This window comes from Strigops habroptila, chromosome 11, assembly GCF_004027225.2.
Source record: "Strigops habroptila isolate Jane chromosome 11, bStrHab1.2.pri, whole genome shotgun sequence".
NCBI lineage: Eukaryota > Metazoa > Chordata > Aves > Psittaciformes > Psittacidae > Strigops > Strigops habroptila.
Genome location: NC_046360.1, coordinates 16,598,822 through 16,670,910, shown reverse-complemented (window position 1 = coordinate 16,670,910; position 72,089 = coordinate 16,598,822). Strand labels below are relative to the sequence as shown.

The window sequence follows — 72,089 nt, the reverse complement described above, 5'->3', positions numbered from 1 at the left end:
TCTGGTCCCAAAGCAAACCTGGGGATTCTGTGTTTGGTACCTATCAAAAAGAGATTCAAAGCAGCCAGCATGCTAGATTTCCTTTGGGCCCCCCTTTTATTAGTATGTCTGGCTTGCAAAAGTTTTAAACTAGCAAATTTTCCTCCTTCTATCCTCAGATGGTGTAAGAAGTCACTGAGATTTAATTTAAGATCTAGACACCAGAATGTCTTTCTCCCCCACAGAGATGGGTGAAATTCTTTATTCTAGTAGTAGTGTAGTTGTTAGAATACTTAGTTATGTTCAAGTCTTTTCCCAATAAAAGAAGTTCAAACCTGTGCCCCAAATACTGTAAGAATGGCTAGTTGGTGTGCTCAGCACCTCTCACACTGAAGTCATGCCACTACTCCTGGAAAAATTTGCAAGAGTAGAGCAAATGTGATTTTGGATTGGCTTTCCCTCCACTCTGCAGAGTACCCACTGAGCAGCTCCATGCTGGGCAGATACCATGGACCTCCCACTTCTGAGCATAACTCCAAAGTTTTATCTAGAACTACCAGCTTGCCTCCTCTAAGGACCATGTTTTAAAGTAAAGTAGCATCTTAGCCCTGCACCCTAGGGGCATCCTAGTCTTGTCAATAGAAACTGCTCATGCCTTGGGGTAAGTGGGGAACACAGCCCCATCTTCAGAGCCTGCAGGGAGATGAATTAACCAGATTTCAGTCTGGCTTCAGCATTAAGATGCCCAGTGCGAGTAGTTCTTGACCTCAGGTAGAAGCAAAACTATTGATGTTAATCTCTAACTAGATAGGGATTTTAAAAAATCACATTTTTGATCTAAACCCCATCTATCTATGCCACATTTAGAACATTATTTCTCAGTTCTGGTCATTTCCTCCTTACCTCAGTACTTCAGTTCGTAACACCGGACTGATGCTTGACTTATAAACACAAGTAACATGAGCAATAAACAGAGATGTTTGCAGCACAGCTCATCAGATGGCAGAAACTGACACAGCAGACAAAGATTAAAAAGTAAAATATGCATTTCAATGGGACCATTACCCTAAACTCAAGTTCCATGTAAGCTTCTCACAAAGCTTACAACAAAAGCAGCTACGAATTAATTACAATACCCTGTAAAGCCAAAGATGCTTTTATGTCCATTGTCTATGTAACTTATATTATGATATTCTTGATAGCTTTTTTCTTTATTTTTTGACCTGTTAATGACTTACAGTTGAATTCCCAGATTGTTATATTCTAAGTCAGCGAAGATTACTCACAACTAGTGCATCAAGATTTAATAAAAAAAAACAAAAGACACTCAGCAAATCGCAGGATCCCAGACTGGTTTGTGTTGGAAGGGACCTTAAGGCTCCTCCAGTCCCAACCCCTCCCACAGGCAGGGACACCTTCCACTAGAGCAGGTTGCTCCAAGCCCCTGTGTCCAACCTGGCCTTGAACACTGCCAGGGATGGGGCAGCCACAGCTTCTCTGGGCACCCTGTGCCAGCGCCTCAGCACCCTCACAGGGAAGAGCTTCTGCCTAAGATCTCATCTCACCTACCAAATATACTGTAGTTTTTGTCTTACTAAGTTTATGGGTATACATGATATATGCTTTCTAATGTCTGACTGCAGCTGTCATTCAGCCTACTACAAAGATAAAGGTCAGTGGAAAACACTCAGTTTTGAACACAGAATCATGGCGTGGTTTGGGAATAAAAAACAGCAACAGGATATAATCGCAAGCATAAATACCTAATGAAGTGAACACGTGGCAACTCAGTGCTGGTAAACTGGCTATACTGGAATTTATTTTAATATACTGCATCAAAGTATATTCATACTACATATATTGAGTTGATAGAAGGAACAAAAAGACAGATGGCGCTGCTTTCTCTAGGCAACAGAGCTCTGTGGAACAAGTCACTTGCATATATATATATGTGTTCCTAAAGATAGAAACCAAAAGAAAAAAACATTTGCAATATCTTTCCGATAGTCTGCCAGTAAAACAGCAACATACATCTGTGTTTCTACAGCCAGCCAATGACATTCAGCATAACTGCAGAAAGGAATGAAGATCACAAGTGGAATGAAGGCATCTACAAGTTCTGCTGAAGGCACTTCAGCATTTTCAGGTTTCCTTATGTATCACATTTAACAGTTTCAGTCCAGTCTAGTCTATATGCTGATTGTTTACCACATCCTAATGCTGTCAAGTGCCTTCAATATCAGTTTTAAAAGCAATGGGACTTAAACCCAGATTTTTCTAAAATATATGCTCTGGTTCAGCCACAAGGTACTGAGCAAACTGGAAGTGATCCTGAGTGAAATTCAAGCAAAATTATCATGATAGTGATTTCAGGCCTTGAAATATAAATTTGAGATGGAATTTCCTCTTACTACTCTAAACCATGTTTCATTATTGAATAGCAATTAAATTTGCGCAGATCCCATTTTAAATGATCCAGACCTAAAGTTTTCATGTGAATTCCTCAAACAAACAAGCAAACAAAAAATTATACTGTTAAATTCCTGACTTTCCAAAAAACTCCTGTCTATGAACCTGGCAAAAAACAACCTGAAAGGGATGTAAATTTATGTTCATAAATTTATGTATTGGAACATTATCACAGAATCACAGACTGGTTTGGGCTGGAAGGGTCCTTAAAGCTCACCCAGTTCCAACCCCCTGCCACAGGCAGGGACACCTTCCACTAGAGCAGGTTGCTCCAAGCCCCTGTGTCCAACCTGGCCTTGAACACTGCCACGGATGGGGCAGCCACAGCTTCTGACATGACAAAGAAACTTTGATCATGATAAAGAAACTACAAAAAAACCCTTCTTAAAGGCTGATGAGCATGAGCCAGCAGTGTGCTCTGGCAACATCCTGGGCTGTGTTAACAGCAACATAGCCAGTAGACCATAGGAAGTGATAATCTGAATGCAGTTTACACGTGGTCTCATGAGTGCTATGTAGGACAGCATCTAGTTTTGGGCTCCCAACACAAACCAGACATCAACAACCTGGAGCGACTTCAGCACAGTGCCACCATGATGGTCAAGGGACTGGATCACTTGCCCTGTGATGGAGAGTCTGAGGGCACTGGGCTTTTCCAACATGAAGATTTGAGAGGACCTCGTAGCAGCCTCCCAATAACTACAAAGAGCCCACCAAGGAGACAGAGCCAGGCTCTTCATGGTGGTGTCTCATGGCAGGGTGAGAGATAACATTAGCTGAAACAAGAAAGATTCACACTAGACAGTAGAAATAACTTTTCTTCATGAGGACAAGCAATGGAAAGGATTGTCCAGAGAGTCTCCAGCTTTGGAGGATTTCAAAACCAGGCTAGGGTAAAGCCCTAAGGCACCTGTTCCAAGCTCACTACTTTGAGTAAAATGTTAGGCTAGCAGACCCTCTGGTGTCTCTTTCAACCTGAATCATCCTAAGAATCTAGGAACATAGAACTTCCATAAACCAGGAAAAAAAATCTTAAGTAGGCAATCATTGCTTGCACATTCAAGACATGGTCTCCCTTGATGCATACATTAGTCACACTAATAAGATGCTTTTGCAGTATTTAAGTGTACATGTAAAGCACATAAACTTAGTCCATTGTGCCCAGAGGAACTTGAACTCAGTCTTGGGAGAGTCCAAGCAAAACCAGACAGGTTCAGGCCCTGCAGCCAGTGCAGCCCTGAATACAGCCACAGACCTTTTGCAACACAAGAGCTCTAAAGGTTTTGATGGGCTGCTGCAACACTGTGGGATGTGGCGATTTTTGTAAAAGATAGTAAAGTTCATAAAACGCAGAACGAGTGGGAATGGGCCAGACCTTGGCAGTGGACCCCGCTTTCCTGCTCTTCACTTCTTCCCTGTGGCCCACTGCATGGCAGGTACTTCAGGACCTTGGGAGCCTCACCACTGCTGTAGCACCTGTGGAGCTCGTACTCTACCTTGCAGGAAAATGTTCTTTTCTGCTTCCTTCCTTCCTCCCTTCCTCCTCTCCCCATACATCTAGTGAGCTGGGAATTACTCCCGAAGCATGAGAGTATGATACAAAAGAACTCTTTGAACAGCTGATTTTTTTCTTTTCTTCTTTTTTTCTTTGACTACATTACAATAGCATGCATTGTTCTATGAATCATGTTTTGGAGTAATTCCATATACAGAGACCTTTTCACTTAATTGGATTATTCCTTTCACTGAATCAGACTTTGCCAGTAGTAGCTCTAGGCTCTGATTCTTCTCTTATTTACCCCACTGTTGATAAGCTATGTATGTAAGGCTGAGAGAGCTGGGCTGGGGCAGCCTGGACAAGAGAAGGCTCCCTAAGGGGAGACCTTAGAGCAGCTCCAGTGCCTAAAGGGGCTACAAGAAACCTGGAAAGGGGCTTTGGACAAGGGCCTGTAGGGACAGGACAAGGGGGAATGGCTCTAACCTGACAGAGGGGAGACTGAGATGAGATCTTAGGCAGCAGTTCTTCCCTGTGAGGGTGCTGAGGTGCTGGCACAGGGTGCCCAGAGAAGCTGTGGCTGCCCCATCCCTGGCAGTGTTCAAGGCCAGGTTGGACACAGGGGCTTGGAGCAACCTGCTCTAGTGGAAGGTGTCCCTTTCCATGGCAAGGGTTGGAGCTGGATGAGCTTTAAGGTCCCTTCCAATCCATTCTGTGATTCAGATTCATACCTGTACAAAGAGCTGAACAGATGCGTTCTTTACTCATGTTAACAGATAACATCCTGCTACTGTCTCTTCTAGAGCACTACACCACCTCTGCTGACATCTGGAAAATACATTAGGCTTGCTTTTTCTTTAAACTCTCTGTGCTGCGATGTATTACTGATAATGTGTCATCTCTGAACTATCACTGCGTATAAAAGTTAAAAATGGAAAAAGTTAAAATTAACCTTTGAAAAATAAATGTTATTTCCCAGAGTTTGTATGTAGTGGGTTTTAAATCATTTTCCAATCATTTTATGTAATAAAATCTATTAAAAGAATTTAATGATAATAACAAGATTCCGTTGGCTGGAATAGAACAGTGACAATACAGCTTAGTAATTTAGATGCAACTGATTCCTGATTTCACATTCATCACCTAGATGTGGATTCAGCACCTCTAAAGTTAATTACCAGTATACCCACTAAAAACACCAGACCACCTCTTAAACCTGTGTTATTTATATACTTTGCAGCATGCAGCTAAGTTACACAGCTTCAGAGGCATGCAAATGTGCTTTCCTTAGCTAGGTATTTTACCAGTGAAAATAAAACATGAAGGCACATCACAGGACATTTCATTAACAGTTTTAATAAAGGCATTGTTCAAGCTCACCAGAATTTTTAGACCAGCCTCACAATGTCAAATTTGCAACTTTATATCCCATCTCATTTTGGCTATACAACTGTTCACAACTTTTGCATAAAAACGGTGTGTTCTTTAATTGTAGAAGTGTGTAAATATACACACACATACATACACATTGATGCTGTGGTTACAAAAAGGTGCAGTGATTTTACTAGGGCTTTAAAAAATGAGAAATCAATATATAAAAATAGACTAAGCTATTTCAGCTTGAAAATGTAAAAGTTATGAAGACTGAGAATAAAAATAGGAGCTTTATTTCCTCCTATGAATCCCTTCTATCCATACTCTTGACATTTATTTCCTATTTGAAGTAAAAGAATGAAACAAGTTTCTCAGCATTGTGTAGCAACACTTCTTGAAGAGTGAATACTGTCCCCTGGCAGACACAGCAGTGTAAGCACACACTGAAGCAGTCGTTCCAGGATGTAATTAGCAGAAAGCTTAAGCCAACAGAGCCAGATCTCCTCAGGAAGTGTGCTCTGGAATTAGAGAACAGCAGAACCACCTGACAACCTGGCTGGCTCTCATCATCTAGCAAAACCAAAAATGGATCAACAGACTCTCCAGTGAGGAATGCCAATAATCTTTACAAAGCACACTTTTTTCCTCCATGGACCAGGCTACGGGACCACCCAGTTAACTCTGCACACATGACCTGTAACGAGCCAGCATGCTGATGTGCGATGTCAGCCCTATGTGGGTTCCTCTGGCTTCCAGATGATGTGTGGCTGTGCTGCTGCTTTAGGCCTTAAATGCAGATGGGACACAGCCCCTTGTGGACACTTCATCAGCGCAGCACCCCAGCCACCTTCTTTCCATGGGGGCTGAGACCACCAGGGCCCTCTTCTCTCTAAAGACAACGCTGCCAGGTCCAGCCAAGCTAACATCTGCACAACAGTCACACTAGCTGCTTAAATAAACAACACTTAAATAAACACTTAAATAAACAACATTTTATACTATGTGAACATCTGTTTGCACAATGCAGAATAAATCAGTTAAGATGTTTATTTGAGCGTACAGCTACTTTGATGTGTACTGTGAATACAATGCACTGTACAATGCATGTGTTAGTGCATGAAGGACAGCAAGCCCAGGGGAAGTAGGCACTACAGCATGGAAGAGTCATTTACATAATGGGTGGTACTTGCTCTTCACTGTGAAAATTAACTTCTATATGCATCAAAAAATAATCCAAGAGAGTATTGTTAAATTGTATATTCTGGGTCAGATCATTTTCATGAACTCCAGACATCCCTATTTTAATGCTAAACAACTTGCGTAGCTGTTTCTGCATATTTCTAGGTAGGAGCTTACTCGTTTTCTTCCGGCATGAGCCCAGTGCTGCTTGAAACCTTCTCTTTCTTAAGAAATCTGTTTCCAGTAAGCATGCGCCAAGCAAACCAGCACATTTTAAGCAGAAGAACATTTTTAATCCCTGGTTTCACAGATTTTAAATCCAAAATGGACAATTCTGATTGCTGAATCTGATCTTCTGAATAACAGAGGCCAGAGGTTTCCCCTTGTGCTTCATGCATTAAGCCCATAACCAGTTCTATGTGAATAAGCAAAATTTCTTTCCAGAACCTACCATCACTTACCTCAATCACTGGCTTCTCATGAAAGCTCATAGTAAATCAAAATACTCAGGTCTCTTTCAGAACTCTGATTCCTAGGGGCTGCCAGGCAGACCTACAATTTAAGTTATTCTGGAGCAATTCTAGGCATTTGCAATGCAAGTAGGTTATTACATACTGGATTCAATAAACCTCCTTACCCCTGTGTTATATAATAGTAACGGTCCACAAAATGGTTTCTGAAGTAGCAGAGAATGAGTTTTCTGCCTACAACACAGAAAGCTGTTCTGCCACACAGTATCACAAATGTAAACCCTTCTTCCCCAGACACTCATTACAGCCCCTAAAAATTGTCTAATGGCCTGCTTCTCTGATTGTGTGGCCATAATAGATGTACGCCTACAACTCACTCTCAAATTAAAACTACTTTGACAAGTTTCAGCTTATCTAAATATCTTTCCATGAGCATGCCCAGCCAACTCCTCCATCTGCAACTATCTCTATTAGAAACTGAAGCCATAACCCAAACCAGTTTTAAGTCTGTCTTTCCTCTTTCTCTCCAACACATAGCCTTGTCCAGATAGTTGCTTTAAACTTTTCTGTGGTATGTATGCGCTTGATAGCCGTGATCACACTAGACCTTTCAGCCCTACCTGCCCTATAGTGCTCCAGACTCTGTTACGGTTTGTGGGAAGTCAGTAATTTTGTAACATAAATATTGCGAAATACCTTATGGCTTTATGGAATTAATAGCGCCATTTAAATATAGATCTACTAAAGAGTCAGGGTATGCAACAGGTCAGATCTGAATTATGTATAATGACCCCTGGACACAAAACAAACCTTGGGAGATTAGCTTGCAGTGTCAGTTACATCACTGGTATGTCCCACTGCACAGAAGTAATTCCATACAGTAATACCATTCATAATAGAAAAATAAGCACCATTTTCATATGCATTATGGAATTATTTTAAACAGATTGCCTTGCTGGGAAGTAGCAGACAGAAGCACATAAAGCAGACTGATTTTAGAGAGGTGAATGGAAGATGCAGGGAATTCTGCAGTTGTACTGTTAGGCTAGATGCTTGTCAGGCACTTCAAATTCCCTTTGCTTTTTCTCCAAATTAATACTTTGGGGTTTTTACCCATCCAATTTTTCTTTGAAAAGAGAAAGTGGGACAAGTCTCTTGCCCTTAGGTGGAGAATGTCTCTCTACTGCAGCCCATCTTGTCATTCATAGAGAGCATCATGCAAACTCTTTTTGTCTATCTTCTCCCAACTTCCAAGCAGTTCATATAAAGACAAAGAGCAAGCATCAGGCAAGAAATTATGACAAGAGACCATAAGAAAACAACTAAATGCATAATTCAGGTGAAAATATAAAGGAAAAAAAGGTCAGTTTGTTTCCTAGAGTTCACACTTATCAGGAGTTATGAATTAAGAATATATCAGATACTAACATTTAGCTGTTTTTTTAAAATGTTATTTTCATTAAAATCAACCAGGAATTTGGAGAAAGAACTGCCTAAATTAAGTATTTACCTTTACCATTATTTCCAAACCACCAGCATTTTCTGCAGAATATAGTGCAAGGATTGTGGGAATAACAGGAAACCAAAAAAGGAACAAACAGCACAAAAAATATTGTGTTTTATCTCCAAGTAGTTTCAATGACACGACACATGTTCACCTCTTCCCCAATCAAGCTACACATATCTTACAATAGATAGAAAGATTTTTGGTTGTTTTTTGAGGTTTTGTTGTTGTTGTTGTTGTTGTTGAGAATGGCTGCCAGGGCAAGGAACTAAAATTTCATGTATGTAAATCTAGATAACAGCAAAAAAATAATAGGATGTGTGAAGGGAGGCAGAAGGAGGTTATAAAAAGTGATGCCATTGTAGCTGATTCAAAGCACCTGTTTGGAATTGCAACCTCTATATCTACATTAAATAGCTCAAGCAGTCTCCTTTCCTTATCACCCTCTCCCTTAGATCCTTCTCTTACTCTACATTTTTGAATGTGATCTGTTTTTCCAAAGAGAGATTATACCAAATGCCATTTTGTTTACTTAACCTTGTGCTCTAGTTTGGAAGTACTAGTTTGCGTAATGGCTTGTTTTTATAGTGACCACAAATGCCAGGTAGTACCATGTACCTTTTAATCTGGGCTTCTTCAGATTGTCTCTTTGGCCACATGAAGAGTACTCACTCAGCGAAAATGAATCCCTAGATTTAAAAAGAAAGGAAAAGAAAATAAAAAATCCCTCTCCAAAACCAAACCAGACTGCAAATTCATTTCATGGCTAAAATGCAAAGATGCTGTGCCTTGGGTCTTTTTTGTCTTGAGTATTTCCACCCAGGTTCCAGTGGTTGTTCTGACAGTGATCCCAAGGACCCTCTCTGCACTGTCCAATATCTGCTCTGCTTAACACTAACCACAAATCCTGACTCAGACACATGTGATAACACTTGCAGAGTTCTCATTTTATAATGACTATGCTCAAATTCACACACAAACAAGCATGACCTATCACAAAGTATTGTCTTGTTGCTTCATTACATGGCTGCAGACTGATCACATCATCAATATATTACCTCTCTTACCACTAGCTTGAGTCTGCAACTATTTTCCTACAGGGAGTGCAGGGTCCTTTTCATAAGCACAAAATACACTTGCCCCCCACTCCCCGATTTACCCAGCAGAACTCAAAGGCTGGATTACAGGAAAATTAATTGTTAATGGCCATTGGCCATTTCACAAAGCTCAGACTAAGTTCTTCCTCTGTTCCACTGAAATTACACCCATTTCCCACAAGACTAATAACACGTCCTATTCTCACAGATCTCTTTGGCATGTGACTGTGCAGTACAAATGTGGCTTAGCACAGAGAAGGAATAACTCAGCAATATCACTCCTAAGTGTCACCTACAGAAAGCAGATCTTCCATAATTTTTAGGGTTAAGGGCAGAAAATTTTCAGTAGAGCAAATCAAACCTTTACAACTGCCAAACAAGTTTACCAAAATGCATTTGCAAAGAGCTACAGAATGAAAAAGACGCGATTAAAACTATAGCAGTATCCCTGGGAATGTCACTGGACACTTGCAGCCAGAGAGGATTCTGACTAGCTTTGCCTGGGGTCCAAACACTGTAGCAATTACAGCCCAAGTGTTATTTAATGACTGCTAAATTAACTAATGTTTCTGATAAAGGCTACCCTAGTTGAGTGCATTACTACAAACCCAAAAGCTAAGGAAATTATTGTGCTTTTTTGAGCCTTGGACTTGTTAAGAGCTGAGAACATAGTGTGGTTTATAGCTTTGCTTCGAAGTGTCACCTTACTGTGCTTACCGCTGGACAAAAAAATTGTCCCCCCACAGCAAGCCGTAACATCATCTGAGCAATTCATATGATCTTCCCGTCAGTTGGAAACACCGCAGGTGAAGGTTCAGCATAGCACTGCTTCAGAATAATGCAACAGATCTTTTTTTAGCTTACATCCAATCTTCTCCTTTTACTGTATACTCTCATCAGCATAAGAATAAAAGATACATATATATATTATATATCTCGTAATCCATTGTTTCTTCCCTTTTCTGTGGACCATAACAACAAAACTTTATATCTCCCTCTAAATAAGCTCTGTAGCCCACTGTACTAAAGATAGGCAGAGAAGACTACTAGGTCTCAATTCAGATGATGATTTCCTATAAAGTCTAATAAAATAAATATTTCCTGTGCAGTTTGTGAAGACAGTAACTTGCAAGTGTATACTGTGTCAAGGGGGTTTTATGAGACAAAAGTTAACAATGAGTTCAACACACTCCTGAGTAGAGTGAAATGTGACCTTTAGCATTAAAAATGGAAGCCTAACATACTTAATTTGTGCTTAGCAACATCTGATTGTCCACATGCCTGGTCTCTAAAAATGGATTCAGTCACCAATTCAGTCTGATTTAGCAAAAAATCACCATGAATTCAAATCCAAAAGTCAGCTACGAGAAGCCAGTGCAGTTTAATGGTGAGGTGAATATCAATTTCCACCAAATCCTACTGGAGAAACTCCAAAGGACTAAACAGTCACAGAGACTCACAACGTTTTAAGGTGGTCACCATGATTCCACATTCATATCCACTCTGCAGTTAGTGCATGTTGGAGAGCTGTGCTCATCTGCTGCATGGAAAAAGCTGCAGTGATCTTGTATACAGTAAGAGATTTTTATTTGATGTGTCACAGTCCTTAAGCCTGAGTCTGTATTTTTGGGCACAACTTGGTAGGGCACACTGCAGTCCAAGAGCTCATATGTAACCTTCTCACTATTCCAGCCGGAGGACCTGCTGAAGGGAACTGCAGATCTATCCCTGAAGACAAGGCATGGTCTAGGTGTGTGTCTGTGAGACTTGGACTAACATTCTAACAGCCAGTTCCCAAGCACAACTGCTATAAAGTGAGGACAGCCAAGTGGTGACCACCTTTCAGCAGTAGAGGCCTGTTGATGACTGTAGGTTCAAAAGCTCGTGTTGTTACACTGAGCAGCACAACTGGGGCTTCCCTGTACAGGAGCTGCTTCTGTAAAAATCCTGATTGGTGTTAAAGGAATCAGTCACAATGTTTCTACATAGTCTATCTTTACACATGGTCTAGCAAAGGGCCTTCACACCTCTTTTAAGAAATTGAATTTATATTTATCACAGAATCATAGAATCCCAGTCTGGTTTGGATTGGAAGGGACCTTAAAACTCACCCAGTTCCAAGCCCCTGCCATGGGCAGGGACACCTTCCACTGGACCAGGTTGCTCCAAGCCCTGTTCAACCTGGCCTTGAATTTGATATTATTCATATTTTTATGTTTATTTATATTATCTATGTTGGTTTAAATTCTGTAAATAGAATATCCTTTAATACTGTTTAGAGTGAGAAAAGTGATTCCTAATACAGAGGATTCTCAAGGAGTTAACCAGAGGAACACGTTGGACACCACACATTGGAAGAGGCTTGTTGAACTCAAGAACATTGTCAGCACAGACGAGTAGTTCATTCCTACTCTTAAAAGAGATTACATGGGATCACATAAGACACATCTTTTTTGTTTTTATATGCTGAACACCGTTAAATGTAAGTAACAGAAAGTTTGTTTATAAAATATTTTAAAATCTAATTTAAATTATTTTGCTTTGTGTCATACTTTAGGATTACTTCAATGTGCTTATTGCCAGTAGTGTTGTTTCTATGCATCTGAGCATTCCTCTGATGTTCCATCATCATCAAACCTGCATGGTAAATTGTATTTATGTGCGTCCTTAGCTGTGGTACAGGTGGGAAAATAAGTCTAGGGAGAATAAAAAAAAAGGATAAGGAAACTGAAACCCTAAAACCACTGATGAGAACCTTAAAATAAAACACTAGCCTTCAACTTTATTTTTGTCAAGTTGTTTTCTATAATGAAACATTTGGATGCATTACCTGTACCTGTACTGCTCACCACAACAGCACAGATCATAGAACCATGCAAAGGTTTGGGCTGGAAGGTCCTTAAAGTTCATCCAGTTCCAACCCCCTGCCACAGGCAGGGACACCTTCCATTAGAGCAGGTTGCTCCAAGCCCCTGTGTCCAACCTGGCCTTGAACACTGCCAGGGATGGGGCAGCCACACCTTCTCTGGGCACCCTGTGCCAGCGCCTCAGCACCCTCACAGGGAAGAACTTCTGCCTCAGAGCTCACCTCAGTCTCCCCTCTGGCAGGTTAAAGCCATTCCCCTTGTCCCGTCTCTTCTCTTCAGGCTTCTTGTCGCCTCCCTCAGTACGGCTCCTGGCCAACACTGGAAATTCGGTCTGACCACCCGCTGACAGTGCGAGCCCCCGCCCCGGTGCCCAGCTCCCGCCCAGCCCCAGGTTCCGCCGGCGCTGAAAAAGCCTTCGCCAGTCCTAAGGCCGGCGGGTAGAGGCCGCATCGCCGGGGTGGGCGTGGAGTTCGGTTCGCTGCCGGCCGGGTCTCGGTCCCGCACGGGAGCCTCCGTCGGGGGGTAGAGCGTTCGGGGGGTACGGCGTTCCGGGGAGCACAGCGGGCTGCCTCCGTCGGGCGGACCTCCCCGGGGCGAGCTGGGCGACGGGCCCCGGGGCGCTGTATGTGAGCAGGGGCAGGGCCGTCCCGCTGAGAACTTTATCCCCAGCGGCCGCTCTCGCCCCCGACCGCTGAGCCGGGCCTGGCCGGGACAAGAGGGCTTCCCGCGGGCAGCCGGCGCTGGGGCCGCACCGGCGTCCCCTGCGGCGCGATGGACTCCGGCAGCGAGACCCACGAGCTGAACGGGCTGGCGGAGGGCGCGGAGCCGGCGCTCAGCGAGCGGGTAGGGCCGGGGGCGCTTTCAGCCGGCTGTGGGAGGAAAGAGGGCGGGAGCGGGTTCGGCAGCCGCGGCGTCTGGACATGGCGGGCGGGAGCGGGGCGGGAGGAGGCGGCGGAGCCCGCCGGGAAGCGGGCCGCGGGGCAGCGGTGTGAGGGGCCCGGGGCGGGCCCAGCCCGCCTCCGACCCAGCCGTCTACGGGGGGCGGCGGGAGCGCCGGGGGAGCTGGGGCGGGAAGAAACGCTGGGAAGGGGCCGGTGTGCTGACTGCTGCCCTGCCAAGTCCGGTAATGGGTAGTCATAGAATCATGGAATGGTTTGGGTTGGAAGGGATCATCCGGTTCCAGTCCCCAGCCACGGACAGGGACACCTTCCACTAGAGCAGGTTGCTCCAAGCCCCTGTGTCCAACCTGGCCTTGAACACTGCCAGGGATGGGGCAGCCACAGCTTCTCTGGGCACCCTGTGCCAGCGCCTCAGCACCCTCACAGGGAAGAACTTCTGCCTAAGAGCTCATCTCAGTCTCCCCTCTGTCAGGCTAAAGCCATTCCCCTTGTCCTGTCCCTACAGGCCCTTGCCCAAAGCCCCTCTCCAGGTTTCCTGTAGCCCCTTTAGGCACTGGAGCTGCTCTAAGGTCTCCCCTTCAGGAGCCTTCTCTTCTCCAGGCTGACCCAGCCCAGCTCTCTCAGCCTGTCTCCAGAGCAGAGCTGCTCCAGCCCTCGCAGCAGCTCCGTGGCCTCCTCTGGTCTCACTCCAGCGTCTTCACATCCCTCTTATGTTTTTGCCCCAGAGCTGGATCAGGACTGCAGGAGGGGTTTTCCCTGAGCGCAGCAGAGGGGGAGAATCCCCTCACTTGACCTGCTGGTCACGCTCTGGGAGTGCAGCCCAAGCACACAGCGGGGGGTTCTGGGCTCAAGCACACACTGAAGCCGGGTCATGCAGAGCTTCTCATGCACCAGTATCCCCAAGACCTTCTCCTCAGGGCTGTTCTCAATCCAGTCTCTGCCCACCCTATACTTCTCAGTTTAATTTTCTTTTCTAACCTGTCTTCCATTAATTCAGCACTTCTTTTTGTGAGCATGCTGCTGCAGGCAACCCACTTTGTCTCATTTCAAAGACAGGCAAGTGCCAGTGGAGGATTGAAAAGATCCTTTTTTGTCCTTGGCACAATACCCTTTAGTTCCTACAGAGGTCAGTTGAAAGGTCATCAGATGTCCTCCCCACCCAGAAATCTCTGCTCGGATCACACTGACATCCCTCCGAACCTGGGAGGGTGTTTCTACCCAGATTGCTTGGGAGAGGACGGAAAAGTTGCTTAGGAATATCTACATAGGAGAGAAGATAACACAAAAGTAGGAGGAATTATTTAAAAGGTTGGGCCTGTACGAGTTGGGTTTTTTCCATACAGTAATCCATACGGTAATTTCCATACAGTAATCCAAGAAGAGAAATACCCAACTTTTACTATTCCATGTAGTCAAAACATGACCAGAGATCTTCATTGCAGAGCATTTCATCCCATACTCTGTTTATGCATAAAGGATATTTTCCAAGCATGCCAGTTATCTGAAAAGCCAGACTGGTTTAAAAGAGCGTAGATCATCTTTTATGTTGTTTTGGAAAGGAGTAAACTCTAAAAAGCAGCTTTTATGCCAACCTAAGACTGCCACATAGAACCAGTTGTACTAAACCACCTCTACGTCACTGGTAAAACTTTCTGGCTACAGACAGACTGGACTGTTTGTGTAGCAGTCTTCCTTCCCTTCCTGACAAACCCTTATAGCCATGAATATCATACCAAGAAAAAAAAACCAACTGGCTTTAATAAATCCTGGAAAGTATGTAAAGATAATCAAGGCTGGGGTGTGCAGGTCAGGCTGGTGGCCTGGAGGGGTTTCCTGTAAACCACTGACTTCTTGGCCATTTTCCTTTTTTTATTAGCATAGAGCTGTGATTGCATCACAAGTACTAGTCACAGAGATTTTTTTTTTAACTTGCTGTGCTCTGAGAATTTTTATGCAACTTTCCCGTTTTGCTTTATCCTCAGTTGCAAGCAATCATCATTTTGTTACATCTTCCCCATAGAAACTTCAAGTTCTGAATGCCATATAAAGAATAAGCAGCGAACTGTACTATTATACTGTATTGTATGTATACAGTAGCACTTCAGAGAACCTTACAGACACTTTTTTTCCATTTTCTCACACACACAAAAAGTGTATGTGAGGTAAAGCAGATGGAGACAGATTTAAAAAAAAAAAAACAGTCTGTGAATAGGAGATACCTTAAAAAGTCTGACCAAGTTCACAATTCACACAAATAAAAGAACACCCCAACTCAGGAGCCAACTAAACATGGGGAGACCACAAATCTGCGTGTACCTGAATCTTCAGTATTGGAGTCAGAAGTGCCCAAGTGTCTGCTTTTAGGGATGCTCTCAGGCATTGCAACCTGGACCACCGGGGATGGCTTACTGCCATCCTAGCGTCGGCTCTCCTCAGAACAGATTCTCTTGCACATCTTCAGCAGCAGACTGCTGCCTTCTCTTACAGAAGAGCTGACATGAAATGCAGATAGAGTTGTCCAGCCTTCAAAGCATTCAAAGCACATGAATTAAAAAAAGACTAGTTAAGCCCACTGTAATTGTGAATAAGTGGTCACACAGTGGGTTGATGTGGTTTATTTTGACTTCACTATTAATTTGGGTTTTTTTTTTTTTTAGCAGCTGTCAAGCTTTTAGAAGTAAGAAATTCCCTGCTTCTAATGCCAGGTTGGCCTGGTACACCTTACTGACTCATGTGAGGAATTACACTTGGCAGAAGTGTCTGGCTGCTTCTTGCAAAGTATCTGTTCATACAAATACAGATAGTAACTGGTTTTGCATCTTCCTCTCCTTGCTTTCCTTGTTCATGGTCCATATTCAAACAGTCCTGATTCACCCTGTTGTAAAATCTAGTTTAATGTTTCCAAACTAACAGGAAATTTGGAAGAACTATGGCAAAGGTGAACAAGAATTGAATAGTAGAAAAGAACAGCTCTGCAATAGTTGACTTCAAGATTGTATATTAATTCATAAGTAGTTTGGGGACATGGCAGTTTCTTGGCATCATGCTGCAAGTAACAAACTTCACATCTGTAGGAACTTGAAATTATATCACTGCATATAGAATGAAATGGAAAGTTCTAAAGCATTCAAATTGAATTTGGAATATTTTATATACTGCAAATGTTGAAACTACTGATGATAAGGTTTTGTTTGCTTATTTTTTTAAGTAGCTAGAATAAACAAACAGTGCTTTAACCACACAAAATAGGCAGCCCGCAGACCAGTCATGAGAAGTAGTAATAGAAGACCAACTCACATGAATGAGCAGTAGTAATGCGAGACAGAAAAAAAAAATCATACAGCAGAAAGCTTCTGTCTGAATAGCTGTACAGACAAGTTTAAGTTTTTACTTAATTTCACAAGGTTAGTCATCAGGTGTGCTGATCATTTTTGAGTCATTTAATGAGTAAAAATATTCCAGCTTGGTCCTGGACCCTGCCCCGAGTTAACATGACTGTGCCTTTCCCTTTTTCTCATACTAACTGTTTAGCTCTCAGGAATCTACACAGTTACCACTTCTTTTTTTCTTAAGGTAGTCATACTTGCATTTTCTGACTGCATAGAAAGTGGCCCTTCTTAAGTATAGGCTCTTAAAGGTACTAGAAAATTGTTGCTGTCTATGAAATATGAACACCGGCTGAACGTGTCCCCTCTCCTTCTTATTTTAATTGCTTGCAACCATATGTCTCAAGATGGGATTGCAGAAGTCTCACAAGCTAGTTAATGTGATGCTGAGTTGGTACCTGAATGAACATATTCCCCTACCCCTCAAATGAAATTCCTACATGTAGTGTAACTGATGAGTCAGTCCAGAGGTAGGTTTTTTTCTCTCTTGAGTCAGTGCTAAGCTGAACAAGCGATCTAATGTTTTATTGGGCAAAAGAAATAGTATCTTCCGAGGAGGTGTACAAAGGAGCTAATTGTCCATTACATAACTGATACAGCTTAAAATCATAGAATCATAGAACAGTTACAGTTGTAAAGGACCTGAAGGTCATCTAGTTCCAACCCTCTGCCACGGGCAGGGACTCCTCACGCTAAACCATGTCACCCAAGGCTCTGTCCAACCTGGCCTCGAACGTTGCCAGGGATGGAGCATTTGCCATTTCTTTGGGTAACCTGTTCCAGTGCCTCACCACCCTCACAGGGAAGAGCTTCTTCCTTATATCTAACCTGATATGTTTGTTGGAAGACTATTTCTTGTCTTTGTAGAATATTTTCCCTACTTTTTTAGACCAGCAAGACCTCTGAGGCAGAGGGAAAGTCTGATTTCAGAGTGGCCACGTATGGCCCATTACATCTTCAGTATGTAGGTGATGGAGATACGGACAGAAATTCCACATCTGTGAGGGTTATTAAATAATTATATGAAGTCATTAGTTCAACTGTGTAACTGTAGGGTTGATCTTAGGAAAAAAAAACCCCAAGTACAGTTCTGAAATTGTGTTCTGTTTTATTCCTGTACTATTTCTTTTATGTCTGATCCTTCTCTTATTTGATATAACTGAAATTTTCCCTGAACATGAAATTACCACTAAAAGATCTGGAAAAGTTTGGTATGCAGTATTTTCCTTAATGGTGAATATTTCAAGAACTTAGAAAATTACTTTTTAAACAAAAGAGCTCTTTAGCATCTTTTTAACAGTCTTGGTTAGAAAGATTGTTGTGAAACACAGTAGAGAACAGTCCACTGTAAGGTCAGTATGACTTGCCTCTTTTACAGCGCCTCATTATTACGTAGCAAGTTTCCATTATTTTAAAATTAGGATTGTCGCTAAACACAAGGATTTAAGGAAGCTCCATGACAATACAAACCCAGAGGTCATATTGGTCAACAAGTTTGCGCGATGTCATTTTGAATCAAGGCTGTTTGGCTATTAAAAGTGACTAAAAGCTGCTAGAAAATTGCAGTAATCATTAACCTAAAAGAGAAGGAACACTGTATGCAGAGTTAGAGCAAGCCAAAGACCGTGGGGATTGTATTTATGTAACTGAAGGCGAAGAACCGTCTGATAGCTTAAGGAAGGTGTTATTAATCAGAAGCACAGTTCTTGGAATCCGTGTTTGGAATATAGAAATGATAATCACCATTATCTTACCAATTATCCCATACAAAACTGTGGCTCTCCTGTATTTAATAAAGACATTCTACTGCTTAATGATTAGAATAGTTAGAATGCTTAATGGTTAGAATACCATGAAAGTATTTAGTGCTAATACTGTACCGATACTAAAATAAGAATTTGTATGTTTTCAGAATCCAGATATGAGACTCTGGGCCTGACATGCAAAACATGTTGAGCTCTGGGACAAATTGCAAATTAAAACTGAAGAGACCCAGGCTGTACTTCTGGCTTATACTTTGCAGTTTCTGGTTCAAAGTATTCATCTGGGAAATTGGAAGTTCACCTTGCTAACTGCAAAATATTGGTTTTATTGTGGGATTTAAGAAGAAAACAGTAAACAGTCTTGTGCTAGTGCAGTATCTGTTAACTTCGTTACAAGAACAGTAAATTCAGTGTTCATAACAGATTTGACTCAACTTGGAAATTTCAAGATCCTGTTGTTTCAGGCAGTGTTTGCCTTTTAGTTTTTGTGGGGCTTTCGTTTTGGCCTTTTTTTTTTTTTTTTTTTTTTAGATTTTCTTAAAACAATCTCTACAGGAAAATAAATGTGGTGGAAGACATTTAAGAAGCTGAGTTGTGTACCTGGAAACATACCAAAAGAGAAGAAATGAATCCTAAAGTCTTGCTCTCAGAATCCAAATGATTTCTTTCTTCTGCATTCATAGGGCAGAGCAACAGAAACAACCATAACTAAGTTGTAAATACAAATGCAAAGCAGGCATCATTTTCACTACTGGTTTTTTTTTCTTGGTGGATTGCAAGTGATTGGCATGTCAGAGACCCCTCCTGTCTTCTCTGCACAGACTCACTGATACAGTTTGGGAAATTCAGGTCAAGTTGGACAAGAAAATAAACAACTTTTGGGCTTCCCATTTTTTTGTTCAGACTTCCAGCACATTGATTTGACTGCTTCAGCAGTGACTAGTGTTTGATAAATACTCTGAACAAACAGCCACATAAATGTTGTCACAAGTAGCAATTTCATGCTGTAATAGAAGCAGAAATCCTTACTATAACTGGTTACTGTGTTTAGCAAAGATACTTTATTATTTGTTTTCAGATGTTTCCATTTTCAGTGCTATTTCCTTCCTGTTTAATCACCAGGTGGGTCTTAGACATGATTCACGAAACTCGGCTTCCAAGGACGTTCGACTCAGTGCCACTTTTATTTATTTTTTAATAAATATAATGAATAAATCCTTTCTGTATTTCAAAGGGACTCGGTTCTTCTGGGTCTACTGTTGAAATGACAAGTGAAGTAAAGCAGCAGCAAATTCCATACCAACACAGTGAGATTGTGTATCCAGTACAATTCAATCCTGGTGTGAAGGATTGGTCTTACGGAAGAAAAAAAGTGCCAGCTTCTGATGCAGCATCTTAGCTTTTTCCTTGCAAACAGCTCTGCTCTGGCGAAGCAAACAGACCCTGCTGCTGTGTGAGGACCAGAGTGGTACCGTCCATGGGGACAGCATCATCTGACTGTGAAAATCAGCAGTTCCACAGGAGGTTGTTCCAGTCACAGACAGAGCAAGAGGCTTTTCAACCCCCTCCTTTTCATAATTGTGCGGCAGGCAGTTCTGCTCAGGGGTTGATGCTTTGCTGGCAGTTGAGACCTGAGGGCAGGCTGTTACTGGCAGGGAAAGGAAAATACAGCAGTTCCACCTACACCTGGCTGTTACGCACACACATGTAAAAATACATGCTGTTTTTCCTAAGACTCATTTGGTGATGCCAGCTGAAGGGATCAGCTTGTTTGTACCAGACAATTTGAATAGTGAAAGTGTGTAATGAGGTGTTTTGATTACATTGAGGCTAGGGCAGGTTGTGTGGAGTACATTTCTCTTGCCAAGTGACACCTGCAGGGAAAGCTTTACTTTACATGCATCCTAGAAAGTCTTCAGAAGCTGCACTTTCCCTCTGCAGATGGTAACAGCATGGGAAGTGTCATTGGATGCTGTGGGCTGCATATGTTAGCTACATGCTTAGAATCTCCCTGAAAAAAACATAAAGCTGTGTAACATAGTTCCCATATAATTTCTGTTGTACATGACTGTAATTATCCTGAGGTTAAGGCAACAGCTTTTCTTTCTTTCCCTGTCTGTATATTGCTGTATAACACATAGTCAGATCTTAAAAATTGCTGCTGTAGGACTGACTGCATCTGTTCCAGTGCTTTTGGTAGTTGTCTTCAACTTGCTTCCAGAAAGCATTTTTATTTGTTTGATGGTTTTCCAGCATGAGCCAGGAGGTACCAATTCTCAATCAGGAGATGGGGAATGATTGTTTCTGGAGTTTCTATGATTACAGTTCCTTTTTCCTGGCAGAAGGCAAGACCACAGGCTCCTTACAGTAGAACTGACATTTCACTTCTCCATATGCCTCGTTCTGATTCTGACCTGGTCTGCTTTCAGGAGTGGTAGCTGAAAGTCTCTTAACGGAGCAAAATGCCAGTTTTTAGAATCTAAACATAGTAAATAGCTGAGTTGTCATGCCAGGAATAAGAAGTTTTGCCTTAGTTTGCTTCAGCAGCACTCTACTTTGAAAAGTCTTCTCCTTTTATTGGAGTTCAGAAGTAACCCAACCCCTTTGCTTTCACTGCAATTCAAATGCCATAGCCTGCTATTCCCACATGCAACCTGACCATACAGAAAATCAGCAAACAGCAAGGTCCTAGAAGTACAGCAGTACATTTCCCCAGGAGAAAGATCGTATTCTGGTTTTTATGTAGAAACTGTCTTACATCATGTAGTCACAGAGGTAGCTGAAAGGAAGATGTAGCCCAGATTATTTACTCTTTTGTGAAGTTAAAATAACTCAACAAACCACCATGTCAAACATCATCACATTCCTACACCAATGAAAACAAAGAAACCAGTTGTCCTGTTTTCACTGCAGTCCCCTTCCATCAGGATTAAGAACCAAGTCACAGCTACCCATGTAGTTTTGATGGTGTTGCATACTGCAGCTTCGTAGCCCCAACAAGTATTTCCACGTCAGTATTTTTGGCAGGAAGGAGTTAATTAGCTAGTAGATATAGGAAAAAGCTTCCTTTATTATGAACTTGTGATAAAATAGATCATTTTACTTCTATAGTCTACTGAGAAGAGTTTCTTTTAAATTCATGCCTAGAAATTGTATTCTGCTGTTACACACGAAGTTCCCCATCCCGTCATACACTGCCAGCGTTAGGTAGCCAAAAGCTAACTGTGTGTGTTTGGCCTTTTACTGTACAGTAAACAGTGAAAAATGTTAGTCTGGATCTTTCTAGAGTACTGCCAGCATATATTCCATGCTGCTTTTCATAAGGTAATGAACATCCACACCTGGTTTAGTGCTTCTGGTGGATGGTATACTGGAATTACAGTATTTTTTCAAAGCATCCAAATGCTACAGTGGTTTAATGGGGCAGGGAGGTGGGACAAGGAGGCTCTCCTTGGAGAGAGAAAAAGTGGCAAATGTAGGACAGATTCCCTAGCCAAATTGCATTTTTAGGTGGTGGGATATAGACAAAACCAAATGAGCATTGAGATCTTCCTGACTGAAGTCAGCATCTGTCTCAAAGCCAGTTTCTTCAGCAGCTTGGTGTCAATAAAGAAGCCATCTGTGTGAAGCTACGATTACATGGCTTCCTTCTCTTCATAGGAAAAATGTCTTCTACTGCCCCATGCCATTTTTCACCAAGCAAAATATTTACGCTGTGGTTGATTACAACATGTCTGGTGAAAATGGGTCAAGTTTGGTATTTGAGTGCCCTGGAAAAACTGGCAATGTGTTTGGTCTATGCATCAATATCTGTCCTATTTAAGAGGACACTTTTAGGGCTGGACAGTGGCAAACCTGGCTTTGAAATTGGAAATTTGATAGTTCTCAGTGCTGCTGGAGAGAGTAATTAAAGGGCGTTTTCTGCATTTGAACTAACCTTCAAAGTGAGACTTTCCTCACAGTATTTTCTGGCAAGCAGGAAACATATTTGTGCAATAAAAAAGTTCTCTTAAGAAGCAGGTTTAGAGAAGTCAGCTATCATAAGCTTACTTTCAGTATATTTGTGTATTATTTTGGAATAAAGTCTAGAAGGAAGAGCAGCAAGAATGAAATTCCTAACCTGTTCAGAGACTGCAGAAAAGAGGGTTACCTACTCTCCTCATCACAGAGTTAGGCAGCTAAGCCTAACCTAGTTACCCTAAGCTGCATCTAATCCATAGAGAAATAGGCAGCTCTGCGAGACGAGCTGTCAAACGTCATGTAAATTGTTATTAGGAAACACTTATTTTGTTCATCCTTCCAGGTTAACAAGCTCTGGTTTTGCCCCGCAGTTGGGTTTTATTTTCCTGTTTGTTTGAAGGACAATTTAAAAAAATGAAAACCTGTTGATGTGAAAAATGGAAAAAAGTTTCCCTTGTGCTTGGGCAGTGCTTGGCACTCACAAATCATAAGGTATTAAAGTGGAAAAACAGTTGGCTGTGCATGGGTGGGACTGGACAGGGACATGGCAGAGTAAGCAGCAGGGAAAGAGGTCAAGCAAAGTTCATACAGTGGCCAACTTCCACCAAAATCCCCCAGATAAGATTCATGAGTAATTAAGGAACTATGTAGATGTGCGATAACAGAGGGTGATTTTAATAAATTTTTATGGTTTTAAGTGCGCCTTAGTTACAACAATCTACTGTTTGCTTGATTGCTTTGCCGGGGGTTTTCCCTCCCAACTTCTCACAGTGCAAGCATTTCAGCTTTTTCAATCTTTCCTTTTCCCAGCATAGAAACATCCTGACTCTTCAGACTGATCCTACAAGCTGGAAAAAGTATATCTGGCAAAATGCAGTACAGGCACTATTTACTGCTCTCTTCTCAGATGGAGGACAGCAGTAACAGTGAAAAAGATGCACTGAAAGTCTCAGTACCACCATTGCTCTTATCAGTATGAATACAGAAATTAGTTGATGTGCCAAGTGATCTCTCACTCACTACACCAATTAAGAGAGATGTGAATAATCTTTTTCCTCTCTCCCAATTCTAGCACAGAACATCACAGTGGTTTCAAAGAAATGGACCTATGAATATCAACCACTACGCAAATAAGAAGAGCGCTGCAGAGAGCATGTTGGACATTGCCTTGCTGATGGCCAATGCATCCCAGCTGAAAGCCGTGATAGAGCAAGGACCTTCTTTTTCCTTCTATATCCCACTTATTGTTCTTATCAGCCTGTCACTCACACTGCAAGTTATGGTGGGAGTGCTCCTGATATTCCTTGGTATGTAGCAACAACAAGAAACATTGACATGTATTTTTCTTATAGGATGCAACCTATAAGATGGCATATAAAATGGTATGTAGACTCCCTATTTATTCTTAAAGAGGTATTATATTCGAAAGTCTTTACCTCATAATTGATTGAAGTCTTTTCCTAAGACCTTAGAAATGTTGCATCAAAAGGAGGAAGGGCAGCTTTATGTGGAATCTTCAGTTTTGATCAACTTCCTCATTTGCCCAGTTTATGAATATTTTTCTTTTCAGAAGGCCTGAGGAGGAAGGAAAATGATGAAATACTGTAAAAGAAACATTAATAGGCCAGATGGAATCATGCAGCCTGCCCAGTTTCATAATACTGTTTCTGGCAAGACTTGTTACTTAATCCTGTTAATTATTATAAAGTAATATTTTAAGAATATTTTGTGAACATGAGTAGCAACCTGGAGCTACAAATAGATTGTCTTGAATTCTGCTTATCACTAGGGAAACCTCTTCTACTTTCTACCAAAGAAATATTCATCAAACTTGTCATTGAAAGTGATTTGGTAATCTTAACTTTTTGGAAAAAAAAACAAGAATGTGTTGAAATAGTTTAAGTGGCATGAAATCATAGTAATCTAATCCCACTATAATAAAATACTTAAAGAATAACTGTTCTTAAGAACATTTTCACAAATGCCCTCATTTTAAGCACTATAATCACTAACATAGGATGACTGCAATTCTACTTCAAAATTTAAAGCACTGCTTAAACTGACCAGCAGTATTGTCTTCTCTGACCCTTTCTTGGACACAGGTACGGCTCTGAAAGTGTCAGTCCTCCTTTGAGCATGATTTCTTCTAACTCACAAAACACGTTAGGCCATTATTACCTTTTCTTTTTTAAACCAACTGTCTGAAATGCTTTTCTTCTATACTTTAGGAGTAATGATTCAATTTCATTTATTCTACTTCATTCACATGACAGTACTGGAGTCCTTCTAAGTATTGTTGGGATACAAACATCCACATAGCTCCCGATACTTTACAGACATATATAAACTCATTTTCAGGGTTAAATACTGCTGAGCTTAAATTATTTCATGCCTACAAAGGTAGTTCCCGCACACTGTGCTTTGCATGGCCTGTGATGTTTGACTATACAGGTTTAGAAAACAGGACTTTAACAGGTGCCCGGAATTCCTTGAAACCAAAACAGCATTAGACTTCCTAATTAGGGACACCACGTAAACCTAGCTTTTAATACTTCAGCATCATGAGTGTGTTTGTCACCTCTTCTATATAGCTACTTCAACAAACAAGCGAGTCATGGTTCTGTGGTTAAGTTCTGCAGTGTTGAGAGGCTCATTGTGTTAAAAAACAAATAACAAAGTTGATCTCAGGCAGTAGGGTCTTAAGCTACACATCTGTGTATGCGCCTATCAGAAAGAGCTCAAAGGTTTATGTTGCCATAAAAACTTGTCAGGTATAATCTTTCTCTCACATGTCCTGTACATGCAGACTCCAGGAAGAACTAGGAGTTTTAATAGGCAAAAAACTATTCTCAAAACACACTCCAGAATTCATTGGCACTGATTCCACCAGCATCAAATTTAGCAGAAGGTCTGAGCTGCAGAGCCCTTAATGCAGGAGAGCAGAGACGGAGGAAAATCTTGTGTTTCTGCATGATGCCAAGGCAAGCACCCCAGACTGTCTTACACAGGCACATGCTTTACTCTGTCATCAAGTCTGTTATCAATCCAGTGTAACTCATTTATATGTTTTCACAAGGCCTGGAATCAAAGCTTAAACTAAATTAATACTATCATCTTGTTTGTATGTTCCTCCCTCACTGCCGTTAGCAGTTCAACTGTAAGAAACACAAGAAAATGTGTACACAAGCTGATGCTTTCCATAAAAGGACTGCAGCTACACTGCTCTGTTTAGCAGATGTGATGCCCTTGCTTTCTAAAAACAGATCAATGCAAAAGCAGGGAGTACAGCTGGGGAAGGACACCAGCACCAAAAAAAATAATAATTACAGCACTGTTAGACTGGGCTTTCTGTGAAGAACCTGCAGGAAATTTAACTTCATTCTATCCTGTCAGGACTTCAAGCTTTTTGTATTAAAGACTGAAAGAATTTTTAAATGCATAAGGTCTGCAACAAATCTAGATTTCAGAAGATCAAGAACTCAAGAGATTTCTAGTGATGTTTGTGTATCCGTTACTTCCCATGTGCATCCACAGAGATTAGATGTTAATTACTGGAAGCTAATAGGCTCCTTGTGGTTAAGTAGGCTCCTTCTGCTTAGCACTTTTACTGACACTGCAGAATTTTACTTCCCTTTTAAGTATGACTGATGCAAATAGTGTAAGAGAAATTCTTGAACTACATGAATAGTGAAGACTTTTATTCTGTATTTTGAAATACATATAATTAAACATATAATACATATAATTAAAACTTTTTTTCCCTTTCTCTTTGAAGTAAAATATGACCTTAACAACCCTGCAAAACATGGAAAGCTGAATTTCCTCAACAACCTTGCAACTGGACTAGTATTCATTATAGTAGTTGTGAATATTTTTATCACTGCCTTTGGAGTGCAGAAGCCAGTTGCTGAGTCAGCATCAAGACAGTAAGTAAAAGGTGAGTATGGTCTCTCTGCACCCTCAGGTAGTAGGGCATAGCATACAAGAATGCTTTGCATGCTGGGGAATAGCTTTAAAAATAGCCACCAACTTATCTATACAGTTCTAGCCTTCACAGAAAAAGGAGTTTACTTCCGACTGCTGCAAAAGCAGAAGCTATTAGGGACTGCTATGTAATTACAGTGCTTTTGTAAATGTAGAGTTCGAAAGTTGATGGCAGCGTCTTACTTTGTCAGAGTTGCATGTGTCACGTATAGGAAGTGTAAAGATTGTCCTGATTTAGCCACTCCTTTTCCTCATTGCTGACTAAGCCAAGAAGGGAAATAATATTGTTTTGCTTCCTCCAAACGCCTGTTCTTCTTTTATGAAAGGTTTGCAGTACTGCATCCAATCTGTTAGACTGAAGAATTAATCTTTATCCAAGTAATTAGGGCTATTAAGTCCAACATATAATACACATCACCGGAGCCCTTCAGTTCCTATGCAGATAGTGTGGCTTTTTGTTCTCCCAAGCTGCAGGGCTTTTGCTTTGTGGGAGATTCAACCCAAAGAGATGTGCGCTATTGCTTTACTTGGTACATGTGGTCATTTAGAACAATATTGTTTGCTCTCCTGCATTTTAAAGTTTGGCATTTACTTTTGCAGAAGAATAAATATAGGAATTATGGGAATCAAAATGGGTATCTTCCTAGCATCATAGCTAGGATGAACAATTTGGTAGGAGATAGATAAATCTAAATTGTAGGCTTGTAGCCCAAGAAGCGCTATAGTTCAACATCTGCCTTTAAAATAGCACTGCTAAGTCTGTGTGTGCCAATGTCGTGGTTTAAGCCCCAAAGAACTGTCGTGGTTTAAGCCCAGCCAGTAACTTGGAACCACGCAGCCGCTCACTCACTACCCCCGCTTCTTCCTCCCCCCTCTCCTGGAGGGATGGGGAGGAGAATCAAAAGAATGTAACTCCCACGGGTTGAGATAAGAGCAGTCCAGTAACTAAGGTATAATACAAAACCACTACTGCTACCACCAGTAATAATAATGATAAGGGAAATAACAAGGGGAGAGGATACAATTGCTCACCACCCGCCGACCGATACCCAGCCCGACCCGAGCAGTGATCTGGGCCTTCCGGGTAACTCCCCCCAGTTTATATACTGGGCATGACGTGCTGTGGTATGGAATACCCCTTTGGCTAGTTTGGGTCAGGTGTCCTGTCTCTGCTTCCTCCCGGCTTCCCCTCCTCCCTGGCAGAGCATGAGACTGAGAAAGTCCTTGGTCGGAGTAAACATTACTTAGCAACAACTAAAAACATCGGTGTTATCAGCGTTGTTCCCAGGCTGAAAGTCAAAAACACAGCACTGCACCAGCCACTAAGAAGGAGAAAAATGACTGCTATAGCTGAACCCAGGACAGCCAGCATTGCTCTGGCTCTTTATCTTCCAAATCTCAAATATTTCAGAAGACCTGCTGAAGAAGGGTTTACTTGACTCTCTTGGCAAGCCACAGTACACTGGCTACTAGGCTGACAGCCCATACATGTAACATTATTTTTAGTTAACTTCTAGATGAAACCCTTTCTCCATGAAAAAGAAGGTACAAGGCCTTTAAACAAGGCCCTAATCTGAAGATGAATGGTGCAACAGAAATCTGTGCAAGAATTGAAACCAGATCAAAATTTATCAGGACTCTGAACAGTATGTGGGCAAATCAGTGCAACAAATTACTAGAAAGATGAAGAACGAAATTCATTTATTCTGGGGTGCAGGTGGAATTGCCTGCTTTAACCAAAATCTGTGAAATTCTGGCGGTGAAACAAGAGTGCTTTATTATATTTTCCGGCCATAGTCTCTACAAATAAACTTATAAATATTTAATTTTAGCAGCAAAGAGCACATAGATTATCTCAGATATGTTCAGAATTATAGGTAGAACGTCTATCTCAATAGTACACATTAAAACAATACTGAAACATCAACCTCAAAATTGCACTGGCAAAGCCAAGAGAACTGAATGAAGCATTATTCGAATGGTAGCTGTCTTCACAGGAAAAAACATGCACAATAGCCAGGAACAGAGGCAGAGACAAGAATCTGAAATAGGCATCAAGAAATTCCAATAATGGACAAGGTGGAATACCAGAATCCCAGCATATCTCTTTTTGATACAGTGAAAGAAAAACTTAAGAGGGAAGAGAGGAGAAGCAGTTTTTGCTTATACTGGAGTATGGTGGGTGGAGAGGAACATGAGTTGACAGTCCAACCCCGAGCCAGTTAGTGCCTTAATATAATGGTATACTTAGAAGTCAGCCAAGATGCAGGAGGTAGGTGTGGCACACCTTGCCTTACCAGGGTACGGGATGCATGAGCTCACCCACAGTTCATCTGCTGTTTCTCTACTAGTACCACGTTCTCTAATGAGGTGTCTTACTGATTCTCCCCAGTACCAGTGCCAGCTCTGCTCCCTTCTTGATCTCTTGCTGTACTTCTGTAAGGCACACCTCAATACCAAAGTGCTTTGAAGAACCCTGCAGCTGTAACAGAGGTTGCAGGACATGTATTTTGTGTCTTACAATCCAGGCTCTGGACAGCACTAACATGCCAGGCTGACTTCTGAACATTTCTGTTAAAGAGCATTAGCTCTTTAAACATGAGAAATGTATCCCCCTACAAATTTCTCCCACCCATCCATGCACTTTGTCTACTTTCCCCTACCTTCACATACATGTGGTTAAGTCTTATGGAAACATCAGTGGTTTTATGCGATGTCTTACTGCTTACCTGGCACCATCTGGCAAGAAGAGGCTCCTCACAGCATTTGTGTTGGCATTTCTCATCTACTGTTCCTTCTGTTTTCCATAAACTGTCAACTCCAAGGGTTTTGTGGCTTAATTGTAACTAGGATTGTGGAATCCCTAGTTAGAAAGCTGGGTCTTACATGAGAAACCAGTTAACATGTAACTGAGATCATCGTGAGAGCATGAAACACAGTTCTGCCTAGAGGATGGTAATAGCTCATACAGTTCTATATCATATATTGCATATAGGTGTGCACAGCTAGGGTATTTGTTCACACACATGAACATGATTGGTATCTACTGCTGCAATTGGTTTAATAAACTTGCAGTGCCTCAGTAAAGGAGAACCGGTAGCTGATTTGTGTAACCTCAGGTAGAGGCAAGGCCCAAGGATGTTTAAAACAAGTTTACATCTGTGTGAAACCAGCAGCTGTGTGATCCTGCCTTCATGCTTCTCACACAGGCAGCTTCCTAATAAAATGGCCAAATGTGGTGTCTGGGACCTGTGTCTTTTTGCTTGATATTTGTTAAATGTGGAAGTTCTTTATTGCTTTGGAACATTACATCTGTTGTTCGCTCATTTGTACTTACTGCTCTTGCTAAAAACACCTGGTCACCTTAATGTAACTTGAAAAATAAGCCTTTTTTCAGTCCACAATCTCCTCAAAGCCCTGAGAGAAGTGTGGCCACCATTTTCTGGCTTTACCTTTACTACTATGCATACTTCAAAAAAAACCCACCTTCATTTCCTCTTTAAGGCAAATTTGTCATTTACTATAATTCCTATATCACTAACATCTCAATATCTTTGTTTTGTTTTTCAGAGACCTGAAGCATTCATTCTAGATGCCATTTGCACTTGAGGCAGTTACACTTGTACGTGACAGGGAGGGGCAGGAAATACTCTGAAGAAGCAGGACACACCAAGCAGCTTTCTCTAGTCTCCAACAAGCAGCACATTTGCGTACCTGGAATTTTCCCATGTGTTAATATTTAAACTGTTCAGCATCTAAGGAAAGGTTGATTTTGACTCAAGGACATTGTTTTTCTGGAATATTGGCATTTCCATTTCTGCAGAAACTAACTGATTTTCAGAGAGGTGGCATAAGCTCATCAAAGAAGGTAATATCAATTGGTGGCACTTCACAGGACTTCCCATTCTCCATGCCTTTTGTTTTTGTGGCAAGTTGTCACTTCCTTGTGGTATGAAACATCAGGCCTTCGGTTCTGGTGTGGTCACATTGTCCTTTATTTCGCTTGCTTGACACCAAACCAATGTACTCCATAGCACAACAGTGGTCTTCCTTTGCAGTGTGCAGAGATAGCTGTGCCTTGTTTTCTTTTTTCTCCTCTCTAGCTAAAGCAAAGGTGAGACAAACAGAAGCTGTAGGCCATCTTTTGTCTAGTTTTGGTAATGGGCACTCATTTGGCCTGCTTCTTCATTTCTGGACCTCACTTAAAATTTCCTCTCCTTTGTGTACAGACACACAAATAACTTAATTGCTAATAGTTTCTTACTGTTTACTGCTGTACTCCGCATTCTGTGTATTATATATGTTTCCAGAAACCCTGTTACAAGCACTGCCTTTTCCAGGCCCAACTGGAAAACCATCTGGAAAACCAGGGGACACAAGGTGAACTTTACCTGCCGAACTGGTACCGAGAGCCTTTCAGCAATTCAAGTAGCAAACTGAAAGAAGTTTATCCTTCTGTAACTTACTTTTCCCTCTTCTCTTCCCAAGATTGATCGCTGTAGTTGCTCTTATGTGTTTATGGCTAAAAGCTTAATTATTTTTTTAATTTTCATTTTTAAATATATGTAGAGAGATATAAATATCTTTTAGGTTCTTACCTGCTGGCTCAGGGACTGGCACTTTTTCTGAATACACTATTGCTATAATGGTGTAAGTTACAGAGATTTCTATAACAAAAAGCATTTCAGTCATTTTATTTCCAAAGTATCACATTGCAATCAAAAATCCTAGTTTTCTAGATTATGCTAACTTGTACATGCAGACTTGTACTAATACTTTTCTTTATTGTTAATTTCTAAATGCTCCCTTGCACATAGTAACAGAGGCTTGACCTTCATGTGTCTCATCTCATTTACAATTTTTATTGATCACATTTCTCTTTTGTTATGTCTCGAGGCGTATTGGTGTACCATATCTGCATTTACACCTTCTGTAAGAATTGCTAACAGAAAACAAATCTCAGAAACTTGTGTGATTAATAATGGAACAGAAATTCTTTTTTATTTTTTAATTCATCTTTTGATGCTTCATTTCCAACTTGACATGTATTTAACCAGTATCTAGTAAGCAACGGTTTTAATGGTGCGTGTTGGACTAAATTAAACATAGCCCAGAGCAAGTTCTGAAGGAGGTACTCAGGACAATTTTCCATATTTATTTTTTACAAACCAGCAAACTGCTGAAGGAGTATGTATGAACTCGTACACACCTGTGCTGTCGCACTTCTGATGCTGTAGTGTAGTGAATCAGACTGGCCAAATAGCTGTGCTGAAAGCCTCAGAAACCTTTCTTTTGGAGAACAGAGGTGATTGTAGGCAGAGCCCTTCCAAGCATGGAATTATTTTATCTGTGCCTTACCAGTGGCAGTAATTTCGATAAGATTATTGACTGTACCAGCTTTGTTACCTTGCACTGGTCTGTGCATCTAATTCAGTCTGGAGAGGCTCTCTGGAGGCAGCTCTTCTCTACAGGAAAGCTCTCTTCTCTACAGGAAATGTTCTACCCAAGCTAGATGTCTGAAGTAGTTGCTTTGTGTTGTCCTAAATACATAACCTGTCCAAAGGATAGTTACTTTTAACTTAGATATGAATATTAGATATTTTTCATTGCCAGATTTGCATCTTTCTAGTTTTTTAAGCAAGACATAAAAATAGGAAGATTCTGGCTAATCCTCTCACTTTTTTGACTTGTCCTTGCTACCCTAAAGGCAGATGCATACAGATGCCCCGGCTCTACTGAAATTTACTGTCTTTATACTTGGTGATTTGGCCTAATTTTGAATGTAGCTTTCACATTTGTCTTGCACTGAAACACTTGAAAGCAGTCAGAGGCGGGTGGAGTACAGACATACCAGGTTGTTTCCCATTTTATTTCCTTCTTTATTGGACCATAATTTTTCAGGTCACTCAAGTGAACAAGCTGTTAGAGTGGGTTTCTCCTGGAAAATATAGCTGTTCTTATAGCATCTTTGCTGCTAAGCTGTTGTCCGACAAAAACTACTAAGGCTTGTATATCCCATCTCCCCATGGCTTGTGGAACTAACTGGATACAGAGCAGTAGGGTAGGGAACAAGCACCAGGAGATGACTTGTCAAGTACAGATTCCAGTGGACTTTGCAAGACACAATCTCCTTCCTCCTGAAGAAAAAATACTTCAAACTTGGACATGTTTTGGGGGGGCAAAAGCTGGATGTGGAGGTCTGCATTAGGGGGGTAGGTGTCTGTTCACTTGAATTCTACCAGAGCCAGGCTCAGAAAAGCAACAAAAAAACTGCTGTGAATCCTTCTGCCTCCTGAGCTCAGTGTGACTAAAGCATCACAACAGAGATACTTGCAGCTTCAAAGAGCCTGGTTTCTTTGCTTCTAAACACAGGAAAGCCGGATCTGAAAGCCATGCACCTGACTACGAGACTGTACTGGGCATCAGCAGTATTCAACTTGCAACTGGATGTCTTTTTAAATAAAAAGGATGCTGGTTTATTACCATCTCTTTTGTTGTGATTAAGATTTGCAAAACATCTTCAGACATGCAATCTGTACTTTCAGTCTCTGAAGCCCTCAGAGGTCATGTATTTTTTAGCAGATGAAAGCATCTGCAAGTTGGTTTCAAGTATAAATAATTTAATCACATGATTATTATTCTTTTAAGGCAGGTGCTTGTTTAAAATCCTAGTGAGTATCTCCTAGGGGCGGCAAACAACTGCATCAGTTTAACTAGTTCTTTGGTTTGCTGTGCTGCTGCAGAGTTCTTAGTTGTAGGCAGCCATTTTACTTACAAAGAGGTCATCAGTAATGAAGTGAGATGAGCTTTTACAGGCTGTCTCAGGAAACAGTTCATGCCAGGTCACCCGTTTACTTCTGTTTCATAAGCTGCTGAGCAGAGTAAGCATTACACACACTGCTCTGGTTGTTCTCATTAGTCCCTTCAGCATCTAGGAGTGCTTGGGTTGGAATTCTCTGTGTAGCCGTACTTCCTGAAGCAGGTGACAACTATATTTACTGGAACTGACTTTTAAGTATTTGTCTTCTAAACCAGGTCACTGCTGAAGCTTATTCTGCAGCTGAGCATTACATGAAATGGACTTAACTAGAAAGCATAATCATAGAATCACTGAATAGTTTGGGTTGGAAGGGACCTTAAAGCTCATCACATTATATCCTTGCTCACTCAAATATTTCCAAAAGAGCTATCAGAAACAAGTGACAGAATCCAAATGCTAAGTTCTGCTTATTTCCTAGCTTACCAAAACTGTTGCCATTATAAGCTGTATCTGATTCAGGAAATGCTACACATGGTACCAATTTATGCACCATTTTACAGTTTGTTTTCAAACCTCAAGCCAGGCAAAAGCTGATCTTTGTTCTACTATATAATTTTGTCAAATCACAGGCTCTAGTGAAAGTGCATTTACTTACTGTCGGTTAGTGAGAACCAGGTCAACTTAGAAGATTATACATTTTCATACGTGTAACATATCTTTGATAACCTGCACGCTTAAACACACCACTCCTTGAAAATAAATCATCAAATCTCGATAAGGTTAGAGGCAGCGTATGGCATATAGAAGCACTGAGACTGAAAAGAAACAGGCTCTCTTTCTCCTTAGTTGTTCGCGCACAAGAAAAAGCCACATTGCTTCTAAATGACAGTAGTTTGCTTTGAAAGAAATTGTTTGCATGTTATATACATAAAGAGAATATCCAAATGTGAGGGCTGGAGCCTCCCACCTTTGCATTGCCCACCTCCAAACCCTACACTGCCATTAAGAAATTAAAAACTGAACCAAGAGCTTCTGAATACCCCCAGCAGTTCTGCCAGGCTGCCTGGAGGGAAGTGATTGAGCAGAGCAGCAGGAGTCCTCTAGTTCTTAAGACAACACATTTGGTATTACCACTGTTCAAACAAGAGCCAGGAAATGATGCTGCAGAAGAGTAGCTTAGACACCACATTTCTCTTAGAGTAAGTCCGGAAACAAGTGGTGCCCCAGATAGCACCAGATGGTAGCTCTTTGTAAATTACTTTGTAGTAGAAAGGAACATGGCTAACATCACTTAAATACACACAGCTCTGAAGATCTTAAAATGAAGTTCACACATTGGAAAGGCTACACCATCAGTATGTTCAGATGCAGGTTTTGCCCCAAGGAATTACACAGAGGACAGTAAGTGTCTTGGACAAAACCTCCCGCAGTGGAATGAGATGATGTTCTGCTTTGTGAAATAATGTTTCAGCACTTCATTTTGATTTTAGAAGCTTTCACATACAACAGCACAAGGCACCGTGGTCCGAAGTCTTGAGTAGGCACACTCCATCTCACGACTCCTACTCAGCTCAAGCTAACTACCCATTTGGAAGCATGCAGAAGAGAAGAAAGTTTGCTGTGTCTCAAATTCCCACTCCTTTTATCTTGGAAAGCTGCACATCTGAGGAGCAGGCTGTTTTTCTCCCCTGGGAAGAGGAGAGGTCCCTGCTTTACAGCTGGAATGGAGCAGGAGAGGAGCCAAGCTCAGCTCCTTGAAGGGAGGACCCCATTCACCCTAGTATCATGTAGAGGTTTTGCTGCAGCTCTTTAATGTTTGCTGGTGATCAGCAATGCTGGAGTAGAGCCAAAAGCTAAGACAAGCCATTACTAGAGCAAGAAATAAAATAAATGACAGAAAGCATTTGAGGAAGACATAATCAACTGCACAGACACAGCAGGCTCCTAAAGCTGAGTTTTCATCAGAGGCTAGGTTCAGTCCAAAATGCTGCAGGGTGATGTGACAGCTGTACCCAGCGTTTTACCCTTATCCCCAACATCATTTATTCACATCCTGACATGTGAACACATCCAACAGCCATGGGAGGGCAGAGAGGGCAGGAGCATGGGCAGATGGCTCTTGGCTGTGTCAGGGAGCACACACTGGCCATGGTAACAAAAGACTGACATGAAAAACATGCATGGTAACAAAAGCAAAAAGACTGACATGAAAAAATGTGTTTAAAGGCTTCTTCTGCAAGAAGCAATTTCACATTTTCACACTGATTGAATTCTCTACTCCGTATTAAATGCACACACTCATAGAATCATAGGATCCCAGACTGTTTTGGTTTGGAAGGGACCTTAAAGCTCATCCAGCTCCAACCCCTGCCACGGGCAGGGACACCTTCCACTAGAGCAGGTTGCTCCAAGCCCCTGTGTCCAACCTGGCGTTGAACACTGCCAGGGATGGGGCAGCCACAGCTTCTCTGGACACCCTGTTCCAATGAACAGGTCATCCTCAGCCCCACCGTTCTAATGGCCCTTGGCTGTGCCCAAGGGAGCGTTACCTGCATGTCATTGCAGGATACTTTGCGATAAATAGTGGAAGACACAAAATACAATCTTTTCAAGAATAATATCTAACTAATTATTTGCCAACCTCCTAACAGGGTGGTGACAAAAAATTACCTTTCCTGCTATTGGAGGCAATGGATGAATTTGAGCTCACTTTCCTCCTTCTGTTTATTGATGTGAAAGTCTGTTTTCATAGTTAGTTTTTCCCCCCTTGGATTATTTCACAATGACAACTGTTTAATAACCTGGCTGTCTTCCCAAGGAGAACACCACAGCTCCCCAGCGGGGAACAGAGCCTTTCCAATGCCATCACATCCACCAAGTTGGGCTTTGTCAGAAATGGAGACAGCAGAAACTCTGGTTCCCTTTTCTTCCAGCCTCCTTCACAATGCTCTCTGCTCCTTCATTTTCCAATCTTCCAGCTCAGAGGCAGCCCCAACCCTCTTTTTATGTACAGGTTTTAATGAGTTGGGAGGTGAGTGGTAAACCTGGCACCATGGTAGGAGGTGCCACACCAGGACTCCTGAAACATTGCCAACCATTCTCACTGGTGCCAAAAATATTTGAGGATAAATTGGTTTTGTCATCACCTAATATTCCTGCAGTTTTCTGGCACTAAGGATGAAAATAATTTAAGCTATTGGACAGGCCTTATGTTTCACGTTTGTGTTGGACATGTGGACGTGTTGCAGGGAGATGGTTATGTGTCTTTACCCTGAAATAGGATTTATTTTCATCTATGTCAGAAAATATGATTCATCAGGCATGACAGGGAGAGCACTACTCAGGGAAGAAATGACTGCATTTCCTGTGCTCTTCCCATCCCGCTCCATTGCTCATGGAGATTGGAATTCTGGGAATATGACTTAACAAATTGAACTGTATGAAGTGCACAAAAAGGGGCAGTGCAAGAGCAAGCCAAGACGGGCCTGTGTGGATCAGGGTTCTCCTTCACACTCTAAAAGCTCTTTTTAATCCATGCTGATGAATAACCAGGTTTAAAAGCTCCACATCCCACAGTCATGCTGGTTGGTCTCATCACAAGATCTCGAAGGGACCACAGTTCTCAAATAGAAATGCCAGCATCTTCAAACCTGATGTCACTTAGTGTTTTGTTTAATTTGTGTGTTCCTTTCACTTGAGGAGACAGGGTGTGATGGAAGAATGAGTCTTCTTGTTCACGTTTCCAGAGTCAGGACCAGCCTAGACTCATCCAGGGCTGAATTTCATCCAGCTCTGAATGAGGAATTTCCTTCCTACTTGTTTTCTCAGTGGCTCAGTGCTAGTCAAGACAAATTTCACCTGTGCTCCACATTGCTCCCTGCCTGGGAATACCCTGAAAGAAGATGCCTTTACAATTCTTCCATAGAAAACTGCTATCTAAATTACTATTATTATTATTATTATTATTTCATCATCACCATTATCACTATCATTCTTATTAATAATTTTCTGCTTTGAATTGGTTCCTACCTGCTGTAAACTATCTTCCTAGCTCCTGGCAGGATGAATTTCTTCCAGAGCCATGAAAAGCAGCAGTGATCAATCAGGGTGACTCTGAGCCAGCTCCAGGATGTGGGACCTCAGCGTGAAGGATGAGCCTCTACTCACCGCCAGAAGCTCTAACTGCACCTTGCTGCTTAACCATAAAACACATAAAACTAAAGCAAAGCAGTATGATGGTGTGCAATTTAAGACTGGGAGAAAAAGGTCCTGTACCTTCCAGGTGAGAGAGTCAGGAGCAAGTCCAGCCCCACGCTCGCAGCAATGGAACAAAGCATCCCCTCTGCAGGACCCTCAATTGACCAGGACGTGGCTGGTTTCTGTAAGGTGTGAGGCAGGGAGCCAAGGCTACCACCAGCGTATGACAGGGCCCATGGGGGTCTGTACCAAATCTAGAAGCATCTAGCACAGCCTCTTGACCGGTCAGTGCTCATCTCTGCAAAACGGGTCCAGGTTTGCATTTGAAAGCAGTGATGGATTCTGGATTTCCCTCTCTTGGTGTGCAGGAGGAAGCATGAATGGAGCTGTTGCAGCATCGCACCTGTCTGCCTTGTGCCACCCCTGTATCCCCTGTGCAGCACCCCATGCACCAGCTCTCTGTGCCCTCCTGCCAGCCTGTCTGGCTGGAGAAAGGGGCAGGAAGCACCAGCTCTGCTCGGAAACAACCCTTCGGTTTTGACACCTGTGAGCTTTAAATATGCGCTGTCATTCCAAGCTGGAATTAGTAGGATGGAGACAGCAGCTTTTTTGCCTCTTCTCCTTCCCCTGAGAATACCTGGAATCCACTTTGTGCTTGGGATCCTTCCAACAAACCTTTGTTAACAGTGAAACACCCAGACAAGGGGAGAGGTCACCTCAGGACACAGGAGGGACAGGAGAGAGGCAGAGGGCTGAGCTCTCCCTGGGTAGCCATGGGAGCAGGGTAACACCTCTCTTCCCAAGATTTCAGTGTGCTTCCCAGCCCCAGATAGATCTGGAAATCCAGTCTCAGTGGGTGTTTTCTTTCCCTCCACAGAGAGACGAGAAGCCCAGTCCAGCTGCGCACAGCTGCTGTGGATCAGGGCTGCCTCAGGGGTGCAGGCATTTGGGTTCAGCCTCTGCTTTTGGGAGAGCTGCAAGTTAATTTGCTCAGAGCAGACAGAAAAAAAAATACTCCTGGATCTCTCCCTTCCTGCTGACAGGAGCTGGGAGAGCAGGCGCAGGGACCAGCAGCACCGCCAGGCGAGGCCAAGGCTGGAGCCGCTGTGAGACAGCAGCTGGATGGCACCGAGCATCCTCCAGACGGGCGCTGCAGGGCCAGGCACTGTGAAATCCCCAGGGCAGCTCCAAACAGGGCTGGAAGAGAAGTTAAAAAACCCCACCTGAGTGACCACCTGAAGGAGATGATTCTGCCCCTCTGCTCTGTGAGACCCCACTTGCAGCGCTGTGTGCAGGTCTGGTATCCCCAACACCAGAGGGACATGGAGCTGTTGGAGCAAGTCCAGAGGAGGCCACTGAGATGCTGCAAGGGCTGGAGCAGCTCTGCTCTGGAGACAGGCTGAGAGAGCTGGGCTGGGTCAGCCTGGAGAAGAGAAGGCTCCCTAGAGCAGCTGCAGTGCCTAAAGGGGCTATAAGAAACCTGGAAAGGGGCTTTGGACAAGAGCCTGTAGGGACAGGACAAGGGGGAATGGCTTTAAGCTGCCAGAGGGGAGATTGAGATGAGCTCTCAGGCAGAAGTTCTTCCCTGTGAGGGTGCTGAGGCGCTGGCACAGGGTGCCCAGAGAAGGTGTGGCTGCCCCATCCCTGGCAGTGTTCAAGGCCAGGTTGGACACAGGGGCTTGGAGCAACCTGCTCTAGTGGAAGGTGTCCCTGCCTGTGGCAGGGGGTTGGAACTGGATGAGCTTTAAGGTCCCTTCCAACACAAACCGTTCTATGATTCTACGATTCTATATTTTACTACTGAAAAGAGAGGACTACATGGAAGTTGTGCCATGAAGGTGCAACCTGCCAGCTATTTATTCAGGCTTCAGGTGCTGTGGTGCTCCAGCTGCTGGCATCTGACTTCCCCTGTCACCAGTTCATGAAGCACAGACTGAGTCTGAAAGGTTTTCACTTTACTAGGCACAATGTTATTAAAGATTTACCAACAGCAACATGGCAGAAAGCTTTTCGTTGTGACTGCAGTGTATAGTAGCTTGTGCTCCAAAATAGAAAGGGTAGGTCAGGATTCACCTGAAATGCTCTTTTATGCCAAAAATGCTACATTGAATTAAACAGAGCGATAATGCTGCAGATCTGCCTCATCTCCAGCCACTGGTTTCTTTTGCATTTGGTGTGAATAATGTCCCTATGAATTGGATGAGTTGAAGTCACTATGAATATTACCCTCTCCCCCAAATCCTGGTTTTGTAGCTTAATAGAGCTAGTTTTTCATCCACAACTATATTTGAATAAAAGATTTCCAATCATGGTGGCATCTAATTAATTTCACTTACAACTCCATCAACAAGGTCATAGCTTTGGTCTTAACACCACACAATGCTTCAGTGCTCACCGTATACCCAGTCACTGCATTAGGATTAAATTACCACAGAACTGTCCTCTATCCACTAGAGCATAGAGCACGGGCCCAAAAGAATGGGAACAAATGGCAAACTATTGATGTTGATGCATGTGTTGTATGGGAACAACAGGGATTTCTTTGTAAGAGTAACACCATTAAGGCCCAAGACACTTGTCTTGACACTGAACAAAATGTTTGTCATTTTGAAATACATCCTGATGAAACACCTGAAACTGTTGTATGTTGGAAATGGAGAAGAGAAGAGAAGCTGCGTGGAGACCTCAGAGCAGCTTCCAGTATCTGAAGGGGGCTGCAAAGATGCCGGAGAGGGACTTTTTATCAGGGGCTGGAGTGATAGGACAAGGGGTGATGGGTTCAAACTGAAACAGGGGAAGTTCAGGTTAGATATAAGGAAGAAGTTCTTCCCTGTGAGGGTGCTGAGGCGCTGGCACAGGGTGCCCAGAGAAGTGGTGGATGCTCCATCATTGGCAGTGTTCAAGGCCAGGTTGGACGGGGCTTGGGCAACATGCTCTAGGATGAGATGTCCCTGCCCATGACAGGGGGGTTGGAACTGGGTGATCTTAAGGTCCTTTCCAACCCAAACTATTCTATGATTCTATGACTCTATCCTGATGAAACTCCTGAAACTGCTGTATGTTGGAAATGGATGTGTTTGTGATTCTGTACTTAGACACTGTAGATATAAGCAATCACTCAAATACCTGTATTTATAATTTTACCAAAATTATGGGATGCCACTTTAACTACTCAGCTCCTGTCACAACTCACCAATTTCTCCAGTCGAACTACACATGGTATCAAGATTCACTGTCCACCCCCACTGGATTGAACCTCACATTGGTGAGAAAACTGCCGCAACATGATGACCTGAATCAATTGCTAAAACAAAGCTGGATTAGGGAGCAAAGAACTCCAATTATCATCCATCATGACACAGAAAAGATACACCATGTCCTAGAAAGAATGAAGAAGGATGGAAAACATGGGAGGGCAACACGCTGAGGGGTACTTCTGGAAGGAAATGCAAAGCATTAACTCTACAAGAAAAACAGCAGCATTTTTTTCTCAGTACAGATTTTATTTAATTTTAATTGCCAGCCTCACCCTATCAAAAACCCCCTTCTGTTAATTTGTACAGAATCCAAGAACACCTGCAGGGATACTTCACAGGACCCTGAAGTACAGCAAACTGTTTACAGCAAGGCTGATTACACAGCTAAGGCAGGCATCTCTCTGGAGTAACATTTGTGCATACAGGACAGCAGTGAAAAGCATTCACAACTGCAAATTTTGACCAAATATGTTTTCAATTTATTACAGTATGAGAAAAAGAAAAACCACAAGTCCAAGAGAAACGAAAAGATGAGTAGCTTGGCCTTAGCAGCCTTGAAAACTCCAGCTGGCAGCTGTAAAGTAGCCCACTGTGTCCCACAGTGAATCATCACTTGATTCCAGCTCGCAGGCACATCACACTTCACTGAAGTACTTTAAATAGCAGTCTGTCTTTAAATGGAATTGTGCAAATTCATTGTATGATCTGTCACTGTGCTTCCCAGCTCCCTCTGCACGCACGTGGGCCCCTCACACTACCTGAGCTATTGCCATGCGTCGGGCCAGCACTGCCTGCACACTCTGCTCGGGGGTTCTCATCACACCCACCAGCTCCTGCTCTTGGATCCGGACAGCCCCGACACTGCCCCCAGATGCGCAGAGGCAGCTCAGCTTCATGCTACACCAAAAAGCCCATTTTCAATTTAAAACCCCCAGCACCAGGGAAGATGGATGCTCTTTGGCACAGTGTCAGGAGCTCATCCCTTCCTTCCCCTCGGGACTCCTGCACAGCTTGCACAGCAGCGCAGGACGGTCCCTGGTGGGGGCTGCAGCAAGCCTTTGTTCAAGGCACCTGTGTGGAGCATGGCTTAGGCTGGCAGAGGAGCCAACTGCTCGATAACCCGCACGCTCCCAGAGACCTCAGGTCCCCCCTGAGCTCAGTCCCCTCCCGAGAGCCACCTCCAGCCCTCTGGGAGCATCACTGGCGCAGCAGCCACTTGGCTCCTTCGCCCATAATGCAGCTAAGGGCACAATGCTGCAGGGAAAAACAGACGTTTTACGTCTTCAGCCAGCGCTGCACAAGGTGAGAGAAGATACGCTGAAAGCATGGCTGCTTTTTATTAGCTCCTGTACATTTACAGTCTGCAGCACGAGAACCATTGCATCCACATGGATGGCCTCTAACGTCTGCACACGTAACCACCTACTGAATTTTACATAGCCAGGACAACCTCCACACACATGAAGTAAAGCACTTACCTAAATACCAGTACAGTTTCAGCAGCAAATGCCAAGCTATCCTTGACTTGACAGGGAAGCTGGAATTCTGCAGCTAGACAGGCTCATCCAAGACCCTATTTGATTTCTTTCCAAGTAAGCAACACTGCTTGCCTCGGAGGACCCGACTCCCAGGCAGGTACATACAAGCTTCTGCAGGAAATGAAGATGGAATTAAAACTTCATGTGCTGCCTGCATGCGCTGCGCAGATGTGTTTGTGGAGAACTGCTTCTCCACAATACCACTGCTTGGTATTTGCTTCTGAAAGAAACACCTTCCAAGAAAAAGAACATCTCCCAGCCTATGCACATGCCAATTTTATGACTAGCCTCACTTTTACTTTTTAAATTAACAAGTAGCACTAGTAAAGGAACAGATTATTTTCTATTCTTTGCTGGCTGGTCCTTTGACTAACACCACTGGGATGAACCAAGACTTATTTTCCCTCTCTCCTCTCAGCCCCAACCCTGAGTTAACCCTGAATAGCTCATCCCAGATTATTTGTTTTTTCCCTGAGAGGCATCTTCATCTTGAGCAACCTCAAAAAGAGAAGAAACAGCCATAACCTTTAATAAACATCCCTAGCCTATACGGTTTTCAAGGCTCAAGAAAGCCACTTGGTTAAGGAACTGGGAGGACCACGTCCTGCTGCACAGCCAGTGTGCTCCTGAGGCAGGTTCCTCAGCCTGAAGGGGCATCCGTGGACCAGTCCGTACAGCAGATTCTCACCTTCAGGTTAAATAAGGCACAATAACTTTTGTAGGTTTCAGTAACAGCCCACAACAATTTGCAACCTGTTATTCAAAGGGTAGCATGGTGGATAATCTGAACAGAATCTTCTCAGTGGCAATAAGGCCTCTTTCTGCTTCAGGATGAGATGTGACTGTTGTGATTACTCTGTACACTCATTTTTTTGTGTAAAACCGAATACCGTTCCTCTAATGAGCATTCAAAGTTGGCTTCAAGGCAAAGATTTAAAACCCATTTAGATTTCAGATGTATTTTTTTTCCTAGTCCCTTAAAAATGAGCTGCTATAGGAGGGAAGCAGCAACAGGGAAAGCAACATTTCATTTCAAATGTTATAAATTAGAGCTGCTTCGCTGGAGAAAAACAACAATCTGTTGTCAGCTTAAACACAAGGCAAGGCAGGGAATAAACAACAGAATGTAATTAAAGCCCTTCCCAAGATGAAGGCAGCCCAAGAGCAGCTTGCTGTGTAAGCAGGGCAGCCAAGCCTCACCGTTTGCCAATGCTGTGGGAAATGCACTCGGCTCAATCACCATTTTCTCCCTACCAAGAGTCCCTGTGAAGATCAGACTGAAGAGACGCAAGAGCTGGTGGGGAAGAGGCAAGGGAAAAGAAATCTAAATAAACTGCTCTGCTGGTGGTTATTGTGTTCATGTGGCATTTGTCTCATTCCACGCTCTACTCTGCAGCAATCAGGCTATTAAGTGTTTATAATATCCCTGGCCTGGTGCTGACCTTGGGGCACATCTGCCTGTCTGCACAGAAAACTCTCTTCAGGAATGGCTGTAGTTGTGTCAGTAACAGCCAGACCAGCTTTAATGTGGCTGCTGGAGGCACCATCCACAGTGCAAACCCAGCAACCAGGTCAACATCTGACCAACTGGGTCAGAATAAATGCTAACCAAAGAGCTTGTGCTAACTTGCATTGTGGCTGTAGTGTTATCCCTGTAGCCTGTCTGATTTCACTGGGGTGTTTCAAGCTGAGCTGCACTCACACCAGCAACGGCCATGAAGACATGTCTGCTCTTGAGATGAGACCTAACAGACTGTGGCTGCCTCTGTGTGGGGTTGGCTCATGTCCCAACCACACTCCAATGCCATAGGTAAAAATGTTTTCTCAGAAGAGTAAAATCAGGGTCCTCTGAGCCCTTTTTCATCTCTCAAGACATTTCCTACAAATACTCTTTGGGTCTTTTATTTGAAAATTTGGCTGTGTACCCAATTCCTCCTCTGCACTATATGCTCATACTACATCAGGTGAGTGTTGTCCTGGCAGGAAATACAGTTATTACAAGATGACTTGCTTTGGAGATCATAGAATAGTTTGGGTTGGAAGGGACCGTCACAGGTCATCTAGTCCAACCCCCCTGCAACAAGCAGGGACATCTTCAAGTAGATCAGGTTGCCCAGAACCATATCCATCCTGGCCTTGAATGATGATATTTTTATAGTATGAATGAAGTTTAAAGCTGGAAGACAATTTTCAGTCTGACTGTTAGGAGAAAACTACTCCAAACGACTGAAAGTTTCACCTGGGATCCACCAACGCATAGTAACTTATGATGTAGCTGCAACTGCTACTGAGGTGACACTGATTTGATCTGGAAATGTCTTCGTTCAGTCAGTGAATGAAGAGCCACAAAGCATCTTTCTCACCAAGTACAGGAACATGGTTTCCCCAACCTCCTTATGCTCTTGAGCAGGTAACTGAAGAACTATCCACTGAAAAGGCAGTTTCTCACAGCCAGTTCAGAACTACTGCACCTCCCAGCTAGAGGAGGAAGGCCATTTGTACTGAGCTAGGCAGAAGCAGGCTCAGAAACTCCAAGCTTCTTCACTTGCAGCCCTGACTCCCTGCATCTCCCATAAGAATTTCAGACTTACAATGGTTTCTGCAAGCTTTTCAGGTTTCAACTCACAGAAGAAAATCACAACATCATCAAATGACACTGTGAACAACCTCAGGCTCTTCAAGTAGACATATTTCTGGCCACAAAACAGCCCCGTGTCATGGCACTGAAGTTCCTGCACAGCATCTTGGATCATTTCAGTTTCTTCAATACACAGACTGCAAAACACTTCACTGGAAAAGCTAAATACCTCTGAAAAATCTTCTTAGTAGTGCTTCAGATCAGACATTCCAGTCCCTGTGACCCTCTGTGAGCTGGGCACCAGTCTGCACCAGCTCCAGCACATTCCAACCACAGCCAGCAGCTGAGCGCAGACATGAACAGTGCAGCCTGGGGTGAGGCACAATCAGGAGAATTAAAAAACGCAAGTATGAGGCACACACAGAAGTGACTGGCACTGATACCCTTCGTAGGTGCCAGTGCCCACCTGAGCTCAGGCAGTAAATATAAAGGATCTACACAAAACAGACAATCCTGAGATGGAAATCCATTTCTTAGTAAGGCTTTGAGTGCATGTGTTTCTTTTTAAGTGCTTTTCTTAAGTTACTTATCACAAAAGACAGGCTAGCATTCTTTAAACAGTTGTGATCCTTCATTCCAGTATAAAACACATATGAAACATGGCTTAAGACCCATGATCAGTTAGGATATAATTTTAAAGTCTGTATTAAAAATATTTTTTTATCCCAATGATAAATATTTTAAAATAAGCATTTACAAAAATAAATAGTCCATTCCCATAAGGAAGGACATATATAGCTGAAATTCTGAATACATCTTGAGGCAATGCAATTACTGATGAAGCTAGTTAATAAAATCTTTGGTATGAGAGCATAGTACATTAATATTCATGCACCGTTGTCGTCCCTTGGCAGGCATACTGTACAGTCAAGCGAAGAGGCTGCTTTTCCTTAATTTCTTGATCTGTCTTCCAAATACAACATACAAATATTTCTAACGTGTCTTCCTATGATAATAGGAGAAAAGCCCAAGATTCTCCTGGCTCTTGCTACGACTTTCGTATCTAAAACAGAATGAAGATGGGAGGAAAAAGAGAAAGTGAGCACACATGAGTTTCATTCCAGCTCATCAGCAGCATCTACAGGAAATAAAAATCAATTTAAAAAAGTACTCTAGAGGAAAGCTCATTTCTTTCAATACTGTACACATCAACTGCCAAGACAGGGTAATGATGAATCTGTTTGGATCCGTCACTGCAAGATCAGACACATGAAGAGGAGATTGCTGAGTTGGGGAAGGGGCAGCTTTACACCTGACCACAGCACCAGATGGTGCAAGCGTGGAGCACCACATACAGGTCTGGAGGCCCTGTTACACATGGGGCCTTGAGATACTGCATAGGTACAGCAAAGAGCCTCAAAAACTGGAAAAAAAACAACCCTGGAATAAAAGACTGGGAGAGACTGGTCAGTAATTTTAGCTAAAATAAACACAGAGGGCTGACCTGAGGCACAAGGAACTCCACGGGAAGAAAATATGAAACGTCAGCTGGGAACAAAGGGGTAAGGGGCTCTGCAGCTTGGCAGGGAAAGTCTTAACAAAAGTGGTAGGCTGGAGCTGAAACCAGTTCAACCTGAGAAAAAGACATGCACTTTTAATGCTATGAACAACTAACTGGGATCAAGGGAAGTGTTCAAAAACCATGTAGATGAGGCCCTCAGTGATATGGTTTAGTGGTGGTCTTGGCAGTGCTGGGGTAAAGGTTGAATTTGATGGTCTTTTCCAAACTAGTTGATTCTATGAAGTGATGGTTTCGCAGTTGTGGTTTTTTTTTTATGAGTCCCTGAATGCTTTTTGGGAAATGCTCCTATTAAATGCTGGTGACTGAACCTGATGAAGGTAAGTGATGGCAGCTAGGGAAACACATGGGTTAGCCTCAAAGGTCTAATGGTTCCCTTTTAGTCTTAAACCCTGACTCCGTGGGCAGTTCAGCTGAGGGACCCTGATCTGGGAATGAAGGGTAACACAGTCCAGTCTCTCACATCACCTAGAATGTCCATGAACGGGTGCTACTGCAGCCTACAGCTCTGGGAGAAGAACAGTAAAGAACAATGTCCAACTGTAACTGTTGTGACCTGGGTATGAGGAGCAGAAGGCACCAAACCAAAATGGAGTTTGGATTCTGCTCCCCACTTGCTGTGTGGAGACTGGCACTTCGCCCAGCACCATGCAAAGATTCTAGAGAAGTGACACCTCTAGAATCAGCTACTCTCTTCCCCTGGATCTCTCCCACTAGCCCCGACCCTCTGCTTCACTGAAAGTGATCCATGTGGACACATCAGCACACTTTCTGCTATGAGCTGCCACTCTCACAGCAATGTTGGGTGAGAAGGTAGGTACTGTGAGGAGGAGTCTTGTTGCTGTGAGGAGGCAGGTGTCTTTCAGCTGACAAGGAGAGCTAGCACTGTGAGCCAGACACAGGGGCAATGGCTGTAGCTATTCCAGCTCAGCAAGCTGAGCCAGCATCCTCTGGTCCCATCAGTGGTCACGCTCCAACCAGCTCCCAGGGGGTGTGGAAGCCAGAAAGCTTGGGTCTGTCTCACAGAATCACAGAATAGTTTGGGTTCAAAAGGACCTTAAGATCACCCAGTTCCGACCTCCTGCCATGGGCAGGGACACCTCACCCTAGACCATGTCGCCCAGCCTGGCCTTGAACACTGCCAGGGATGGAGCATTTACCACTTCTTTGGGCAACCTGTGCCAGCGCCTCACCACCCTCACAGTAAAGAACTTCTTCCTTATATCTAACTTGAACTTCCCCCATTTCAGTTTGAACCCATCACCCCTTGTCCTATCGCTACAGTCCCTGATGAAGAGTCCCTCCCCAGCATCCTTGTAGCCCCCTTCAAATACTGGAAGCTGCTCTGAGGTCTCCACACAGCTTCTCTTCTCCAGGCTGAACAGCCCCAATGTTCTCAGCCTGTCTTCGTATGGGAGGTACTCCAACCCCCTTATCATCCTCCTGGCCTCCTCTGGACCTGCTCCAACAGCTCCATGTATGCTCCTGACAGCTGGGAATCATGACCCATTGCTATAGCAACAGGAGTTCACGTGACTACTGTCTTTAAAAAGAGCCCCTATTTGTGGCATCCTCTGTAGGGAAACTATCCATTATTTACATCTCAGCATGTCTGAAGCGCAATTTGTATCCTAACCTCATTAATGAATGACGACACCTTGACCCACTCTAAGCCATGTTAGACCAAGCGGCATCCTGCTCTCCTGCCCCACACTGGAGTAAGGCAACCACGACGAAAACCTCTGGAGTAGATTACCTGAGTTACAGCAATACCAGAACAACGCAAATCCCGCAGCAACGCTAAAGCAAGCGAGGAAAAATACTGGACCTAAAGGAAATGAAAAAGGAAACACACTGAGACACAAGAGAGCAGCGGAAGTTTAGCTCAGTTCCTAAATCATCAATGGTTATTAATATGCAGAATTAAGTGTATTTAAATGAAGCTAACACATTCACCATTATGTATGTTCTGTAGCTAATGTACTATGAAGCACGTTTACTACACTAATTGATTTTACTACAGTTGCTTTGACACCATTCACTGTTTGCTCCAGTTCATCAAGCTATGCACTCTGAAATATAAGTGAAAGCTTCCTTAGATGTTTTCTCACTCTAAAACTTTGTGCAAAAATACCTTTAAACTCTACAACAAAACACTAACCATACAACTGGGACCTCACCACACAATGTAGCAGTTTACGAATAGCCCCCCCAGGCCACTGCCCTGCCTGTGGGCACGAGCACATCACAAGAGACTGCAGTCCCTCAGAAGCAGGTTCTTAGGGTCTTGTTTTTTTCCTACATATGTATCACAAATTCCACTTTCATGTCAAGAACAAATATTCTTGTTGCTGCTTACAATTCTCTGGCCATTGAAATGCAGAGCCACACACACCCCTAAAACAAATCTCCCACTGGAAATGTTTCCTTCATGTGCTTGCCTGGAATTACACGCAGTTTAACACTGATGTTCATTACTGATGTTCAATAAAACCTTTCTAATTCATACTTCTCCACAGAAAAAAAATCATAAAGACTTACAACTGCTGCTTTATTATTTACTATTCCGTTTGTATTTACTTGTTCACTATGAATATAGCTGCAATTGAACTGAACCTGTCAATTTAAGGACAAATGTACTGCAGACTAACAAATTAGTGGAACTGACCATACGGTTAAGGTCATGGAGGAAACAGCAAAGGAGCAAAGATGTGGTTGTTCCTTTGGATGTTATCTCCCAACGAGGGTGGCTACCAGCCAGATGACCTCCAGTCTGGGGCCAGCTCTTTCATCAGCATGAGCAAAACCAGAAATGATTTCATTTTCATATTCCCAAGCACCTTCTCTGTTCCTCCTGTACTGTTATGTTGCAGTCAGCAATAGCAATGTGAAAAATCTGAATAGCAGTTTGGTTCAATATTCAAAGCAACAACAACACAGGCAAAGATATACATTGAGTTACTGTGTTTCTGCCCCTCATTTCAGTTTTATCTTGGGGAAAACTGACAAAAAGTGCATAGAAGGTGCTTTTAGTCTCTCATAATTGTATCCAAATTACTAAATAAACACCAATTAAACTTCAACAACAAAATAGTTCATTACACATTTTGAAAATTCTCCCACTTTTTTTCAGAAGTTCAATTCCATTTCAAAATATTTTTCAGTGAATAAAATATTTGCCTCTACAATCTGGGCACTGAAGAGAAAAAGGGGAAAAAATTAACATATTTTCCTAAGGAAAATCTATTTAAGTTCACCCTTGCTCATCTTCCTTTCTATCTTTGTTTTCAAATGATTTGTACTTATATTGAAAGCTTAAAAAAGATGAAAAATGTTTAAAGTTAGTTACATAAAAAAATTACTGATGGCCTTATGCAAAATGTTAGCAGCAGCAGCTGAACAGACCTTGTTGCTCAAGTGTTGAAGAAATCATAGGAAATTATGAGTTTAGCTATAACAGTGTAAGTAAAAATACCATTGTAAATATTGATTAAACTCTACAGTCTCTTGAATTTCCTGGCACTGGTTTCCACAACTGCAGCTCAGTACATTTTCCTCCATTAATTCCAGTATGACAGTAAAGACATCATAAAACAAACAGTTACATAAAATGCAAATTACATGATAAAATAAATTGCATCATAATCTGAAAAGTCATTCCATCCAGCGACACTGTATGCATTTATTTACCCCTGTCATTTAGCATATATTTCTCCTTGCCAGTGTCTATCTCTGTGGAATCTGTGGTTTCTAGAAATAAAAGCAACACATGAAAAGTTAGTACTTGGCTCAAGCAAACAAACATAATCAGCACATGCAAAACTGTGCAAAACAACACATTTCAGAAAAATACCCAATTTGGACATGAAATACAAACCCCTCTAATGGTAGATCATCATCACTACAGTTAAATCGGGGTATACGCTGATCAAAAGACACAGGCACACAGTCATTTGAATACAACTATAAATAGGTGCAGCGACACCTCGGATCAGGTTAAGCACTTAACCACGTAAGTAACATTACACTTGTTTCCCAAATGAGGAAAACCGGAGCTAATCTTTCCAGAATGCCAGAAATTTTCATTGTAATGAATACAAATGATTTGTTAATATGTGCTAATCTGAAAACACCCTTGTAATCTAATGCATTGCCATTCTTTCTGTTCTTGAGTAAATCTCTGGTCATCGATGTATCTGGCAGATAAAGCACATGGAACAAAATGCTTGGTGCAGATTATTGATCTAAATTCTGGGTTTGGCTAAAGACTCGTTCAGCTTCTTTGAAAGTCTGCAGGTTCTAGGTGCAAATAATTTGGCGCAAATAATTTTTACCTCTATCTTTCTGCAAATCCTAGTAGAAAAAGAGGTTGACCTTAAGACAAGGTGTTCAGTAGTCAGCAGCAATGAAGGAGTTTCTGCTTTGGCCAGAAAGACCCGCAGCTCTTTCAGAGGTGCCTTTGCCATATAGATGTAGAAATAACACTACCTGCAGAACGTGTGTGAAACATGAAGAACACTGCTGTCACCATAAGTGGTAGAGGAATGACTTTCCTTTAATGCATCATGACTCTGCACAATAACTTTTTGAGCCAAACCTCTTTGTGGTTAAAAAAAAAGGTAAGAAATGAGAGCTCCAGATCTGGCTGTCAACAGGGCAGAATTTGAGACTGTTTGGTGTCAACTGATCTCCTTCTTTTACAAGACAATCTGGAGCTAGGTAAGGTGCCTTGGAAAACCTCCTTGGACATCAAGTCAGTACAGGGGACCTGCTACCAGCCAACACCGGTGGTGAACATCCATCTACCTTCCATGCTAAATGCGTCCCACTGGGGGGATGAGGGACATGGTGTTCAAGCAGAACAGAAACACCTGAAGCACTTTGCTGCAAAGGTTGAGACTCACTGAAGGGGAAAGGATTGATGCAAAGCCTCCGCAGCACACCCGAGATCAATGGCAATCCTACACAGCCTGCCCGTTTTGAGGGATGGCCTCCCTATGTACTTCAGCTAAGAAATCTTCACACTTCGCAGCACAGCCAAATCTCTGCATTTTTGTAAGGCTATCTCTGTGGGGCTGATCTGATCCTTCATCTTTCTAGTCTATGTCAGCATTGAGAGAAATAAAAACACTTTCTGAGTCACTCGGAAGATCCTGTTTGGCTCCAAAAGCTCGGAAGCTGCCCATGCCATGGGCCTTACCCACCCTCTAGTGGAATTCTGAGACATTACTCAGCACTTCACTTGCAATATATTAAACTGGAAGCAAAGAAATTTTGTTCCAGCACAAATTTTAAAGTTGTTTTAAAAAATTAAAAATAAATCCAATACCTAAAGGGGCTACAAGAAACCTGGAGAGGGGCTTTGGACAAGGGCCTGTAGGGACAGGACAAGGGGGAATGGCTTTAACCTGCCAGAGGGGAGATTGAGATGAGCTCTTAGGCAGAAGTTCTTCCCTGTGAGGGTGCTGAGGCGCTGGCACAGGGTGCCCAGAGAAGCTGTGGCTGCCCCATCCCTGGCAGTGTTCAAGGCCAGGTTGGACACAGGGGCTTGAGGCAACCTGCTCTAGTGGAAGGTGTCCCTGCCTGTGGCAGGGGGTTGGAACTGGGTGAGCTTTAAGGTCCCTTCCAACCCAAACCATTCTACGATTCTATGATCTTTGAAAGGATTTCCTCTGAGAGACATTTTTCATATATATACCCACATGTAATCTATTACAGAACTCTGTCCTGGCCATAATTCATCAGTGTCCTCCCCAATAATTTCCCCAGGTGTTCATAAAGCTGCCTATTTCACTTCAATCTGCATTTAGAACAAAGTCCCCATGCCAGGGATTTCCTTTTTTAATTCACATTTGCAAATTCTTGCGTCAATTCTATAGCAATTCTGTGCTACATTTGACTAATAACTAGTCCTATGAGTAACATCTGAGTAACATAAAAATTGTTATGTTAGACGACTGAAGGACAATGCATTCAATATTCAAAATGTCGAAGTTCACTTAAATGAGAAATAGCACCTCATATTGAAAAGAAAGCTTTTCCTAAAAAATAAAATTGTTTTTGGTTTTAGCTGAAAATGCTGCACATTTATTGACCATTCAATCCAGAATGCAGACATTTGTTTTAGTTACAAACATATTAACACACTCATTTCATTATTTCCTCCTCAGGTCAATATAAGGAAATTGCAGAATCTCAGCATGTAGTGGTATTTTCACTCAGTTATTTAAATTATTCTCATTGTTCTGAGGATGGTAACATAAGGGAGTGTAACAACATACAGATCAACACGGTCACAGCTATGCTATTTCTAGTACCCAGCTGAATTCAGACCATCTATATGGGATGTAGTCAGGCTTTGGCTACTGCGTACCAGTATGTTAATACACATTTTCAGAAATGGCTTGTAGAAGGTGTTATTGAACATTTAACAGAGCTTGCACTCTTGTACCATTGACACAGTCTTGACGTTTCATTCTTAGTGACTACACTAAGACTTCTTAAGTTGCTTTTAATTAATAAAGGCTGGCTGCTGCCTTCTAGTCAGCTTGGCAGACAAACTTGTTGCTCTTAAGCTCTACCTGAGTAAAAACAATAGATCCAAGTCTATTTGATTTAAGAGCCTGCTCCCTCAAAGGGCATGACTTCTGCAAGGCGAGCATCAGATCAAAGGCACCGCCTTAAAGCTGCTGCAAGGCTGAATCAACTGGGATTCATGTTCATCTGAGAGCCTGAAACAGGGATGGGCCCAACTTTCTGAGTTCAAGAAGGTTCATGTATGGATCTGGAGACCTGGGGTAACCGCAGCCTCCCTGTGCAGGCAGGACACTGGTGCATATATGTATGTATTTGCGCTGAGTAGAAACAAAACTCTTCCTTCAAAATGAAAGGCGAAACGAAGCTAGACAATGCATATCTTCAAAGGTAATTAAAATTTACATGTCATTTTCACTCCAGAAATAAAAGAGGTCTAACCTATGGACTTGTGGTGTAAAGGTTTGAATCTCAATGGAGTTTTTGACCCACATGTCTAAAATAGCCCCTGGCACCTAACTGTGGAGTTTCTTACAACTAGAAATCAAGTGACTGGTGAAGCATGAGAGCTGTTAGATATTTTATAAGGATTTCTTAAACTGCAGTCCCTTTGCAGCTTCATTAACTGAAATGTGGGAGCTCTCCCTCAAGCTCCTTAAGTCATTTCAGTATGCAGGATGCCTGAACGCATTTCCCATCCATTTGGAGCATTACGTTTTTCTCCAGTTCATTAGGTTGGAGTGGGGGAGAAACAAACCCAAACCAACTACAAAACACCAACACATAGCAAGCATTATCCCTGGCAAGTCAGGCTTGATATTTTTCATTAAAGAAATCAGCTCCTTTGCAGTATAGAATCAAATCTGTTGGAGCCTCAGTCCTCCTGAAGCAGATACATATATAGTTGGGGGGGGGGGGGGGCAGTTTATGGACATCACTCAGGTGTGAGCTGCACAAACCAAATCCTAAATGCCTAACATCACAGTTCATCATCGCAAGGGCCTATGAATGTTTTTTCACTTTAAACTACACACAACTAGGAGATATAAGGATGGAGAGAAAGCCAAGCTTCTGGGCCACTAGAGTTCTGAGCTTAACAAATTTGAGCTTTGTAATGTTCTCATGTGCTACTAGTCAGAATAAACACATAGGAAATAAACAAGTCATTAAGAAGCAATGGTTATGAAAAGAGAAATTGTACTTCATAAGAGTTATATTGCTGTCTTCCATGTTGCACTTAAACTCTTCTAAAGACATCTTTTATATTTCAAAACAATCAAAGCGTTTGGATCTGCCCACACTAGTCAACAAATAAGAACTATGTGGTCAAATCCCCTTACAGCTTTTGGAAAATTCCAGTCAGAAGAAATTAAGGTATACCCCAAAAAATACCTAAACCTCATCTTAAATGAGGTTTTGTAGTACACCGATGAGAAAATCCACAACTCCATCAACTTATAAATCAACTTACTCAAGACTTTCCTGCTTGGCAGGTCATTATACAGCTGTTCAGCACTGATCTGTAGAGCCCTGTAAAACTCTTGGCAGTGTCTCTCTCCTTTCTTTTGAAGGTGCTTTATCAGATCTGAAAGTCTGGTATGGAGTGATGCCTTTGGATTCCTGAACTGTAAGAGAAAAGCACTCATCAGAAGAGAGATGACAACAGCTGGACATCAATTTTACATCACTTTACAATATGCCAGGGAGTGAAGATATGGAGCTTATTTTACATTTTGCTAAAAGAATGGGTCAAAAAAATGAGGGGAACCTAAAGAGGACATACATGTATTGCACAGCAGTCTTCAGGACACTGAGCTCAATCTGGTTAGCACTGCCTGATGGAGAGCATACTGCCTCTGCCCTCCCTCATTCCTTTTTCTGTCCTGAAAAAGTGACAGTTACTCTCTGTTTGAATGTGTTTTCCCTGCATTCAAACTAACATGGTGCTTGCTATTCTATAGTTTGATTCTGACAGCTGTTGATAGAAAATATCAACAAATCTCACAATAAAGTTTTCTGGTTTCAAATTTTCCCTTAGTTGCCTTAGTTTCCCTTATTGGTATAAACTACCCAGAAAGGTAGTTTATACTGCTTACATTGGTCCCAATATGTGTTCATCATTCCAATATTGTATGTTTCATTGCTTCCAGCACAATTAAATGCTGCAACATGTACAAATTCTCAATACTTAGGCAACATGGCAAGCACCTGCAGAAGGAAGTTCCCTTTTAACGCAGCCCGAAATGTAATAAATATTAGGAGACCTTACAATGAGAATGAGAACATTTACCTTACACACATCAAATTGATTTCAGCTTATCTAGAAAATGACCAAAGCCATTCTCAGAAAAGCATTGTATTTCAGACCAGCACAGTAGATAACCTTTGTGGTATACTTAGGATCAATTCCTGCTCTACGGGGACAGAAATGCAACATACCTTATATACAATACTCCTTATTCTGACAAAATTCCAAAATTTCCGCAAGGTCTACCGGATACAGCTGAGATTGTAAGCTTCCTAAACACTTAATACAGCTGACAGAAACTTCCCTGGACCTCTGCGAAAGCAGTTCATTTCTGTCTGCTAAGTGCAGAAGTCCCAAACTGCGTTTCACAGATGTATGTGTTTACGCATTTTTTTTTTGAAGCTCTTGAGGAAATGAGATGATCTTTCACTGTGCATGTCACATTGTTTATCATAACTGAGTGGCTAGACTGGCTCAGCTGATGATCTAGCACCACCAGAACACTACTCATCCCCATGGACGTTGATTATGACAAAGCTGGACCTATGTTTCCTAGAGTTAAAATACTGCTTTGCCAAAACCTTGAGTCTTGTGCAGACAATCAAGGGAGGGTGGCGTTCCTCCATACATAGTGGCACCACTGGAAGGTGTTACTAATTCCATCCCTGTCCCACAACTCCCACACTTACAGATGGGACTAATGCCCCTCTTCTCTACCATTACTCAGAGTTATTAATCACGTTAATCAGCGACTAAAATTGACTAACCTAATACAGATGATTTTGTGGACACAGCTGGATACAGCACACATCATCTGACAAGACTCACACTGACTCATGTGAGGAGGCAGGCATGCAGGCCATTTGGTCACATGATGGGTGCAATCCTGCCACAGAGTGTTTATAAGATAGCGTGCTTCTGCACACACAGTGTCAGTTGTCATGGCTGGAATGGTGGCATTAAGTTACTGATGAAGAGAGTGCCCTCTCTCGTAACACCTTGGCACAGGGAATATGCCAGCCCCATGACTTCTCCTCTCATATGAGATGCCAGATACAACTGGTCAGCAAGTAAGAAGTGAGGCCAGGTTGGATGGAGCCTTCGGTGACATGGTTTAGTGCGAGGTGTCCCTGTCCATGGCAGGGGGGTTGGAACGAGGTGATCTTAAGGTCCTTTCCAACCCTAACTATTCTGTGATTCTATGAGGAAGACTGGCTGGGGCAGTCTTGGTGCCACTGGATGTGGCACCAAGAGCCAAGTCAGAAGGAGGGCAGCTGAGCTACTGACCCACAAAAACAATGCAACATTCAGAGATACAGTAAAATTTATCAATTTACCTTTTCTGCTTCTGCATTGGTAAGAATTTGGGGGTAGACTCTGTTAAGCTGAAGAATAATTTTATCAACTACTTGCTCATTCAGTCGGCTATTGCTTGTAAGAAAGTACATGTCGTGCTGCAGCCGATGACAATATGACTGATCTGGAGATAAAATAATACAAAGAACAAACAATAGCAGTTAGTTAGCAAGCCATTTTTGAATTCTGTACATTTAATTTTCCTAACACTGGTTAAATAGCTAAAATAAAATTACTACCATCACATAATTTTAGAAAGCTGAACTATCTGTTAGGGAACAAGAAGACAGCCATGTGCTTTCAAAAACCTATCCACTAAAAATGGCACACATCTGAATTCCTGGCTGGTCACTTACACTGCCTCTCTCTTTCCAAAGACAGAAGGTTCTAAATTATTTAGGTGTCAAGCACTGATGGGATATTTAATCAAATACAGTCCTAAAGTTGTTAAATCACTGAAGATGAACCTTCTATCATTTATGGAGTCAGATTATGGAGTTTAAAACTAATGTGTTTTATAAATTTTTTGATGTAAATATGAAACCAGACACTGAAACAGAACTGGAAGATCAGGAACAGCAGCTCTGCCGAAGAGCCATCAAGTTTTTTAGGGAAGGACATCTGCCTTAACTTCATACAGGAGTGGGGAGAAAAGGCAGTCCAAAAGCAGAACATTTTTGCCATGGAAGTACATTCAAATAAACATACAGTTAATGCACATCATTTTCTATTAACCCAAACCTCTGCAAATACACAAATCCAGACTTGCTGTTGTTTTAGGCACCCTTTCCAATTCAACAGCAATGGATTTTGCAGGAGCATAGCTTTCCCTATAGCTCCTTGTTTATAGTCCCTAGATTAAGACAGGTATAGACTGGTTCCACAGGTAACTGTGCCCTTATTGAATTTAGAAAGGGAATGTCTGTGACCCTGTCCCAAGTAAGTGTTAAAATGTCAGTACACCACTTTATAACCAAGCAGCATAGAAAACAAAACCAAACCACTCCCACCGCACCCCCAGCACATTCCCCAAGTAAAACAAATGCATAGGCTTATGCTATTTTGGCTACCAGAAAATACACAACCATCAGCCCTTTGTGCTCTGCAATTTAGAGAAGATAAATGAAAGAATGAAGAAGAGTCAGGAAACTGGCATGATGCACTGCACCTATGCACAGCTCTTGCCCTTTCTGTATCATGTTTGGGGATTTTCTGTATTACACTGTCCTTTTTCTGTATCTCTGTAGCACTAACAGCATCTACAGGAAAGGGTTCAGGAAAACCTCCCACTATGACCACCATGACCTAGTAACTTCTCCAGTGCCAGTGTCACTCCTATTCAAACAAGAACACACAGCTATTGATGCTGTAAGAGAGCTGTGATTCTACAGGCACAACAGCATTTCAGGTAAATTCTTACTTTTTATACAAACACCATATTATTTCTGTGTGTTTCTAATGCCTCGCTTTTCCGCAGCTCGCTGTCAAGGCAGCTTTTTTGTGTGCTGTCAGAAACATCCCGCCCTGACGTACTTGCTCTGCAACTCCCTTTTGCAAGAAGTTCCATGTTATCTGATTCAGGGTTGAGATCAAACTTCTCTTCAAATCAACACATTAGCATACACAAGAGGCTGTGGCAAGGACCAGGAAACTGTGAACTTGTGTCTGTTCATGTCCCTGCAACTTCCTCCTCCTTCTTCTGCCTCTGCTACATGACTTTTTTTGTAGTGATTCTCAGTGTCACCAACAATGCTGTACCTTCTGCAAACTTACAAAAAAAGTGCATTAAACCAGGGACTTATAGCTAGCAGAGCATTTAAACTTCAAACAATGAACCCCAGCAAGTGCTAAAAGCATGACAATTCTGGCAGAAGGAGCATACAAAATAAAATAAAAGCAGGCTCAGAGTGGCATCTCCTTCCCTGGTTCTTGCTCTGTTGCTGGCTTGTCATTACTGATCCCCACATAGGCAGTGTGCACAAGCATTAGTTACACCTGTGAAACTAACTGTGACAACTGAAGATCACAAGCCAAGAACATCTTCTGAGCAGCGCGGAACACTCTATGTACTCGTGGCACTTTTGTTTACGCACACTCATTAAACCACCACCAGTCTTACTGACGGCTTTGTGCTGCCATCTGAAACCTCACTCCCGGTGCACCGTCTAATGGGGCAGAAGCCTCTCTGGGATTTCAGGGCTGGCTGTGTTTTCTTCCCATCTAAGCCAAAAGGCAGGAGAGGAGAATGAGACGATGCTCTTGACCTCTCTGCCTACTGCTAAACTGTGCCTGCCATGGACAGGTCTTAATGCCTGGCTCAGGCATTTGCAAGACACTTCTCTCATCCTATGGGATAATCCATTTTTAAGAAGCATCCATGAAGAAGTATGCTTCTTCCACATTCCCATAGTCACGCTTTGCCTGCCTGTACCTTCACCTCCTCCAAATTACTTCAGTATTTAGGATGGGATGCAAGGTTTAAAATTGCCTGAAGAGCAGTTCTCAAGCTCAACACTAGCTCAATAAAAGTAGAGCAGAAGTATCTTACCCTTCAAGTATCTCACTTCTCTCTTCTGAAATCTTTTGTCTCTCCTCTAACTCTGAGAAATCTCTGCCCAAACCACACAAGGAACTGCCTTCTGGCTTCTGGCAGACCAGAGGAGAGAACCTTCCCATTGACACGAGTGCAGAATTGTGCCTCAGCTACTAAACTTAAAGAAAACAAACAAAAAGCCCCACCAACCCTGGTGGCTGGATCACGGCCCCTGCTCTGGAGCAGTAAGCGTAGCTGGAAAGCACGATGCACATTTGAAGTCACCACACAATGCTCCCAGGCCCAGCTTGCCCCAAGAGCTCCAGCACCTTTGTTATGGCACAGACTTGCTCCAATGCACTGCCAGCCACGGCCTGGTTACGGGCATACAAACATGACCGTGCTGTGAGGTTTTATAATCGCAGCAGCTTTTTAGTATTGAACACGCCCATTACTTACATTTTAAAGTAAGAGAAACCCCAAACGAGGCAACTTCACAACTGCAGCAAGGCTACTTGATGTGCTGTCAGGTCTTAAGAATCAAGGGAGTGGTTGTTTGGGACATTTTGCATATTGACCTTTTATCTCACTGCCTCATAGACACAACAGTTATTGCAAGAAAAATGTGAAATCTTTACGTTAAGAAGACTTTGTTTCCAAGCACAAGTCACCGCAGCATTAAAAGGACAGTGGTGCTGTGAGCCAGTAGATGCCCAGAAAGTCCAGAGCAGCTGGGAGATCAAGTCAATTAACTGGGAGATCAAGTCAATTAACCACAGCTTACAGCACAGGCATGGCACTGTCAGGCATTAGGGCATCAGAGATTACAAGGGCATGTAGTGCTAGGACAAGGGGGAATGGCTTTAACCTAACAGAGGGAGACTGAGATGAGCTCTGAGGCAGAAGCTCTTCCCTGTGAGGGTGCTGAGGCGCTGGCACAGACTTTTCCCAGAGAAGCTGTGGCTGCCCCAACCCTGGCAGTGTTCAAGGCCAGGTTGGACACAGGGGCTTGGAGCAACCTGCTCTAGTGGAAGGTGTCCCTGCCTGTGGCAGGGGATTGGAACTGGATGAGGTCCTTTCCAACCCAAATCAGCCTGTGGTTCTGTGATTCTATGATTATTTATGCCCCAGACTGCACACGGGTAGTATCTAACTCCAAATTTGTCATTTGATGTTATACATCAAATGGCAGTTGCACATTCTCCTCTGCCAGAACAACGATTTAACAGAGCTTAATCCTGTACACATGCTTTGGATGCAGCTGCAGGTTTTCCCAAACGTGCAGCCACAGTCGAGGAGTTGGAGGGTTGGGGTTGGACTGAGCTCGGTGAAGAGAAGCAGCAAATACAGCTGAGATTGGATACAATGCCACTTAAGCTTCAAAAAAGGTCGGTATTTTCCTTACTCAGAGGAAGTGTAAACTTGTCAAAGAGACAGACAGGAAACTCGAACTGTCTTTGACAGCCACAAGGAAAACATGACTAATAATTCCATGTTATTGATTTACAATTACTACAAGCCCGTGACACATCATACACAACCGCTTTTTTCTCTCACCCAAAGTACAGAAGGCCTCTGGCATACAGCACATGCACACCGCGCTGACATACACAGCCTGCACCTGACCACACATGGAAGGAAAGGAAGTACATGTATGATTAAGAGATATTAGAGTAAAGCAAGTGATCACTGGTTATTTGTAGCCAGCTGCTCCTCAGACAGAGAATAAAATACATAAAATGAATTATAATGAAAGTGCAAGCAGCAAATGACAGTAACAAAGCAACACACATCATTTTTTACCTGCAGGTAAAAATCACCCTCACTGCAACCCTTCAGAAAATGACACATCTCAATTGTTCCTTCCAAACAGGCAATTAGGCTTCTGGCAAGAGCTGCAAAATGACCCAGCCTCTATACTAAGTGATGGCATTTTAAGGTTGACGAAATATATTCTGCTCCTGGAATTAAGGCTCCCTGTAAAAGCCTCCTTCAATTTACCAAGCAGACAGGATCATCACAAGCTGATAAATTCAAATACAACAGACACAAACCCCAACACATCTCTCTGACATTCTCCATAACACCTCAGATAATTTGTAAAACTCCATTCCAGAAGCCTCAGTGGTATGTGCTGTGCTATGCAACGCAAACACGAGCTTCGGCGTCCTGTAAAACTCCTGGATGATTTTCATTAACTTTATAAAGGTAAACTGACAACTAAAACCTTGAAAGCCCATGACCTGCCATTTGTACGTGTCCATGCAAACTCCTCGCTGAAGCCTCTCAGGTAAGAGCTTAAAAAAGTCTCAACAAAATGTTAGCTTAACATAAATTTAATTTTCGGCTTTTCCCTTTTAAGAGCCCAAGAAAGGGATGCTGAGGATTTAAAAAGGAATCTGCCTGCAGAGAAATGGTCTGAGATTATCAGATTGCACTGATTACCACATGCACTCTAAATGAAGACCAGCTGGTCTGCTCCTCTGGCCTGGAAGCAGTGATGAAGAGGTGAAAGACAATGTGTCCCCTCCCTGGCTGCACTCACCCACTGCCACATGCTGGTGCTACCGGCAAGTTAGGAACCAGAAGTCAAGTCTCTGACAGCACATCATAGGAACATAGAATTGTTTAGACTGTAAAAGACCTTTAAGATCATCAAGTCCAACTGTTAACCATTAACTCAGCACTGCCAAGTCCACCACTAAACCATGCCCAAGCACCATATCTCCACGGTTTCTGAACACTTCCAGGGATGGTGACTCAACCACTGTCCTGGGCATCATGTTCCAAAGGCTGACAACCCCTTTGGTGAAGAAATTTTCCCTAATCTCCAGTCTAAACCTTCCCAGTGTAACTTAAAGCCATTTTCTCTCATCCTTTCGCTTGTTACTTAGGAGAAGAGACTATCCACCACCTTGCTACAACCTCCTTTCAGGTAGCTGCAGAGTTCTGTAACTCATCTTTATCTAAATACCTTTTAAAAATAGAAAAAATAATAAAACAGCAAAATATTAAAATGCTCTTGATACTAGAGTGTGACATTAACTTATAGACATTCCCAGTCCTCCTAGCTTTGTACAAAAGCAGCTCTGAGGAGAAGGACTTGGGGGTGTTGGGTGATGAGAAGCTCCGCATGACCCAGCTTCAGCGTGTGCTTGAGCCCAGAACCCCCCGCCGTGTGCTGGGCTGCACCCCCAGAGCGTGAGCAGCAGATCAAGTGAGGGGATCCTGCCCCTCTGCTGTGCTCTGGGGAGACCCCCCCTGCAGTCCTGATCCAGCTCTGGGGCAACAGCACAAGAGGGACGTGGAGACGCTGGAGTGAGTCCAGAGGAGGCCACGGAGCTGCTGCGAGGGCTGGAGCAGCTCTGCTCTGGAGCCAGGCTGAGAGAGCTGGGCTGGGGCAGCCTGGAGAAGAGAAGGCTCCTGAAGGGGAGACCTTAGAGCAGCTCCAGTGCCTAAAGGGGCCAACAAGAAACCTGGAGAGGGGCTTTGGACAAGGGCCTGTAGGGACAGGACAAGGGGAATGGCTTTAACCTGCCAGAGGGGAGATTGAGATGAGCTCTGAGGCAGAAGCTCTTCCCTGTGAGGGTGCTGAGGCGCTGGCACGGGGTGCCCAGAGAAGCTGTGGCTGCCCCATCCCTGGCAGTGTTCAAGGCCAGGTTGGACACAGGGGCTTGGAGCAACCTGCTCTAGTGGAAGGTGTCCCTGCCCGTGGCAGGGGGTTGGAAGTGGATGAGCTTTAATGTCCCTTCCAGCCCAAACCAGTCTGGGATTCTGTGATCCATTAACACAAGACCTGCCTCGGCGGGTGACGCTCTCGATCTGTTCCACACACACACCTAATCGCACTCGCTGACCGCAGAACCCCGGGACCGGCTCCCGCCCGCTTCCGCGGCACCCGCCGCCGTGTCGCGCGGCCGGCCGGGAAGCATGACCCCGCGGCGCTGCCCAGAACCGGCGACAAGGCCGGGGGCTGCAGGGCAGGGCTCCGCCGCGCTACCGCCCGCGTGGGGCCCCTCCCCTTCCCGGGTGCCCGCGGGCAGGTCATGACCACGCGGTTACAGACTCGCCTCGCAGCTGCCGCGCTGACGGACCGAGTATGGGGCGCTGGCGGCAGCAAAACACTGGCCCTGCGCGCCAGTGCCTCCAGCCACAGGCCCCGCGGGCGCAGCGCCGCCGCCTCAGCGACCGGCCACCTCCCGCCCAGGCTGCCCCGCGGCGGAGTCCCCGGCGCCGCTACCGCCCCCGGCCCTCCCCGCCCCGCACTCACCGGCCATCGCGGCCCGGCCCGCCGGCGGGCTGCGGCCTTCCTGTGGGGATGGCGGCGGGGCTGGGCCGGGGCGGTGCCCGGAGGAGGTGCTGCCGGAGGCGGCGGGAGGAGGGGAGCGCCCGGGGCGGCTCCCGGGGCGGCTAGGCCGCGTCGTGGCGGGTGAGCCATCGCCTTGTCAGCCCCGAGGGGTAAAACACGTTCGTTTGCAATCATGGAATCACAGAACCGCAGACCGGTTTGTGTTGGAAGAGACATTAAAGCTCATCCAGTCCCAACCCCCTGCCACGGGCAGGGACACCTTCCACTAGAGCAGGTTGCTCCAAGCCCCTGTGTCCAACCTGGCCTTGAACACTGCCAGGGATGGGGCAGCCACAGCTTCTCTGGGCACCCTGTGCCAGCGCCTCAGCACCCTCACAGGGAAGAGCTTCTGCCTAAGAGCTCATCTCAATCTCCCCTCTGTCAGGTTAAAACCATTCCCCTTGTCCTGTCCCTACAGGCCCTTGTCCAAAGCTCCTCTCCAGGTTTCCTGGAGCCCCTTTACGCACTGGGAGCTGCTCTAAGGTCTCCCCGGAGCCTTCTCCTCTGTGCAATTTGAAGGTATAAATTTACATTTGCAAATTTGTGGGGTTTGAAACAATTTATCCATAATTAGTAATGCTGCAATTTAATTTCCCACAAGTAATTTAACTATTCAAAATATCCTGTCTACATTTTTATAATATCCCTAATGCAGCTTACATTTTTTTCCTGTGCTGCAGCCTTGTATGCTTCTTTTAAATGCATGATATGTAAGGTAAATTTGACAGGTAGTTACTCAAGTCCAAGGAGCAGGGACAACTTCACTCGGTCAGAGCAAAGCTTGTGGCGAAGCATCTAATTAATATTATTAATATATTAACTTCATGAGGGAAGAAGTACAAGGAAATCCGTGCGTTTTAAAAACTCCCATTTGCAGAAAATTTCATCATCATTTAATTACTCAGTGAGGTATGGAAGATGAAACACCCTCCTGCTGCAGAGGAGCAAAGCTGAACCTTAGCTTTCCAAACTGTGATAAAGAGATACATTATTTATTACTGCAGGTTTTTTTACTGCAAAGACTAGTATTTTTATAATGCATTCGGAAAGGCAGATTTCTAGTATGGCAAAGACACAAGGTGATTTGTAATTATGGTTTTGTCTTGAAACTATGAAGAAAATGTTTGTGTTGAAGAGGGACAGAAATCTTCTGGAGGGATTAAAATCACAATAGGCAAAGCTGGTAACAGACTGGTACATAAAAGGCTTCAATGTGCCCTCACACAGGCACCCCTTACTACACCAGTTTGCCTGTCTTAGGTAGGAAGTCCCCAAGCACCAAGGAAAATCAGCCATTGCCTGGATGATCACTAGTCCACAAGACCCTGAAAGGTTTGCCCTGTTTTGCCTCCATGCCAGCTCAAACCCAGCATGTGGAAAAGCTGTACCAGTATACTGCGCCTGGTTAAACAGAGAAAATAAAACGTATGGCCACTTGGAGTGATGCAATGTCTTGGGAACGTGTAGCACTGAAGCTGGAAGACAGCAGGTCCTAGCTGACAGGCCGGGACCTCTGAAGCCAACAGGGAAGGCACGAGTTACAAAATGGGAGGTAAGAAAGGGTTTGGTGAGGGTGTGACTTTGCGCTTGGTTACACACTGCACGCTCTCATAGGAGAGACAGCTCCAGGTAGCCTGGGAGTTTAAAACAATGAAACCAGAATTTGCTGGAAGTTTGCGAGTGCTGCCACTTGGCGGTCTCACGGAGGAATTTCATACCAGCACAACCCCAGAGATGGTGCTTGGGGCGTACCAGGGTGTTTCTCGCATGTCCCGGAGCAGCATTTCACTAGCAGGGTTAACCACGCAGTCCTGACGCTTTCTTCTAAGGTCTCCCCTGATTATTCTTTCTGATAATTTCTTTCTCTAATATCTCGCCTTTGTTGCCGGTGTCTGGCCTTCCCTGCCAGGGTGAGGCTTCTATCCTGGCATAGCTCTCCAAGGAGAGCTGCGTCCCAGCCCAGTGCCATGTCCCACACCACTGTGCTCTTCGTGCAGGGTCTGAGGGGCTCATTGTGGAGACCCTCCACGTGAGCACAGCCAGCGCTACGGTAACACACACCATGACATGCTCCTACACCAAGTACTTAACGCGCTTCCATTTCAGTACTTAAAAGGGGCCTATAAGAAAGATGGGGAGAGACTTTTCAGCAGGGCCTGTTATGACAGCACAAGGGGTGATGGTTTTAAACTGGAAGAGGGGACAGTCAGGCTGGACCTGAGTAAGAAATTGTTTACAATGAGGGTGGTAAAACACTGGCACAGGTTGCCCAGGGAGGTGGTGGATGCACCATCCCTGGAGACATTCAGTGCCAGGCTGGATGTGATTCTGGGCAACCTGATCTGTTTGAAGATGTCCCTGCTCATTGCAATGGGGTTGGACTAGATGAGCTTTGAAGGTCCCTTCCAACCCAAACTATTCTATGATTCTATGATTAACAAATCAGATACCTTCGTCCCCACACCTCCTCTTGAAAATGCAGACCAAGCACCTCCATCCTACAAATGAAAGCAGCTTCTTTATGTCTAGAAAAGTGTAAGAAAATGGGAAAAAAATGCATTGGAATATTTTTATTTTATATTGTCAAATGCTGTGACATTTATGGTGCATGTTCTTGGGGAGATTAGTAGAGTATAAACATCCTGAGTTTATTCTATTTACCCTCAGGAATCCAGATCTTCTGAACAGTATGAAAATAGATCTTTCAATTATTTTTATTGCACTTGGAAACCTTGATCATGCCTATATCAGTGTGATTTTTGGCAATGTACTGTAGTAACAGAAACAGGCACCTTGTGGAAAGGAAGTAGTCATTTTATAACTCCTTTTATCATACATTTTTAAGACCATTTCATATGTATATTAAAACAGTGCAGCAAGAGGTGTTGCCTAGTACTGAGAACCAGTATAGCATGGTGAGGATTTGTTTTCATGCCGTTGTGAATGCACTGCAATTTGTACTCTGCTGAAAAGTTCACTACCATAATCTAAACCACAAAACTGAAACCCTGGTCATCTTAATGTGACACAGACTGAAATCTCTTAATACAAATCTTAAATGTTTTTTAGCAGATGGTGTTTCCGAGCACAGCGAGTGAAATGGAAGTGAAAATAAATCATTCTGGAGAGCTGTGGTGTGCAGCACCATGCTGCCTGGAGATATTTTTGTCCTATGGACTTAGATAATGATAAAAGTCAGGGGTTAAATATATCTCCTCGTGCCCATGGCACACAAGACTGTATTGCTGTCTGGTTTGCCTTGGAAAGAGAGATCTTAGGGAAGTCACATGGCAATGGCAGAGGCAACAGGAGGGACACCCATCTTCATGCATGGGGCACGTCCCTGGGGAGGGACATACTTGGCTGGAGCTGGGCCACCAAATGCCTCCCATGGAATGATCTGTAACATTCAGAGCACACAGCTGGGTAGGGAGGACACACGCTTGGTGCTGCTAACAGCGATGAGCCGTATGCACACAGCACTCCAAAACCCTTACATATTTTGAGGCGAATGGTGCCAAGCCTGAAACTGCCCACAGACCAAGTGGCACTGCACGAAGCCCTCACTTCCTGCTGACAGCAGGCAGAGCTCCTTTCTGAACTTAGTGATTCAGTTCAGATTTCTCTCTCCTAATTTAGTGGCTAAGCTGAGTGACCTGCCTATCGGTATTTTTTTCTAAAGGACAGCAGCTGTATTTCCTGGTTAGCTAAACTCCAAAGCCATTGCTGTTTCCTCCCTGCTGAACCAACCATTTGTTTACTTGAGTGAATGATTTGATTTACTAAATATTACCCTTGTACTGGCAGCATGGGCACGTAGTGCTTTTTTGTTCTGTTAGTTGTTAAATCACAATATGGTTTCTTATTTTCCCGCAGCTGAAGAGGACTGGATCTCTTTAGCAACAAATTAAATCCAGATAATGCAGGCAGTTCCTTTAACAAAGTCTTTCTTTGTGTCTAAGAAAATACAATGAAATATTGCTTAAAAGCTCAGGTTACGCACTAAGCTCCTTTCAGCAAGTTTTAGCTAATCGCTTAGAAAAACAGACTCTTAGAAGGAAAAAACATAGGGAAGGCAGCGACTGGGTGGCCACTCCCATCGGAGCCGCTGCCCCTCCTGCCTCTGAACTTCTGTTTCTGCAGATTCGGAGTTTCAGACCAGTTGTTTTGCCCAAGTTCCTCGTTACGCACTTACATGTCTTGTAGAGCATGGTCCATAGGTCTCACGGGTCCGTGGCGTGCGCCGTGCCCGCGGAGCCGGAGCGCTGTCCGCCGTGCCCGCAGGAGCAGAGGTCACCAGTGCTGTGGAGAAGCGAAAGTCAGGGGGAGGCAGCGGCTCCGGCTGTGCGCAGGCGGCGACCGCTGCGCGGCAGCTCGTTCGCCAGCGGCAGCTTGCTGAGGCTTTTAAGGGACGTGTCATCCGCTCTGAAACACAAGATGTTACTTTAGTCAATGTCATGGGATGGATTTGTTGGGTTGTTTGGGTTTTTTTGGTTTTGGTTGGTTGGTTGGATGTTTTTTTGTATTTGTTTGGTTTGGTTTTATGGGGTTTTTATGTGTGCATGTGTGCTAATAATGCCTAGGATTGCTTTGCATAGAGAATGGGCAATTTTCTAGTCTTGTTTATATAGTCATTGTATTATGATTGGTATTCTAGGACAAGGGGGAATGGCTTTAACCTGCCAGAGGGGAGACTGACATGAGCTCTGAGGCAGAAGCTCTTCCCTGTGAGGGTGCTGAGGCGCTGGCACAGACTTTTCCCAGAGAAGCTGTGGCTGCCCCATCCCTGGCAGTGTTCAAGGCCAGGTTGGACACAGGGGCTTGGAGCAACCTGCTCTAGTGGAAGATGTCCCTGTTGAAACTAGATGAGCTTTAAGGTCGCTTCCAGCCCAGTCCAAACCAGTCTGGGATTCTGTAATTCTATGATAATCACCTTTTATTTCTTAGTTAGAAAGAGATGAAGAAAGGCAATTCTCTGACTCCAAACACAAAGGCAGAAGCTGTTCCTCAAGTTCTCAGCTCTTTATTCCTGACCAGCTAAGACAAACTGTTAAATATGAACAGAACTGACTTGGGCAAAGTCATAGCCTGGAGCATCCTCGGGTCTGGAAATCCCTTGTATTTGTTACATGACTGAATTACACACACCCTGATTCTGCTGTCTGACACCCCATCCTTGGAAATTTTGGCAGCACTAGTAGAACAAGATGGTGATGCAAATTATGGAAAAATTGAGTACCTCTTGTTTCTGGCGCAATAGAAAAGTCAGCATATAGAGTAAGCCCTTGTATACTGATCATAAATCATCATGATAAATATTACAGAAGCTACTGTGTTGTGATAAAGAAAAGCCAGCCTCACATACATGTTCAAAACCACACTGAGCTCAATACCTGATACCTTGTGAAGTACAAATCAGATTATACACAAGAGAAAAAATACTGAACTTTTTTTTTATTATTTATTTTTATTTTTTATAAACACCAAAACATTGAAATTTGTTGAAGGCAGGAAGCAAATAAAGCCATTTGAGCATCCTTCTCTTAAAACAGGTCTATAAATGAACAGCTGCCAGATTTGGCAAACTGACATTTTGCAGAGCTCCAGGGAGAGAACAAAGCCACTTTGTCTACAGCGTATTCACATGGAAACCACCTCCCTGCCAGTTCAGTGCCTCACCTGACCACCATGGGCCAGGAAGAACAGAAAGGATGGTGTGCAGCCAGCATACAACCCATGGGCTTCATGAATCCAAGGCCAGCACCTGAGCATGGATTAGAAGCCACCGCAGACTCGGACTCATAGGCGCAACATGCCTCCTGTGGGAAACACTACTGTGAGTATTCCCATTTAACTTTGACCTTGAAAACTGGAGCAGTCTGAATACACACATGCATAAGTATAGCAGCAGGAATCGGGGAACAAGCTGCTTCTGCTCTGCATTACACCAGATGAACTTTCACTGCCTCGGTGCTGTGCCAGAGGAGTTTCATGTTTCCATCACTGCATGAGCATTAGCTAGGAATGCAGAGTGGCTTCTGAAACATCTTGCTGTGCAGGGTGCTGCAGACTGTACAGTGTTCCCACAAGCTGATAAGTTCTGGGTGCAGTGTCAATAGAAATGGCTATGCTTGTGTATTAGTTATACGTGAGCCTTTCAACACTGGCACTGTGAATCATCTCTTCATAATAGTTGTTAAAGAAAAAGTAGAAAAGATCCCCTGCTCATGTTACTGAAGGGCGAACCTAATGAGGTTCCTTGGATCACTTTTAGGGCAACAGGACTTGATCAGATTTTACAGACATGTATTATGAGGTGTAACTTTCAAAAATCTGAAAGGTACTGCTCCACCCCACAGCAAGAGTACTAACATGCCATAGAGGAACCTTGCTTGACTCCTGTTGGAGGTTGTTTTCCAGCTCTTGCCTATGGTCTGACTTGGTGAAAAAAGTCCCAAGGGTATTTGAAACCTGTATCAGTAGGTTTTCTGGACTTCTTCTCATCAGTGAGTTAGCCCACCCTACTCCCAACTCCCAAAAAGTTCTTAAACTTCTCAACAGTGACTGAATGTACTGAAGTCCTACAGACACAGTGAGTGAGTGTAGCCACCTTTCTGAAGCAAGCCAGAGGGCTCTGCTTGGAGGTCCTCCCACTGCACGGTGCTCATTGTCATGTTGCTTTCTACTCTTCCTCTGGTGTCTTTTCTGAGCACAAAACCTACTGCTCTATGGTAAATACAGTGTAAATGCTGCAGCCAAAAACTGTATCAGATGTCATCAGGTAGCATTTATGTAGCTGTTCCTGAAACTTCCACAGAACACTTAAGAAATCCCTTGGCAACATAAAATACTTATCACGGTTTAACACCTTCTTGCTGAGCTATCAATGTTATGAATGGATGCAACTGTAAGTCATCCCAAAAGCTACCAGCTGGCATACCACCAAGTTTTCTTCTTGGCCCTTCCAAGCAGAAGAATTAATTGCATCTGCCATTTAATTAAAGTTGTTACAAAGTTGTGCTCCATGACATTGTTTAAAAAATTAAATAAGTAGTTGCAAAAGCCATTTACATCTGACAGTAAGTTATAGCAGATTCATTGAGTTACTCTGCTTCCAAGACATCACTAATGACTGAGATGTTTTGGAAGAAAAGTTGTTGGAGATTTCTGCCTCTTCTCCATCCCAAACCATCAGTCATTTATATCCCATTCTTACAGCAAATGCCTGGTGTAACCAGAGGCTCCCATTTTCCCAAGCCATGCCACTTCAGATGGTGTTGGCCATCTCCTGCAGGTTATCACATTCCATGACTCTTTTCTGGGTCCTGGGCTTCTCATGGAAACTTTGAACAATACTAGCCCATAATCAGAAGTTAAACTGACAGACAGCAGCAGAACATGCTGAGGAAAACATCTGTAGACTTCCAGGATAATACCCAAGGGGCAGGTGTTGAGGAGAAGGCCTGCATGGCTAAAAATCCATGTGGAAGGCTCCATGAAAGCAATGTTAACTCTACAGCAGATACTCTGGTGTCCATCCCAAGCTTTATTGTTCCATCCAGATCAAAATGTAGTCTTTCCCTTTCTTTCAACTATAGAAGATGTGTCAAGATCATATAAACATTTCACAGCTTCAAGTATTGGTGAATCAACGAGTCAGGCCTCCCCCAAACCATGTCATAGACTCATAGAATGGTTTGGGTTGGAAAGGACCTTAGGATCATCCAGTTCCAACCCCCTGCCATGGGCAGGGACACCTTCCGCTAGACCATGTCACCCAAGGTTCTGTCCAACCTGGCCTTGATATCATTAACATCAAAGAAACTTAAGAAACTTGCGTGTTTCTTCTGTTGTTTGACACTTCAGGACTGAAACTTCTCCCTTCAAATACAAGTGTAAGACACTTTTAAATAGATGTCGTGATTTTCACCTATTCATCCAACTCTACCATTTGTGGCTTAAGAAAGTAAGAAATGTCATGAGATTTGTGACAAAACTCCCAGGATCTGGCAACATTATACTTTGTGATATTGCACAGATACACGTAAGGGAATGCAAAATAAGCAATGCCTCTGATAAACACTGTTGCCTGTTTTTAAACCTGTGAAGAATTATCCTGTTATACTGCCACATAATCAATTAAATTATAAGAATCTGTGCAGGGAGGGGGCTGTCATGTGCTTGTTTGTGCAGTTTGTAGCATTTTAACTTGTTCTTTAAGTGCAACCCTCCAGTTCCATAAAATACACGGGGAAATGCAAGTCCTCTATAGCAGAAATGGGAGCCTGAATCCATTTGAAACTACTGGCTGGCAAACATTTAAGGGTTAACTTAATAAATACAAGATTTTAAATGTCTATTTTAGATTCTCAGCTGCTTTTATCTCCTTCCTGTACAGCGCTTATTTTCCTTCTGAAAATAAGTACTGTTTACATGAGCAGTACAGCTAGCTCCAGGGGATGCAGCCGTCATAAACTAAGCACAGACCCAAAAGGATCTGAGCCACAAATACCATATGGGTGTTGTTTCCTTAACTTGTAACTTTGCTGCCTCTTGTGTTAGACGCCTAAATAAATGATAGTAATCTGAGGCTCTGGCACAGAGACAGTAAATTTACCTGCCTTCTCTGTTGCTTTCCATGGCTATCAGTGTGCTTCTCACCTCAAGGTTTTGCTTTCCCTCATCAAACATCACTCAGATTGGCCTCATCAGGGTAACTGGTCTCAACAAGTGAA

The 72,089-nt window shown here is 43.3% G+C and overlaps 2 protein-coding genes across 10 annotated transcripts; one reads left to right on the top strand and one right to left on the bottom strand.

Annotated features, from left to right (window-relative positions):
- Positions 1–11,910: 11,910 nt before the first annotated feature.
- NINJ1 (ninjurin 1) lies at positions 11,911–32,911 on the top strand. The gene is made up of 4 exons (XM_030502359.1): positions 11,911–13,277; positions 23,515–23,749; positions 26,218–26,379; positions 29,997–32,911. Exons 1-3 carry the CDS (start codon positions 13,206–13,208, stop codon positions 26,370–26,372), a joined length of 462 nt encoding a protein of 153 aa, XP_030358219.1. The 5' UTR covers positions 11,911–13,205; the 3' UTR covers positions 26,373–26,379; positions 29,997–32,911.
- CARD19 (caspase recruitment domain family member 19) lies at positions 30,270–67,675 on the bottom strand. 9 transcript variants are annotated; one of them, XM_030502353.1, is made up of 6 exons: positions 67,550–67,675; positions 56,455–56,597; positions 54,341–54,494; positions 50,026–50,085; positions 48,092–48,163; positions 40,564–45,819 (listed from the first exon to the last, which is right to left on the bottom strand). In XM_030502353.1, exons 1-6 carry the CDS (start codon positions 67,563–67,565, stop codon positions 45,707–45,709), a joined length of 558 nt encoding a protein of 185 aa, XP_030358213.1. In that variant the 5' UTR covers positions 67,566–67,675; the 3' UTR covers positions 40,564–45,706. The 9 variants fall into 9 exon arrangements, with proteins under 9 accessions (XP_030358212.1, XP_030358213.1, XP_030358214.1 ...); XM_030502354.1 differs by lacking the exon at positions 67,550–67,675 and adding an exon at positions 63,277–63,665; XM_030502348.1 differs by lacking the exon at positions 67,550–67,675 and adding an exon at positions 59,038–59,261.
- Positions 67,676–72,089: the final 4,414 nt, after the last annotated feature.

Bases quoted from the DNA above. Each gene is read 5' to 3' on its own strand.
- CARD19 (XM_030502348.1), bottom strand. From the start codon at position 59,149: ATGGGAAGGTTCTCTCCTCTGGTCTGCCAGAAGCCAGAAGGCAGTTCC. The intron at 56,598-59,037 runs GTGAGATACTTG...TTTTATCTCCAG, and splicing joins AAAGATTTCAGAAGAGAGAA to ATCAGTCATATTGTCATCGG. The intron at 50,086-54,340 runs GTAAGTTGATTT...TTTTATTTCTAG, and splicing joins GCCAAGCAGGAAAGTCTTGA to AAACCACAGATTCCACAGAG.
- NINJ1 (XM_030502359.1), top strand. From the start codon at position 13,206: ATGGACTCCGGCAGCGAGACCCACGAGCTGAACGGGCTGGCGGAGGGC. The intron at 13,278-23,514 runs GTAGGGCCGGGG...TCCCAATTCTAG, and splicing joins AGCCGGCGCTCAGCGAGCGG to CACAGAACATCACAGTGGTT. The intron at 23,750-26,217 runs GTATGTAGCAAC...TTCTCTTTGAAG, and splicing joins AGTGCTCCTGATATTCCTTG to TAAAATATGACCTTAACAAC.